General features: G+C 46.6%; 7 protein-coding genes and 1 non-coding gene across 9 annotated transcripts in view; 5 read left to right on the top strand and 3 right to left on the bottom strand.

Annotated features, from left to right (window-relative positions):
• Positions 1-14561: 14561 nt before the first annotated feature.
• On the top strand, positions 14562-19114 carry LOC124708466 (E3 ubiquitin-protein ligase AIRP2-like). The gene is made up of 5 exons (XM_047240150.1): positions 14562-14663; positions 15203-15353; positions 15456-15522; positions 15651-15885; positions 18627-19114. The coding sequence occupies exons 1-5, from the start codon at positions 14599-14601 to the stop codon at positions 18835-18837; spliced, it is 729 nt and encodes a 242-aa protein (XP_047096106.1). The 5' UTR covers positions 14562-14598; the 3' UTR covers positions 18838-19114.
• Positions 19115-19556: 442 nt separating this feature from the next.
• Positions 19557-20151, bottom strand: LOC124706214 (uncharacterized N-acetyltransferase YvbK-like). The gene is made up of 2 exons (XM_047237861.1): positions 19878-20151; positions 19557-19777 (listed from the first exon to the last, which is right to left on the bottom strand). Exons 1-2 carry the CDS (start codon positions 20149-20151, stop codon positions 19557-19559), a joined length of 495 nt encoding a protein of 164 aa, XP_047093817.1.
• A 201-nt stretch (positions 20152-20352) lies between these two features.
• Positions 20353-25389, top strand: LOC124708743. The gene is made up of 5 exons (XM_047240415.1): positions 20353-20512; positions 20783-21138; positions 21494-21589; positions 24669-24728; positions 24973-25389. The coding sequence occupies exons 1-5, from the start codon at positions 20386-20388 to the stop codon at positions 25198-25200; spliced, it is 867 nt and encodes a 288-aa protein (XP_047096371.1). The 5' UTR covers positions 20353-20385; the 3' UTR covers positions 25201-25389.
• Positions 25390-27795: 2406 nt separating this feature from the next.
• On the top strand, positions 27796-30208 carry LOC124705804. Its single transcript, XM_047237493.1, has 4 exons — positions 27796-29120; positions 29435-29659; positions 29768-29887; positions 29971-30208. Exons 1-4 carry the CDS (start codon positions 27990-27992, stop codon positions 30019-30021), a joined length of 1527 nt encoding a protein of 508 aa, XP_047093449.1. The 5' UTR covers positions 27796-27989; the 3' UTR covers positions 30022-30208.
• An 849-nt stretch (positions 30209-31057) lies between these two features.
• On the bottom strand, positions 31058-31142 carry LOC124650788. Its single transcript, XR_006987202.1, has one exon. It is a non-coding gene; the product is annotated as a small nucleolar RNA snoR27 (small nucleolar RNA).
• A 569-nt stretch (positions 31143-31711) lies between these two features.
• On the top strand, positions 31712-35970 carry LOC124705805 (monothiol glutaredoxin-S11-like). Its single transcript, XM_047237494.1, has 3 exons — positions 31712-31900; positions 33027-33101; positions 34558-35970. Exons 1-3 carry the CDS (start codon positions 31721-31723, stop codon positions 35776-35778), a joined length of 1476 nt encoding a protein of 491 aa, XP_047093450.1. The 5' UTR covers positions 31712-31720; the 3' UTR covers positions 35779-35970.
• A 2493-nt stretch (positions 35971-38463) lies between these two features.
• LOC124649223 (pentatricopeptide repeat-containing protein At4g21705, mitochondrial-like) lies at positions 38464-42482 on the bottom strand. Its single transcript, XM_047188879.1, has 2 exons — positions 42138-42482; positions 38464-39791 (listed from the first exon to the last, which is right to left on the bottom strand). Exons 1-2 carry the CDS (start codon positions 42480-42482, stop codon positions 38601-38603), a joined length of 1536 nt encoding a protein of 511 aa, XP_047044835.1. The 3' UTR covers positions 38464-38600.
• A 21020-nt stretch (positions 42483-63502) lies between these two features.
• LOC124708464 (kinesin-like protein KIN-6) overlaps positions 63503-69385 on the top strand; it is a 9835-nt gene continuing 3952 nt past the window's right edge. The window contains exons 1-9 of one of the 2 annotated variants that reach the window (XM_047240147.1): positions 63503-63604; positions 65485-65690; positions 66092-66215; positions 66519-66613; positions 66796-66931; positions 67058-67123; positions 67272-67334; positions 67435-67485; positions 68020-68102. In XM_047240147.1, the coding sequence (XP_047096103.1) occupies positions 65506-65690; positions 66092-66215; positions 66519-66613; positions 66796-66931; positions 67058-67123; positions 67272-67334; positions 67435-67485; positions 68020-68102 (803 nt within the window). In that variant the 5' untranslated portion in view covers positions 63503-63604; positions 65485-65505. The remainder of the gene's footprint in view (positions 63605-65484; positions 65691-66091; positions 66216-66518; positions 66614-66795; positions 66932-67057; positions 67124-67271; positions 67335-67434; positions 67486-68019; positions 68103-69385) is intronic. The other variant, XM_047240146.1, reaches the window with a different exon arrangement.

Below are 69385 nucleotides of genomic sequence, written 5' to 3'. Positions count from 1 at the left end.
TCTTCTTCCTCATGGCCTAGATTCCTTCGCCTCTTTCGTTGCTCCTCTCTGCTACCGAAGCGACTTCTGCCTTCGCCGCTGTTTCTGTGTGAACCTACCGAATCTGCCAGCGGACCGATGGTTTCTGGAGCCGAAGTCCTTAGGCTTGACGCGTTTGAACTGGGAAGTCGGAGAAATCCTTTGGAGTCAATGATGAAGTGAACTCCTCCGAAGGTTGTATCCATATCGCTGCGTAACTCTGAAGAGATCGGGTGTGAGGCCTCAACATACGGTGCGTATTCGAAGGATCCACAGCGAACCGAGTTTCTTGGACTTGAGGGTGTTGGTGAAGTCAACACAAACATTGCTGATGTGACCGGAACTGCCGTGACGTGCCTTGTGCCGACAGTTTTCCCACAGACGGCGCCAATTGTCGAGGGTACTCCTCGGCAATGCCCACCTTGAGGGGCTTAGGGTTGACAGAATCCTGCAGGCTAACACGAGACATCGGATACCAAACAAACGGGGAGAGAGATTTACCCAGGTTCGGGGCCCTTGATGAGGTAAAACCCTTACTTCCTGCTTGTCTGATCTTGATTATTGAGACTATCGGGTTACAATGGGGTAGCCGAAGGCTTTGACTAAGAACTCGACGAGGAGCTAGATTTGTGTATGTCCTAACTCTCGGCTTACGGTGGTTTTGGCTAGATTGATTGTGTGTCCCTCGACAGCCCCTCTCCCGGCCCTTATATTGTGAGCCAGGTCTCGAGAGGTCTGTCCGGGTACGACTAGGTTACAAAGAGTGCTACATCTAAACTTCCCTTATTTCTTCGTCTCCTTGCCTTGTTCTTCAAGAATCCTTCACGGGAATGCTACATATATAAATTGGTGTAAAACAAGCATGGAGCATCAAAAATTATAGATACGTTTGAGACGTATCACCGGCAGAGGGGGTAGAAGGCGAGGGAGAGGAAGTCTTTGGCGGCGGAGGCGAAGGATGCAGATTTAATGCAGAGGGCTGCCTCCATGGCCGGGATGGTGGTGCCACCGCCCCAATACATCCTCGTCGCATGGGGGAGTCAAGGAAGCGTCTCGTCTCCCTCACGCCAAAGCGTCGCCGGCACTAGGGCCGCTGCTCCAACAAAGCCATGGTAACAACGCATCGTGCCTCCCTCGGTTCTTGCTAGGCCAGGATTTCTACCACCTCGATTGTTTTGACCCGAACATCCTCACCGCCGACAACCTCAACACCGTCTTCGGTGGATCTTCTGAGCTCCACCGACCTCACTTCAACGACGGTGTCTGTCCTACTCAGTCTGGCTTCCAGCAGTATGCGGGTAGCACCAGCCAGGGTGCACATGGGCCGTTCAACGGAATAGCAACCGACTCCATCATGGCCTACATAATCAATGGCGATATGGTGCAACCCCCCTTCGTGCAGCAAGAAGGCGATGCGTATGTCGAGGAGCCTTGGGAAAACAATGCTTACATCTATGACGAGGTTGCCGCCGAGAAGGAGGTGGAGGAGGAGGAAGTGTCTGTGGTCGTGGCCGACCCAAAAAGGAAGAAAAAGAAGAAGAAGAAGAAGAAGAAGAAGAAGAAGAAGGGGACAATGAATGATGTGGAGCCACAAAAGAAAGCCGGCGGTCGCGGACTATAGTGGAGCTCGAGGGAGGACGAGTGACATGGGTATACCTTATTGGGCCCACGGCATTGGTACCTCTAGTAATTTTTTGGGAAGAAGCCCATGAAGTATTAAATCCTGGAAGCATCTGAAGCCCAGGAACCAGACGCGCCGGATAAGAAAAGGTCCACTTAGAAACCGACATAAAGATATGTTTTTGTAAAGGGATTTCTATTTTCGTGCCCTCGGGTCCTTAGTTGTACTCAGTTTTCCCCAGCTCCCTAGTTTTCCCCCAGTTTTCCCCAAGCCATTGTCTGAAACCCGCATAAGGAGCTCGGACGGGAGGATTCCCGTTTAGTTGACCGTTACGTGCTGATACGTCTCCGACGTATCGATAATTTCTTATGTTCCATGCCACATTATTGATGATATCTACATGTTTTATGCACACTTTATGTCATATTTATGCGTTTTCCGGAACTAACCTATTGACGAGATGCCGAAGGGCCGCTTCCTGTTTTCGCTGTTTTTGGTTTCGTAAATCCTAGTAACGAAATATTCTCGGAATCGGACGAAATCAAGACCCAACGATCCTATTTTGCCCGAAGCATCCGAACACCCGAGAACCGCCGAGAGGGGGCACAGCCCACGGGACCATAGGCCGGCGCGGCCTGGGGTGGCCCGCGCCACCCTATGGTGTCGCCGCCTCTTCGACCCTCTGGCGCCGCCTCTTCGCCTATAAGAAGCCCCTCGACCTAAAACCTCGATACGAAAAAGCCACGGTACGAGAAACCTTCCGCAGCCGCCGCCATCGCGAAGCCAAGATCCGGGGGACAAGAGTCTCCGTTCCCGCACGCCGCCGGGGCGGGGAAGTGCCCCCGGAAGGCTTCTCCATCAACACCACCGCCATCTTCATTAACGCTGCTGTCTCCCATGAGGAGGGAGTAGTTCTCCATCGAGGCTCGGGGCTGTACCGGTAGCTATATGGTTCATCTCTCTCCTATGTGCTTCAATACAATAATCTCATGAGCTGCCTTACATGATTGAGATTCATATGATGATGCTTGTAATCTAGATGTCATTATGCTAGTCAAGTGAATTTTACTTATGTGATCTCCGGAGACTCCTTGTCCCACGTGTCTAAAGGTGACAAGTGTGTGCACCGTGTGGGTCTCTTAGGCTATATTTCACGTAATACTTATTCACCGTTATGAATGGCGTAGTGAAGTGCTTATTTATATCTCTTTATGATTGCAATGTGTTTTGTATCACAATTTATCTATGTGCTACTCTAGTGATGTTATTAAAGTAGTTTATTCCTCCCGCACGGTGTAATGGTGACAGTGTGTGCATCCGTGTTAGTACTTGGCGTATGCTATGATCATGATCTCTTGTAGATTGTGAAGTTAACTATTGCTATGATAGTATTGATGTGATCTATTCCTCCTACATAGTGTGAAGGTGACAAAGTGTGCATGTTGTGTTAGTACTTGGTTTAGTTGTGTTGATCTTTCATGCACTCTAAGGTTATTTAAATATGAACATTGAATTGTGGAGCTTGTTAACTCCGGCATTGAGGGTTCGTGTAATCCTACGCAATGTGTTCATCATCCAACAAGAGAGTGTAGAGTATGCATCTATCTATTCTCGTTATGTGATCAAAGTTGAGAGTGTCCACTAGTGAAAGTCTATTCCCTAGGCCTTGTTCCTAAATATCGCTATCGCTGCTTGTTTACCGTTTTATCATGCGTTACTATCGCTACCATATTACCACCATCAACTACACGCCAGACAAGCTATTTTCTGGCGCCGTTACTACCGCTCATATTTATTCATACCACCTGTATTTCACTATCTCTTCGCCGAACTAGTGCACCTATTAGGTGTGTTGGGGACACAAGAGACTTCTTGCTTTGTGGTTGCAGGGTTGCATGAGAGGGATATCTTTGACCTCTTCCTCCCCGAGTTCGATAAACCTTGGGTGATCCACTTAAGGGAAACTTGCCGCTGTTCTACAAACCTCTCGCTCTTGAGGCCCAACACTGTCTACAAGAATAGAAGCTCCCGTAGACATCAAGCTATTTTCTGGCGCCGTTGCCGGGGAGGAAAGGTAAAAGGTACTCACACTCCGGATCTCGGCTACTAAGCTATTTTCGCCGTTGTAAGTACTCGAAGCTATTTCCTTTAGATCCCGCAATTGCATCTTTTTGTTTCTTGTTTACAATAGTTTGGCATAATTGACAAGAATGAGCTTCTTATTCTATTTCCTGATTTAAAACATGGATTGTTTGATGCGAAAATTAAAAAACCTATGAAATCTTATTTGCATGCCGGTAGTAATATTAGTATGAACGCTTTGAACACCATTGTTGCTAATGATATGGAAAATTCTAAGCTTGGGGAAGCTGGTTTTCATGATCTTTTTAGTCCCCCAAGCATTGAGGAGAAAATTTTCTTTGATGATACTTTGCCTCCTATTTATGATGATTATAATGATAGTGGTCTTTTGATGCCACCTACTATGGAGAGTAAATTTTATTGTGATTATACTATGCCTCCTACACTTGATGAGAATAATAATGATAGCTACTTTGTTGAATTTGCTCCCACTACAACTAATAGAATTGATTATGCCTATGTGGAGAGTAATAATTTTATGCATGAGACTCATGATAAGAATGCTTTATGTGATAGTTATATTGTTGAGATTGCTCATGATGCTACTGAAAGTTATTATGAGAGAGGAAAATATGGTTGTAGAAATTTTCATGTTACTAAAATGCCTCTCTATGTGCTGAAATTTTTGAAGCTACACTTGTTTTATCTTCCTATGCTTGTTACTTTGCTCTTCATGAACTTGTTTATTTACAAGATTCCTATGCATAGGAAGCATGTTAGACTTAAATCTGTTTTGAATTTGCCTCTTGATGCTCTCTTTTGCTTCAAATACTATTTCTTGCGAGTGCATCATTAAAACCGCCGAGCCCATCTTAATGGCTATAAAGAAAGAACTTCTTGGGAGATAACCCATGTGTTATTTTGCTACAGTACTTTGTTTTATATTTGAGTCTTGGAAGTTGTTTACTACTGTAGCAACCTCTCCTTATCTTAGTTTTATGTTTTGTTGTGCCAAGTAAAGTCTTTGATAGCAAGGTTGATACTAGATTTGGATTACTGCGCAGAAACAGATTTCTTTGCTGTCACGAATCTGGGTCTAATTCTCTGTAGGTAACTCAGAAAATTATGCCAATTTACGTGAGTGATCCTCAGATACGTACGCAACTTTCGTTCAATTTGGGCATTTTTATTTGAGCAAGTATGGTGCCTCAATAAAATCCATCTTTACGGACTGTTCTGTTTTGACAGATTCTGCCTTTTATTTCGCATTGCCTCTTTTGCTATGTTGGATGAATTTCTTTGATCCATTAATGTCCAAGTAGCTTTATGCAATGTCCGAAGTGTTAAGAATGATTGTGTCACCTCTGAACATGTTAATTTTTATTGTGCACTAACCCTCTAATGAGTTGTTTCGAGTTTGGTGTGGAGGAAGTTTTCAAGGATCAAGAGAGGAGTATGATACAATATGATCAAGGAGAGTGAAAGATCTAAGCTTGGGGATGCCCCGGTGGTTCACCCCTGCATATTCTAAGAAGACTCAAGCGTCTAAGCTTGGGGATGCCCAAGGCATCCCCTTCTTCATCGACAACATTATCAGGTTCCTCCCCTGAAACTATATTTTTATTCCGTCACATCTTATGTACTTTGCTTGGAGCGTCGGTTTGTTTTGTTTTTGTTTTGTTTGAATAAAATGGATCCTAGCATTCGCTGTATGAGAGAGAGACACGCTCCGCTGTAGCATATGGACAAGTATGTCCTTAGGCTTTACTCATAGTATTCATGGCGAAGTTTCTTCTTCGTTAAATTGTTATATGGTTGGAATTGGAAAATGCTACATGTAGTAATTCTAAAATGTCTTGGATAATTTGATACTTGGCAATTGTTGTGCTCATGTTTAAGCTCTTGCATCATATACTTTGCACCCATTAATGAAGAAACACTTAGAGCTTGCTAATTTGGTTTGCATATTTGGTTTCTCTAGAGTCTAGATAATATCTAGTATTGAGTTTTGAACAACAAGGAAGACGGTGTAGAGTCTTATAATGTTTACAATATGTCTTTTAGGTGAGTTTTGTTGCACCGTTCATCCTTGTGTTTGTTTCAAATAACCTTGCTAGCCTAAACCTTGTATCGAGAGGGAATACTTCTCATGCATCCAAAATCCTTGAGCCAACCACTATGCCATTTGTGTCAACCATACCTACCTACTACATGGTATTTATCCGCCATTCCAAAGTAAATTGCTTGAGTGCTACCTTTAAAATTCCATCATTCGCCTTTGCAATATATAGCTCATGGAACAAATAGCCTAAAAACTATTGTGGTATTGAATATGTACTTATGCACTTTATCTCTTATTAAGTTGCTTGTTGTGCGATAACCATGCTTCTGGGGACGCCATCAACTACCCTTTGTTGAATATCATGTGAGTTGCTATGCATGTCCGTCTTGTCTGAAGTAAGAGAGATCTACCACCTTTATGGTTGGAGCATACATATTGTTAGAGAAGAACATTGGGCCGCTAACTAAAGCCATGACTCATGGTGGAAGTTTCAGTTTTGGACATATATCCTCAATCTCATATGAGAACACTAATTGTTGCCACATGCTTATGCATTAAAGAGGAGTCCATTATCTGTTGTCCATGTTGTCCCGGTATGGATGTCTAAGTTGAGAATAATCAAAAGCGAGAAATCCAAAATGCGAGCTTTCTCCTTAGACCTTTGTACAGGCGGCATGGAGGTACCCCATTGTGACACTTGGTTAAAACATGTGTATTGCGATGATCCGGTAGTCCAAGCTAATTAGGACAAGGTGCGGGCACTATTAGTATACTATGCATGAGGCTTGCAACTTGTAGGATATAGTTTACATAACTCATATGCTTTATTACTACCGTTGACAAAATTGTTTCATGTTTTCAAAATAAAAGCTGTAGCACAAATATAGCAATCGATGCTTTTCTCTTTGAAGGACCATTCTTTTACTTTTATGTTGAGTCAGTTCACCTATTTCTCTCCATCCCAAGAAGCAAACACTTGTGTGAACTGTGCATTGATTCTTACATACTTGCTTATTGCACTTATTATATTGCTTTGCATTGACAATTATCCATGAGATATTCATGTTACAAGTTGAAAGCAACCGCTGAAACTTAATCTTCCATTGTGTTGCTTCAATGTCTTTACTTTAAATTATTGCTTTATGAGTTAACTCTTATGCAAGACTTATTGATGCCTGTCTTGAAAGTGCTATTCATGAAAAGTCATTGCTTTATGATTCAGTTGTTTACTCATGTCATTACCATTGTTTTGATCGCTGCATTCACTACATATGTTTACAATATGATCAAGGTTATGATGGCATGTCACTTCGGAAATTATCTTTGTTATCGTTTTACTCGCTCGGGACGAGCAGAACTAAGCTTGGGGATGCTGATACGTCTCCGACGTATCGATAATTTATTATGTTCCATGCCACATTATTGATGATATTTACATGTTTTATGCACACTTTATGTCATATTTATGCGTTTTCCGGAACTAACCTATTGACGAGATGCCGAATGGCCAGTTCTCGTTTTCTCGCTGTTTTTGGTTTCCGAAATCCTAGTAACGAAATATTCTCGAATCGGACGAAATCAAGACCCAGCATCCTATTTTGCCCGGAAGCATCCAGAACACCCGAGAACCGCCAGAGAGGGGGCACAGGCCCACGGGACCATAGGCCGGCGCGGCCTGGGGGTGGCCCGCGCCACCCTATGGTGTCGCAGCCTCTTCGACCCTCTGGCGCCGCCTCTTCGCCTATAAGAAGCCCCTCGACCTAAAACCTCGATACGAAAAAGCCACGGTACGAGAAACCTTCCAGAGCCGCCGCCATCGCGAAGCCAAGATCTGGGGGACATGAGTCTCTGTTCCGGCACGCCGCCGGGCGGGGAAGTGCCCCGGAAGGCTTCTCCATCAACACCACCGCCATCTTCATCAACGCTGCTGTCTCCCATGAGGAGGGAGTAGTTCTCCATCAAGGCTCGGGGCCGTACCGGTAGCTATGTGGTTCATCTCTCTCCTATGTGCTTCAATACAATAATCTCATGAGCTGCCTTACATGATTGAGATTCATATGATGATGCTTGTAATCTAGATGTCATTATGCTAGTCAAGTGAATTTTACTTATGTGATCTCCGGAGACTCCTTGTCCCACGTGTCTAAAGGTGACAAGTGTGTGCACCGTGTGGGTCTCTTAGGCTATATTTCACGTAATACTTATTCACCGTTATGAATGGCGTAGTGAAGTGCTTATTTATATCTCTTTATGATTGCAATGTATTTTGTATCACAATTTATCTATGTGCTACTCTAGTGATGTTATTAAAGTAGTTTATTCCTCCTGCACGGTGTAATGGTGATAGTGTGTGCATCCGTGTTAGTACTTGGCGTATGCTATGATCATGATCTCTTGTAGATTGTGAAGTTAACTATTGCTATGATAGTATTGATGTGATCTATTCCTCCTACATAGTGTGAAGGTGACAGTGTGCATGCTGTGTTAGTACTTGGTTTAGTTGTGTTGATCTGTCATGCACTCTAAGGTTATTTAAATATGAACATTGAATTGTGGAGCTTGTTAACTCCGGCATTGAGGGTTCGTGTAATCCTACGCAATGTGTTCATCATCCAACAAGAGAGTGTAGAGTATGCATCTATCTATTCTGTTATGTGATCAAAGTTGAGAGTGTCCACTAGTGAAAGTCTATTCCCTAGGCCTTGTTCCTAAATATCGCTATCGCTGCTTGTTTACTCGTTTCTATCAGCGTTACTCATCGCTACCATATTACCACCATCAACTACACGCCAGCAAGCTACTTTCTGGCACCGTTACTACTGCTCATATTTATTCATACCACCTGTATTTCACTATCTCTTCGCCGAACTAGTGCACCTATTAGGTGTGTTGGGGACACAAGAGACTTCTTGCTTTGTGGTTGCAGGGTTGCATGAGAGGGATATCTTTGACCTCTTCCTCCCTGAGTTCGATAAACCTTGGGTGATCCACTTAAGGGAAACTTGCTGCTGTTCTACAAACCTCTGCTCTTGGAGGCCCAACACTGTCTACAAGAATAGAAGCTCCCGTAGACATCACGTGCTGACGTGTCGGGCCACGTCGTGTGGGGCCGCGTCGACCACGTGGGACAGGACGAGACCGCGTTTGGTTGTACGTGAGAAGGAGCTGGGTTCTGTCTCTCTCGGCCCAAATTGGCATCCATTTTTAAGAGCACCTTTTTCCCCTCACTCTCTCTGTAACAGTTCTCTCTCTTTTCACCAAATTAGTATCAAATCCAGAGAATCTTCTATTTTTGTCTTTCTTCAATGATTTTTGCCTTTTTGCCCTCGTTTTTTGCCCAATATGGTAACAAATCTAGTAGCAAATCTAGAAGCTAGTATAGGATAAATTCACAGCAGCATAATAAATCATGAAAACTAAGTATAATACATAAACTGCATACAGCAGCCAAAAGTAGCCAATAACGATGTTAATGTTCACGACAAACTAAACTGAAAATAATACAGGACGCAATGTATGGCCAACATGAAGACTAGGATACCCCAGGATGAATGAATCTGTTCTTCATTCAACATATATTTATTCGTCGTTCCATCCTTGTATCTAAAGTAAATATTCATTGAACTCCTCCCGTCTGCAGTGTGCATCCAATACGTCCTCCAAACAGTATGGTTTTTATTCATTTCTCAGACCGTAGTTTCCTAATCTATCCACACGTAGTGGCCACTCATCCCAGACCTTTATATCATCAAAGTACTCTCTGATATAATCCAAATCCGCGTAGTAGATGCAGCCAGGTCGAAGTATCGGGTGCACTCTGGTGTCGACGGAGATACACCAGATATAATGGATGAAGAAGGCACGACTGCCAATGTTACTGACGACATGGAGAGAGCGGCTCTCAGTGTCCACATGGTACACCAATGGTTGACCTTCCTCCAAATGCATGTTGTCCAACAACACAAGCAGTAGATCACCATCCGACTTCACAAGGTAGAACTTGTCATTTCCAAGTTCTGGAAATGAAAATAGTGTCTCCATATTGACAGTGCTCGCGTGTTGCCCAACTGGACATTGTTGGTGCACACTAATTTTCCAAACTCAAAATTGTCCACAACTATTGCATACAATTCACCATTGAACGGGGTAATGCAACGCAGAGCATGGTGCTCGATGGAAAATCTTCCTTCTCCCCAATCTTGATCTATACCCTTAGTTGGAGTGCTCTCATCGACCCAACCAGTTTTCGTAGGGTAATCTGTGGAAACGAAGACCATAGTCGGGGACTTCATTACATCGACTGACTCCAGAAAAACAGATGGCATCTGCACACATAGCGTTCAATGTGTTTGTGAGTGGGTTCAGAAGCCATATCTTGTGCGGCTGGTACTTCTGGGCAAGCACGATTACGCCACGGCAAAAGCCGACGAAGTAGTATCTAAAATATATTGATGAAGATAACATTCAACACTAAGATGTTTACGATTGAAAATAGAAATAGATTAACTATATAGATCTGAAGGAATTTGAACTTTGCATGAACTTCCGTTAGATCGATGGTGACGTAGCGGGATGTGCGGAGGTGGAGGAAGGTGAACTCAGCGCCGCGTGGAAGGGCGTGTTCTACCATGATCCAATCGTGCAGGTGCACGTCGGGCTTAGGTAAACCTGAGCGCCAATTTCTACAAACTTGCCTCAAAGCAGAGTAGGTGTCCACGTACTCCTCGTTCGCCAGTAAGCAGTCGCCGATCTTGTCAAGTGGTCCATCAGCCGTGAGAGAGGCCCAGTTCACAGAGGGGTCGCACTTGGATGCGCCGCCCTCGGAGGCGACGGGCTCGGCGTCGACGGCCTCGGATGCGATGGGCTCGGATGCGAGGGGCTCGGAGGCGATGTGCTTGGAGGCAACGGGCTCGGGGGCGATGGCCGCCGGCGCATTCTTCTTCTACATCGTCGGCAGAGGAGCGCGCATAGGGCGGTTGGGTTTTTTTTTCCTTCGATTTGGAGAAGTTGATGGGACGTGAGAGGCGTGGTTGCGTGCGTGAGGGAGAGAGGGGCTCTGTACAGGCAAGGTGACGGTTGGTCTCGACAGTTCCAAAAAACTAGACATTTGGTCTCAACACGCGCACCGCCTAACCGCTACGCACCTCGACACGCGTCCGTGGTACTGCACGTCTGCACTGTTACGTGTACTCAGTTCTACCCTCGAGTCTTACACTAGAAAAATATCTGTACTCAGTTTACCCCTCGAGTACTAATACTGGCTAGTGCAATATAGTCAGTTTTACCATCAAGTGGCTGGTCAAACAAATTGGATTAAGCTATCTAATTGAGTCATTTCATGCGCAGAAAATTCGAAAAAAGATAAAACCATAGTGGCACTTACTCATGGAGTCTTCTTACGCGACCTGCCACGTTGGGAACCATAACAATCATAGATAAATTAAGTTTTACCATAAATTACCACTTCTCAAATCATCTTGTAGCTATGAAGGTGCATGGCTTTCCACAATAAGCCCTTCCCAAAACAGCTTTCCCCAAAACATACTTTGTCTGAATGAGACCATAATTTTCACACTCATGTATATTTGTATTGCAAATAGTTTGAGGTAGGCCAAGATGGGTTTCATTGTACAAAACACGCATTTTCCATTTTTTAAATCTCATATTTGAGTCCCTTAGTCTGTTTACTACTCACGTGCCCTTGGTTTCTTGATACTACTCAGTTTTGCCCTCTCCCTTCACAAATTCTCACAGGGGACGCCCAACCTTGCCCTGATTGGTCTAGCCCTTGTCACGCGGATCGTGCCCGCCGATCGTTGATCGTATGATCCAACGGGCAGGATAACCCCTCTCTCTCTCTGATCGGGGCCACCACCCTCTCTTTCTCTGTCAGCGGCTAGCTTCCACCCTCTATGTATGCTAAATACTCAGTTTGCCACCGGATTCAGCAAGTTTGGTTTTCTGTATTATTTTTCACGCGCTAAAAATTATAAACTCTTTTAGGCATTACTTTTCACGCAAAAAATGATAAACCATCACCGATTTCTGGTAGCCATTACTTTTCACAAAAAAAAAATGATAAACCATCACCGATTTGTTGTAGCCATTACTTTTCACGCAAAAAATGATAAACCATCACCGATTTCTTGTACTCCCTCCATACCGGTTTATAGGCCTATTACGTGTTTCGAGAAAAACTTTGATCGTTAATTTGGTCAACCCATTATAATTTATATGCCTAAAAAATTATACTCCCTCTGGTCTCTTTTAATTGACTCAGATTTAGCACAACTTTGTACTAAATCTGAGTCAATTAAATAGGACCAGAGGGAGTACCATTGAATTCATATGCAAAAGAATTTTCCAATGATATAATGTTTGTGATATATGTTTCATATTTTGTTGACCAAATTAATCGTCAAAGTTCTTCTCAAATCACGAAATGTGCTTATAAACTGGTATGGAGGGAGTAGCCATTACTTTTCACGCAAAAAATGATAAACCATCACCGATTTATTGTAGCCATTACTTTTCACACAAAGAATGATAAATCATCACCGATTTGTTGTAGCCATTACTTTTCACGCAAAAAATGATAAACCATCACCGATTTGTTGTAGCCATTACTTTTCACGCAAAAAATGATAAACCATCACCGATTTGTTGTAGCCATTACTTTTCATGCAAAAAATGATAAACCATCATCGATTTCTTGTAGCCATTACTTTTCACGCTAAAAATGATAAACAAAACAATCTATCTATCTCTGTATTTGAAGTTTGGGAGGGTTCACCATATACTTATGTTAACTTTTGAGGTTTTGACCCGAAAATCAACTGGGTATTATAAAGGGAAATAAAAGTTCAAAAAAATGTAAAAACGAAACAATCTACCTATATTTCTATAGAAGATCATCTGTATGAAATTTGAGGTCATTTAGAGAAGGTCGAAAAACCTAACTTGTTACAAAAGCTGGTTTCAGTGAGACCAAACGACATGCGCTTAAGCAAAGTGATTTTTTCGAACATCTCCAAATGACCCCAAATTTGCCATCATGATGCCATACGTGTAACAACAAAGAATATCTAAAAAGTGTCAATTTTTTTTGCCGAACCGTATAGCTCTGTCAAAAAGAACCTCACCATGGTGCCAGTAGATTTTTAGTTACAAACTTTCGTATTTTACCTAACCTTCAACAGGAAACTTGATTCAAATTCATTTTGGCATACAAGAAACAAATCCCACATTGATTCGAGCACCACAACCTCCAAACGATGCCGATACCGATATCGGCATGATCAGAACGGCAATGCTCGCCGCCACTGCTAGGTCACCATCGGGATGCACCCTCAATCCCGTCCCCTCATTCGATCACTGACATACCAGAGATACCGCCGAGGCCAATGCCGAACGTACATGCTGATGCCAATGTCGAACATGCACGCCGCTGCGGGCACGGCCCTGCTGCCCCGCTATGCTGGACGCCACATACCACCGCGAGGTCTTTCCGTTCGCCACCACACTCCCCTAGCACCCATCTATACACGCCAGAAAGGAGATACACTAGTTTTCTCTACATTGCTCGCGTTCGTGTCGTAGTCGTCGATGTCCCTGGCCATTTCTTCTCTTCTTTGCATGGTTAAACGCGTCTAGTTCATATCTATCTAATGCGTATGGTCTCGCCTCATGCAGTTCTTTGTGGACGTCGATCTCATCTCGGCACCCCGCGGGCCACCTCCTCCGTGCCATCGATGTAGAGCTCCGTTTAAAAATCTAATCTTACCCGTGTATTACCCCTTGTATCAGCGTCATGACCCCACTTGTCATTCGATATACCGAAGCCCCACTCGTCCGCGTTTTGGTCAGGGATACGGCGATGCTTATGGTCAAACAAAGATGAATGGTCTGACGTGTCTTTGCGGGGCTCTACGTGGCCACACTACTCAGCAAATAACGGTCAAAGTTGTTGACCCATCGGGCAACCGGCCGTTCCAGCAAGACAAGAACTTAGGCAAAACTGAGGAAAAACTAAGCGGTTAGGAAAAGCTGAACACAACTAAGGACGGACAAGAGTACGAAAATAGAAATCCCCTTGTTCTAATAACGATATGAAAGTTGGAAGCATTTTTCACAAAAAAAATCCACAAAAAACATGCATCCATACAGTCCATCAAAATTCCAGAAACCCCAAACAGACTCATCAAGCAACTCTAAATTTCATAGCAAATAAAAAAGCTCGCCAAGTTGCCGTGGTACAACTTGTAAGCGTGTATTATTATGCGAGTGACAGGGCGGAGCAGGGGGAGGATTTGGACGAAGTACAGTACATGTAGCGACAGTAGAGGAGGTTAAGCGATAACGATAACACATCAACCTACTCTGTCGTCGTCGGTTCTCTCTCTCTGCACCGCGGGTCCGGGTCTGGTGGGAGAGAGCGCGACCTGTCCAGCGTCCACCGCACCGTGGCGCGCTCTCGCGCCTCCCGACGCTTCCACGCCCGCCGCGACACACGTGGCGCCGGCCGGGCGCGCCCTCCTCCCCCTCCCCCAGTCTGCGCATCCGGCACGCGCGCACACTCGCCCCTGCCTCCCCCATTCCTCTTCCTCCCTCTCCTTCAAAAGACCACTCCTCCACCGCACCCACCCCGACCCCGACCCCGACCCCGAATCCCCAATGCAACCGCAGACCTTATCCGCGTAGCCTCCCGGACACCGCGATCCAGGCGGAGATTCGGCGCCGCGCGCGGCTGGTGCTGGTGCTGGTGTCGGTGCTGTTGATTTCCGGGGTTGGATGAGAAGGGCGGCGGCGGCGGAGGATGCGGAAGGCGTACAGGGACTCCCTCAAGGTGCTCGAAGCTGACATCCAGCACGCCAACACCCTGTAAGCACCCCCGATTCCCACGCATCCTCTCCCGATTCCGCCCCCAAATTCGCCTGCTCGACGCCCGTTCTCCTCTCTGTCGGTGTTCACGTGGGGCTGCTGGGACGCCTCGAGCCTTGCAATGCGGCCTGGGACTGGGGGATCGATCGACCCACCGATCGGAGCGTGGGTGAACCACGCGTCGGCGCCTCCGGCTCGGGAGGTGGGATTCGGCGTGGGGGCTGGCCCCGCTTCTTCAATTATCATCATTATCCGTGAGCGCACGGGCAGCCGAGTGGCGGTAGATCGGGAGCAAGAGAACGAGATCGCATGTGCTCGCCATGGCATATTAAAACACCCTGCCCTACCCTGCCCTGCCCATGTGTTCCAGCCTTCTAAATTATGCTAATCCCGTTGAACGAAAAAGGGGATGAGAAGGTACTAGCTAGCTAGCGCGATTTCACTGAGGGGGCTGGGATCTCTTGACGACTGCAGCTGATCTGTCCAGCGAATGATGATGCCAGACGTTGGTTTGCTCATGCGTGCTTGACGTGCTGCAGGGCGACTGAATTTCCCCGGGAGTACGATGGCGCCTGCCTGCAGATGCGGCTCTCTTTTAGCCCCGCCGCTCATATATTCCTCTTCCTGGTGCAGTGGACTGACTGCAGCCTCGCGGGGGCTCTCGGTCTGCTCAGGATACTCATTTACAAGGTTCTTCCGCTCACATCTTCACCTGCACCATGCCTTTTTATTTGCCCCTCTCGTTGCCCACCCTCAGTTCTGCTAATGAGGTTGTACCTCCTCCTTGCGCAGGTCTATGTCGACGGCACCACCACCATGTCGACACATGAGAGGAAAGCCAGCATCAAGGAATTCTACGGTATGTCATGCACGAGTTACTCGTTTCTTTCTCTAGCTGAGGGTCTAACCATGATGCTCATCCATTGCTCAAAACATTCCATATTTTGCTCATCTTCTGGCATTTTACTGACCGGAACTGCTGTGCAGCTGTCATATTCCCTTCCCTGCTGCAACTGCAAAGAGGGATCACCGACATGGAGGACAAGAAGCAGAAGGCCGTGTGCATGGAGAGGTACACAAGGAGAGACGGAGACGAAACCAGCAGCCTATCCGATGCCGATGCCGAGAGGGAAGAGGAATGCGGGATCTGCATGGAGATGAACAGCAAAGTCGTGCTGCCCAACTGCACGCACGCTATGTGCCTCAGATGCTACCAGGACTGGTACGCGCAGATTTCCAGTTTCCGCCCCACCATGCATTTCGTGTGACTGTTTCAGTGGCGTGCAGCCCTTCTCACTCCCCCGCACAAACGTTGGTAATGTTGGCTTTATAGATAAGGATACGCCTCTATTTAGGACTCAGTTTTACGTATGTATACTTCCTATTCTTCTTCTTCTGTAGAAGCGGTATGTCTCTTGAGAGTAATAAATGGAAGCTGGGCTGTTAACTGACTTATGGAAAGCTTATGCCTCATTTTCAGGTTAATGCACCCAATTTCCATGCTTTTATAGACTGATACACAATATAGCCCTTGTAAACAGGGCATGATTATGAATGCACAGTAGCTAAACAGAACAGGGATAGTGCTTTATTGATGCATTGATTTTCTATTTATGTTCACTACTATTGGTTTCATCATTCCTGATACGACACTCCGAGTTGGATGTCCAATTTGGAAGCTGTGGATGCTCTAAAAATGCAGTCACTGTCAACTTAAAAATATTCTCAACTGTATTCTGTTGTTCTGAACAACCCGACTCTGCTTTCATCAACCACTGATTGTTAACATAGTATTTGGTCCACTTCAGGACGCGCCCTGTCTAATCCAGACAGTCTGTCTATATGTAGTTCAGTTATTGCAGGATATGATAGTGTAGGCTTAGGTTGTCCTTACATTTACTTTAGATAGCTATTCACTAGTTAGACTTTGTGTGGTTCTGCAGATCAACCTTTCATGTGTAAAACACTGATAGGGCCATAGTGGATAGTAGCAATTCACTTGTTCACGTGTGTCAACTTTTTAACCATTTCCATGCAGTGTTCCTACAATATCTATAATCTGTCTATTGTCCTGCAGCCCATGCACAACTTTTCTGGTAGCATAAGAGCATCTCCAGTCGCATCCCCCAAACGACGTCCGGCAAAAGCGCCGGATTGGTCGTTTGGGGGACGTCCGGACCAATTTTTCGTTTGGAGGAGGTCCCTTTTCTAGCCACGTCCCCCAAACGCGACCTCCAAACAAAAAGCAAGTGTAAAAATCGTGTCCGGCGTCCCCGATGGAGCCTCTATACACAGGGGATGGGCTAGGGACGCCGGACAATATTTGGGGCGCGTCCGGAGCGAAGCGGCCTTTGTATTGCTATTCTTCCTAGTATTATTCTTCTTCTGTAGAATCGGTATGTCTCTTGAGAGTAGTTGAAGCTGAGCTGTTAACTGACTTATGGAAAGCTTACGCCTCATTTTCAGAGGTTAATGCACCCAATTTCCATGCTTTTATAGACTGATACACAGTATAGCCCTTGTAAACAGGGCATGATTATGAATGCACAGTAGCTAAACAGAACAGGGATAGTGTTTTATTGATGCATTGATTTTCTATTTATGTTCACTACCATTGGTTTCATCATTCCTGATACGACATTACGGGTTGGATGTCCAATTTGGAAACTGTGGATGCTCTAAAAATGCAGTCACTGTCAACTGTCAACTTAAAAATATTCTGAACTGTATTCTGTTGTTCTGAACAACCTGACTCTGCTTTCATCAACCACTGATTGTTAACATAGTATTTCCTGTCTAATCCAGACAGTCTGCCTATATGTAGTTCAGTTAATTGCAGGATATGATAGTGTAGGCTTAGGTTATCCTTACATTTACTCTAGCTAGCTATTCACTAGTTAGAGGTTATCCTTACATCTACTTCAGCTAGCTATTCACTAGTTAGACATGGTGTGGTTCTAGCAAACACTGCTAGGGCCATAGTGGATAATAGAAATTAACTTGTACAGGTGTATCAACTTTTTAACCATTTCTATGCAGTGTTCCAACAATACCTGTGATCTGTCTTATTGCCTTGCAGCCCATGCACACCTTTTCTGGTAGGAGTAGCATAACTTGGATTTTTCTCTTAATAGTCTAAAATGCAGTAACAGACAACTTAAAAATATATTCTGAACTCTATTGTATTGTTCTTTGTTCTGAACAACCCTACTCTGCTTTTTGTCGAGCACTGATTGTTTACCTAGTTCTTGGTTCATTTCAGTATGCACCCTGTCTAATCCAGACAGTCTGCTCATATGTAGTTCAATGATTGCAGGGTATGATAGCGCAGGATTAGGTTATAGTAGTTACATTTCATCTTGATTACTATTGGTTTCATCATTCCTGATATGAGTAAAGATACAAATCGGATATCCAATTTGCAAGCTGCAGATGGTATTAAAATTCAGCCACTGAATACTTGAAAATATTCTGAATTGAATTATGTTGTTCTTTGTTCTGAACAACCAACCCTGCATCTTTATCAGCACTGATTGTTAATCTTCAGTGCATAGCCTGTCTAATCCAGACAGTCTGCATATATGTAGTTCAATTAACTGCAGGATATGGTAATGTAGGCTTAGGCCATGCTTAAGTTTACTTTTGCTAGCTATTCACTAGTTAGATGTGGTATGGGTTCTGCAGATCAACCAAGTTTCATGTGTTGGCCAATACTGATAGTGTCATGTTGGATAATGGCAATTTGCTTGTTCAGGCGTTTCAACTTTCTAACCAATTCCATGCGGTGTTTGTTTCTACAACATCTATGATTTGTCTGCTTTCTTGCAGCCCATGCACACCACTTCTGATAGCATAACTTGGATTGTTCTTTTATACTTATGAGCTGTGATTTGGTTATGATTATTACAGCATCTATCTGCTGTTCTAAAACAATGCCTTAAAAGAAAATATTGTGTGCTGCAGGAACTCAAGATCACAGTCCTGTCCATTCTGCCGGGACAACCTGAAGAAGACTGACCCTGGTGACTTGTGGATCTACGTCGAGGAGCAAGACGTGGTCGACATGGAGACGGTGTCCAGAGAGAACCTCAGAAGGCTGTTCATGTACATAAACAAGCTGCCTCTGATTGTGCCTGATGTCATCTTCAGTGTTTATGATTCCCACATAAAATGAATGGCACTTGTCTGCTTATCAAGGTCATCAGCCAAGTGCCCTGTTCATTAATCTATGCCCGAAGCCCTCTGATTCCATGCTTATACTGAAGCTCTTCGAAATGCCTGGACTGTCGCGTTTATAGTCGCAAGCCTTCCGTTTGCTTTTTTAGATCTTATTTAGTGCATGCTTTCATGCTTAAGTTAAGCACATCCAGCCAGTTTGTATATATCTGACATTGGCTCTGTTAATAGAGAACTTGAGCTTGCCCCGAATGGAGGCGGTGCTGTTTGCTTTTCTCCCATGTTTCTTCTGGTTGTATAAGCTGCTTTCAGGTCATCATTGAAGCCTTATATGCTCCCTGGAATCTTTCAGAGTCCTTATCATTCTTGTATCAAGAGTTTTATGCTGGATGATTATGTTGCTGGTTATTTCTAGTAGCGAAATTGACATAACAGCAGTAAGTTATATTACAGAAGTTGCATCAAATCTTGTGATCTCGCTGAGAAAGCTTCTTTTCGTTGTGACGACCTATAACTGAATTTGCTCTTCAGCTAATAATGTTTCCATTTGGAATGGCAGCAAGTCTGAAACAACAGAGTTATCAATAAATACACCCGTATTATTGTACTGAGATATAATTCCATACTGACTTTGATTCAGAAAATATCATTTTGAGCACAACAACAGCAAAACTGGCAAAGTGGACAAGCTTTTTGATGCTCTGATCCTGGTGATCCCTAGAGATCCATGTACATCCGGTAGGCATTCCTCTCCGGCGAGTAGTAGCCCTCGACGGTGGCGTCGACCTGGAACCCGGCCTTCCGGTACAGCGCCACCGCTGCCGTCCTCGCCGGGTCGACGTGGAGGGACACCCGCTGTACACGCTTCCTCCGGCACCTCTCGACGGCGGCCTGCAGCAGCGCCTCTCCGAGCCCCTGCCTCCGGCAGCTCTCCTTCACTGCATACAAGCAACAAAAAAAGTTCACACAAAAGTTCGCGGCGGCTCTCTCTAATGGTTTTCTCGACGGGGCTGGTGATTTCTGTGCGGGACGTCTCACCGGCGAGCTTCGTGATAGAGGCGCAGAGGGAGGTGGTGCAGGTGTACATGGCGTACCCCGTGACCTCCTCGTCGTCGCCGGCGCCGGCCGTCGAGTAGATCAGGCCGGTGTTCCGGCGCTTGAGCTCGTCGTGGAAGGAGCGCGCCAGCGACTCGTGCTTCGGGAAGATCCTCTTCTCCAGCCGCACGATGTCATCGACAACGCGGCCGGCGCGCTCCTGCGAAGGGTCCAGCTCGAGGATCGCCGCGGCGGGCGCGGCCGCCGCTGCCGCCATAGCTCGTGACGAAACGGGGCGAGCAAGTGCGCGAGCTCCGTTTTGCAGTTCGCCCCCCGCCTCTTCCCGATTATCAGTAGACACTAGACACAGCAGCAAAACGGGAGAATATGAATATCCGTGGAACGGAAGGGTCCGAAAGCAAAAAAAAGAAGTCCAAAACCCCTAATCCCCCCTCCACTGCTTCTTCCTCTGGTGACGGTTTGCGGCGCCGCCGACGAGTCACTCAGCGAGATGGCGAGCTCAGCGCTGAGACGGTCTCTGCCGGCACGGGGCTTGATCCGCCGTCTCCTCCCTTCCGACCCACCGTCCTCCGCCGCCGCCGCCGCCTCCTCCTCGTTTCGTCGCTGCTTCCAGTCCGGTGAGCACCCGCACTCCTGACCTCTCCTTTTCCGTACACTACTTTCAACACCTCTTGCCGCAAACGGACTCAGATCACCCTTTCTCTATCCCCGATACAACGAAAGATCGGACCGGGTGGCGGCCGGAGCCGCTAGAGATCTAGGTTTACCGTGCTCAAACCCATCATTTTGTGATGCCGCATGCCTGTTACTCGGGGAATCGATGTTTAAAATGTTTTGGCGATGTTTTTTTTTTCACGTGCTCGTTTGCTTCGAATGTTTCTTCGCAGGAGAGGGCGCAGGCGAGAGCGCGGATGCGTTTGAAAACCGGTTGTTTGAGCAGACGGAGCAAGGTGACAATTCGTTCTTTGGGAAGCTCGATGGGACTGGGAACTCCTTCAGAAGACAAGGCGCCGGATCTGGGACGGGTGACTGGGGTCGGCCCGGTGGCAGGGGTTACTCTGAGTTTGGTGACAGGGAGGGCTCTCTGTTTGGTGGGAGCATGGACGATTCCTTGAACGATGGCATGAACGAGAAGTTGGATGACGCGGCCCGCACCTTTCATATGACGGACGAGGTCGAGGACGATGACTATGATTTCAGGCCAGATGTGAATTACAGGCGAGGCTCGACCTACAATGTCAAGGTAAGAGGGATATCTGTTAATTACTTCAATGGTTCACGTATTCGAGAGGTCACAGCTCCTCTTGCAATCTTGAAGTTCATTTTAGCCCATACAAAGTATTCACGAAACATGGCTAGATGGTGAGCTAGATTATGCGGTGTTGGTAGCTTCGTATATATCCACACAATGTAGTACTCTTTTGTGGATAGGTGTTTGTGAAAACAGAAAATCAACTGCTTCCTAAACAATCGTATACCACAAGAAGATAGTGTTCTATCTCTCTGAATTGCATTTATTTTTTTACTTATGCAAGAATGTTATGTACTAGAGTGACACTCTTCTAACACCAGCTTTTGTTCAACTCTACTGCATTCAGGATCTTGACCTTACAAGACCTGCAGCCGCAAGGAGCACCCCTAGACCTCAGTTTGAAACAACCACGAAGGATGTTCTAAGGAAAGCCGATTTTAGGGTAAGTACATCTACTTTTGGCAATCTATGTGAACTGGCAGAGTTTTTGTTTTAAATTTAGTGGTAGATAGATTTTAGTACTTCATTACTTTGCCAGCTTGTAAATTATGGATCTTGCAGGCATGTAAAACTTTCAGAACCTTTAACTATTATGAAATTCAGGTATACAGTGAATATGGTAAACCCTAGATGGCATTTTTATCGTGAATTGAGGAGTAAGTCATAGCAATGAGTATAGCGTCACGCCGGTGCTAATTTGCCCAAACATCTTGTTACACTACCTAGAGCTGTGAGGTTCATACATTTTCTCTTGATGCTTCCTATCCTTCTATTTGAGTTTAGCAATTATTAACATCAGTATGGTACTATGGTGAACTGACATGCTGCTTGTTACCCTGTTGATTTGAGTTATTTCTTCTAACTTTCTAAGATGATGCCGATATTGAAACACAGTGTGGAAACCAGAAATTGTTGGGATGTTGTGTGCGCATCAAACATACTATTTCATATTTTTCTTATTTTCAGAAGTTGGTCCTGTGTTACAACAGAAACCTCTTCCTGCTACAGACTAGTATTGCAACCTCCTGCATTGCATAACAAGATGAAAACTGATATAACCATAATACCAATCAACGCAAAGAAGGTAGAAACTTTTCAAGACGAAGAACATATCCATTGGAAAGTTCTGTGAGGTAACAATCCAATTAGCACAAGGCAACAACCTAAGCTAATCAGCACAAAAAGAACTGCAGCAACCTTAACACGAATCTTCTCAAGCACAACAGTGAAGTTATTCCTCGCCGAGCAAAATAATGAACTTGTTGAATCTTTTGTTCATGCTGCCTAGAGCCTTTCTCATCAAGCTTGTTCACATTGATTTTCTCATCCCAAAATACCTGTTGCTAAAACTTTCTTCAAGTATGTCCTGCATACATCATGTGCTTGTGAACAGGCATCATCCAAACCTTCTCGTACAACCACTCAAAATACCTAGGCATTCCCCTTACAATCAGAAGACCGACTGCTGCACAACTACAACCTGTTGTCGATCGCATTGCTGGGCAGCTGCCAGCTTGGAAGGCCAAACTCATGAACAAAGCCGGCCACCTTGACAAGGCAGTCCTTGGTGCCATCCCCCTACACCAGCTCTTGGTCTATGCACCACCAAAGAAGTCGCTCAAGCAGATCGCCAAAATTCAGAGAGGCTTCCTTTGGGCTGGACGAGCAGAAGCCAATGGAGGGCATTGCCATGTAAATTGGAACCGCGTGTGCCGCCCTATCTCCCTTGGAGGCTTGGGAGTCCAAGACCTTGAGCGCGCTGGCTTGGCACTACGGCTGAGGTGGCTCTGGTACACCAGGACGGACAGCAGCAGGGCCTGGAGTGGTCTGGACTTGCAATTCTCCCCCGACGAGCACGCCCTATTCTTTGCCTCGACCTCCATGGAGGTTGGGAACGGCAGCAAAGCCCTCTTTTGGGAGGATCGCTGGATTCATGGTAAAGCGGTCTGCGAGCTAGCGCCACAGTTATACAGCTGCGTCCCCAAGCGACGACGCAAGGCCACGACTGTCGCAGCCGGCCTAACCGGCATCAGCTGGGCTAGAGACATACAGGGCGTCCTCGGCATCACCGAGATTGGGCAATACCTGCAGCTTTGGCTGACTATTCAGAGCACCGCTCTTACCGACGAGCCAGACCGGCTTATATGGAGGAATGGTCAGCTACTCTGCCCATTCTGCATACCTGGCAACCTTCCATGGATCAGTCGCTTGCCATTCCTGGAAGCTGATTTGGAAGACATGGGCACCACCGCGAGTGAAATTCTTCCACTGGCTAGCCAACTTGGACAGGTGCTGGACTGCGGACCGCCTCGCAAGACACGGCCTGCAACACCACAGACGCTGCTCTCTATGTGACCAGGCACCAGAAACCATGCACCATCTCATGCTTGAGTGCCCTTTCACCAAGACCATCTGGCATGAAGTGCTCGCTTGGCTCAGGATGACAGCAGGAGCACCCAATGGTGAGGACACCCTCATGGACTGGTGGTTGCAGGCCAAACAGCAGACCCCCAAGCTGCTTCGCAAGGGACTCGCCTCTGCAGCGCTTCTCACCCCTTGGATGATATTTGGAAACATCGAAATGACTGCATCTTCCAAGGAAACCAGCCCTCTGTCCACACCCTTGTCTCCATGATCAAGGACGAGGCCAGCCTTTGGGCAAGAGCAGGCGCAGAAGGGCTTAGACTAGTCTTGCCATCCACCTGGGATGTGCACTAAGTTAGCTTACACCTTGTTGTAACCCACCTCTTAGGAGGTTTGTAAATCAAATTCTACCTTTTCAATGAAATGAAATGCAAAGGTCCTTTGCGTTTTCCCGAAAAAAAAAAAACCTTCTCGTACAAAAACTGCACATACATCAAACATCTACAGGCAGAACTATAAAAGGAACGTGAACCTAGGCATATAGAACTTGCGCTCGTGTGAGACAGCGAGCTGGGTGACTGAACTCAGGGTGAGGGGATCTCAGAGGAAGACACATGCAAAATTGCACTCCCTTCGTTGCAAAACGCAGGACATATATTAGATTAAGGCAAAGTTTTGACCAGCAAATACTCCACTGTTATGTGGTTTATGTGATACTCCCTCCTTGCCAAAATGTAGTGCATATAAGATTTTTGAGAAGTCTAACAATGTCAAGTGACATCAGCTTTATGTCTCACATAAATTGAATAGTAATAGTAGATTGATTGTTTGTCACAGCCTTGTCTAACCAATCAAAGTACCTCCTTCATCAGAGGGGGACACGAGTATTGACATTGAATCAACATAAGAGGGTAAGATTTAATAGGGGGAATCTTTTCATTGGAAAAGTTTACCATTTTGCTCAAGTGGTATATGAATTGCTTATCGCTTGGTGCTATGTAACCATTTTTTTTTCAATTAATTACCTACTGCTAGACAGCTTCTTGCATGTGTACATAGTTTGACCTGCATGATGCATCCCGATATCAGGATATCTTGGGCTATTTGCAATTATTTCAAAGATGCAGTTTCTGACCACATGGAATTATTCCTTGCAGAATGTTAGATTCCTCGCCAACTTTCTTACAGAAGCTGGCATTATCATCAAGAGGAATCAGGTAATGATATTTTCCCTGCCTTTAAATAGAATAGGAAATTTTTGGGTGAAGACATTCCTGTGTTCCTGATGTATGTATTAGAAATTCAGACCATGCTTTCTTAGATTGTTGACAATAATGCATATTGTAGTATTTAGAGCTGAATGACATATCTCTAACAAAGGAGTGTCTGATTTCAAATAGCAACAGCCCTTTGCTGATGATGCTTTTGTTGAGGTGGCTAACATATTGATCGGCTCTGCAGACCAAGATAAGCGCGAAAGCTCAGCGCAAGGTTGCGAGGGAGATCAAAACAGCGCGTGCACTGGGGCTAATGCCTTTCACGACGATGGGCAAGAGGCCATTCATCTTTGGCAGAAGCGTGGAGGAGGATCCTTCAGAGGAGGAATATGGGTATGACTTCGTCGAGCAGAAGGACGCTGGGCCTGAAGATGAAGCTGTTGATGCCGTGCCCGATGTGGAGGCCGCTTAGAAGCTCTAGGGCCTTTGTTTTCTGCAACCCCTCCCTTTCTTGTGTTTCCTCTCACTTGACGTTGCCTTTTGCTTGCTTGGAGAATAGACCAGCTGCACTTGAACTGTAGTAGCATCCAATAAACTGTAGTAGCTTGGAGAGCAGACCAGAGTCCAGGCTGGAGGGCATGTGACTTACATGTATGAGATATAGCATTTGTCTCTGCGCTGGTAAGTTCAGTTCTTTCTTTGATGATTTTCCCACCTCGATTCCTTGAAGTACTTTGAAGATTCGATTCTTATTACTAGCAGTACTACATAATGAGTATATGCTTTTGCTTATGGTTTCGAAAGGAGATATGCTCCCTGCTCGATTTGCCTTGTGAGTTGTGATGTTGACCTGCGCCAGCACGGCGGGTGGTCATAGCTACCCAACCCAACGGAACGTGCACCAGCACCGCTCTTATTTATTTCCATTTCGTTGAGGTTAGGTGCCGTGTCGGTGTTCTGTTGTTGGTTGCACGTCTCAACTCTGAAGTGTCGATATCAAGTAAATTGGTACCGGAGTAGAGCCTTGCGGCATATTCGATGCACGCCACAACGTATGGTATAGAATTGAAGGGACAAACGTGTACATTTAAATGCAAAGAGATCTCAACCTTCAAAAGCAGTAGAACAGAATTTTCATTTTTGATTTGTATTCACACAGCAACATGTCCAGGGTAATTGGTAACACTTATACGAAATTTCACTGTTTTAACTCCTTTGACCACTTCTCCGGCCGGGTTTAAGGGTGAAGCCTGGAAAATTATCGTCGGTGTTACTCTCCTAGCAGTATCATTGCATATCTGTAAGAATTGTGGTAGTATTAAAGAGGATTAGAAAATCCACCCATTTTGTTTGACATACTCTATTAACAATATTTGTCTATTTTCTTTGAAGTTAACAACGACTTAGGTGCGGTAATCAACCCTTCACACCTTGCTGTGCTTAAACCTCTCACCTATCTAAGTTTCGTTAGATACCCTCGCACGAGAACTTGTTTAGGGAAGGATTTTCCGTGGCCCAACAATTCTTTCGTACGAAATTAGCTGCCCGGTGCAACTATTAATGGCTAGGGGGCTAGCAGGGGCCATGCCCCCCCCCCCCCCCCCTCCCTATGCCATTGGCACAACAAGATTTTTTTGTATAGCTATAAGTGTGATTTTGTAGTGAAACTTAGGCGCATATGTCTACTTATTGTGATGGATGTTGCATTTGGTACGGAATATTTGCATGGGAAGAATATTGCACTCTTCGATTTGCAGAGTGGCAATCTGCTCGTCAACCTAAGAGATGCCCAACGCCCTATATGCAAGGTGAGTGTCTCAAATTCTCCGTTCCACCTCCCTCTTTTGTGCATATTTTGCAGCAGGAAATTATATTAGACAATCCTTACAATGATTGCACCCCAAGGTGAGGATTAACATGTTTGTCTCCCCCCCCACCCCCACCCCCACGTCCACAACCCCCCCCTCCCCCCAAGTGAATTCGGCGAATATAACGAGTGAAGTGTTTTGAATCCCCAGGCCTCTTGATCTTGGTATTTCAAAAAAGTTCAAACATGATATTTTAAAGTTTTAGAAAAATCGAAAAATAATTCGGTGGATAAATACATATGTTATAGTACAATGTTTTGCTAGATAGTACGTTGCGTAGGCTATACAATAATAACAAAATCATGGATCTGAAAAGGCAAGAAAAAGAACTACTTGGATGTTTTGGCAAACTAAACCAGTTTGCTAAAATGTCTTATATTAGTAAACGAAGGAGATATTTATTCTAGCATCTTTTCTTTCTTTGCGGATCACATATAAAAAATATATATTATAGTACTACAATGTTTTGCTAGGTAGTACGTTGTGTACTTTTTTTTGAACTGTTCCCGACCGATTCCTTGAGAAGAAAAACAGGTTCGGTTGAACCGGCAATAAAAGTCCTAGTCGATTTCAATTCAACCCGACCAGGCACCCGCCTGCCCCGTTTAGTTTCACTTCACCACGCCTTCTCCCCGTCCATCCAGACAAACACGCGCTTCTCAACCTCTCGCACCTTCCTCCTCCTCTTCCTGTCCACCCTCCAAACTCCCCGGCCAAAGCAAGGCAAACCAAAATCCAAGCACAAAGCCGCGGCCGGAATCCCCCGCCGCCGACGACCCTCCCCTCCCCCGCCGCCGCGTCGCCACCACATGGCCTCGCCGCCCTCGGCGCCATCCTCCTTCTCGCGCGCCTGCCTCCTCCGCTCCTCCTCCCCGAGCACCTTGCGCAGCCTCCACCAGCCTCCTCCCACGCCGCAGCAGCCTCGACCCGTCGTCGTCCTCTGCTAGTAACCTCTCTCTCTCTCTCCCCACTGCCGCCTCCCCCCGCGCGCCGATTCGGCGGGCGCCGAGGAGGATTCTAGGGTTTGCTGCTGCGGCCTTCCCGTGTCGGATTTGATGTCTAGGGTTGGTGCGACCGTCGAGGAGTTCGCGCTGCTGGGAAGGTTCCTCACGCTCGCCTCCATTCCCATGGCCGGAAAGATACGAATACGACCGTCCGTACTAGGTTTTATTTGTGTAGTAGTGCTAGTTACTGTCGTCATTTGTTAAGCTTGCAATCTTAGGGCTCCGGAAGGAAGGAAGCTAAGATCTCAAGTGTCGGTAGAGTTTTTCTGGTGGTGATTTGGGAGACAGAAAAAGTAGTCTGGAAGGTTAATTTGGTGGGGGATCTGTAAGCTGAAAAGAAGGGAACTACTCTCCTCGGTGTTGCTGGTAATTTCAACGGAACTTCCACCATGGTGGGGAAGGATCTGGTGCTGCAGCGGAACGGCAACTCAAGGGACATCCGCGAGATCGCCGCCGAGGCCACGCTCCGGGAGGTGCGGCAGAGCGGGCACGCCTACGTGGAGCTGCGGCGCGCGGGCAAGCGCGTCATCTTCTTCTGCACCATCTGCCTCACCGAGTGCTTCAGCGACAACGTGCTCTTCGACCACCTCAGGGGGAACCTGCACTCGCGGCGCTACGCCGAGGCCAAGGTCACGCTGTTCGGGCCCATGCCGTGGCCGTTCAACGACGGCGTGCTCTTCTTCAGCAACACGCGCGAGGACGGCCCGCTCGTGCTGGACTCGAGCTCGCGGAACGACGGAGACCTTGCTCTGGTTCTCCATCCCGAGTTCTCGGGGACCGACGCTGAGGTGACGTCCAGGCTGAGAGACAGTTCAACCTCCCGTAATGGTGCCAGTGGGCGTCCGAATGGTAGAACTGCTGCTGCGGTAGCTGAAGATGATGCGCTGTCGAACCGGAGTGGAACCGATGCCCAGCTTGTTATTCCTAGTGTGTTGGTAAAGGATGTTGTTCTGAACTTGCCTGCGCGTCTCCTTGGCCATGGAAACATTGCATACAAGATCGCCGAAGCTAGCGATGGCCGTAAGAAGATTAGCAAGATCTGGTGTGCTTGGGGAGGACCAGAAGCCCCACATGATGGCTCTGACATCTATGAGCAATCTGGTTTTGCCGTGGTCAACTTCTCTTATGCGTATGAGCTGGGAAGGAAGTGGCCCTCTGATGATCAGGACCTTTCTATCTCCGCTGGATCTTTCTTTGTGATTGATGATGCGGGGCATCGTGGAAAGCGAAGGAAGAAGTCCTTTTCTGATCAAGAAGCATCTTCAGAAGAGTCGAATGGCCAGACAAACGGCACGAGTCAAGCTATCGTGGCTGGTTCCTCAAATGGTAACTCATGCAATCTTCAAGTCGGACCCTTATCCAGCAAGTCTATGAGGAGAGAACTGAGGAAGCAGAAGCGACTTGCTGCCGAGAAAGTCTGTGATATCTGTGGGCGGGCAATGCTTCCTGGAAAGGATGTCGCTACCTTGCTGAACTGCAGTACAGGAAACCTAGCTTGCAGCAGTAGAAACTCGAGTGGGGTTAGTAATTCCAAACACTGTTTATCAATTATTATCTTCAAGGCAGCATGAGCCATACTTGCTTTCATTTACATAGAAAAACAGAAATAGAATACAATTAGAAAGTTAGATCTTCTAAAGTTTCTTTTGTGAGTAGAACTTGAGATAACTTGTCTCACTGTTGAATTCTTTATCAACCAGAGATTCTTTTGTCCAATAAGACAAAGATCTTACAAACATATCTTTATTTTTCTCAAACAAATAAAACAGGAGAATTCTGTCTTTATATTACAAGCCTTCTGCTGTGACTACTAGGCTAAACATGAGTTTTGCAGGCTTTTCATCTATTTCACACTTCATGCCTATTGCACTGGACTATTCTGTGCCAATATGAGGTTATGGCCGATCAAATTGCAAAGAAGGGGAAGAGCAAGCGAGGCAGAAAGGCCAAAACAGCGCCAAAGAGCAAAATAGAATCCATCCTTTGCCCAGAATGTCAGGGTACAGGAATTCATGTCGAGGGAGAAGAGCTTGAAAAGCCAACTATTTCTTTATCTGAGGTGTGGAGGAGCACATGATCCCCTGCCCACACTTTCTTCCATATAACTTGTTTTGTCTCTACCTTTTTGTGAATGAAACACTCTTGAAAACTGGATTCGTTTTGGCAGATGTTCCGCTACAAGCTGAAATCCATTGAAGCACATAAGGCGTGGATGAAGAGCCCTGAGGTGCTCAAGAACTGTTCCACTGGTCTTCATTTCCCTTCCGAACATCTGGAGGACTCCGAGGTATCTTCAGCTACACAGATTCCTGTTCGTTAACGAGACTTGTTCGTGCAAACTGACTGGCCTCGTCACATCCTTTGTTACAGGAGCAGGTGATGCCGCTGAACTCACTTCCTTTCTTTGGAGCTGACTTATAGAGGTCCATAAGCTCATGGACCGGGCCACGCCTACGCCAGAAACAAGTTCAAAGCTATATATTATGCCAGAGTTGTCAATCTACTACTGTAGAACAGCTGTAAATAAGCATGCCTGACTACACTGGAAACAGATGCTGACATTTATTTGCCTGTTCTGTAATCGTACTGTACGTATTTCCGTTAAGTTTACCTGTCTGTCCACAGTTGCAACCCAGCAAAACTGTGATAGACCGTCTTTTAGTAACCATATGTATACACGCGCACGCTGTTTATTTTGCTTTAATGGAGTCATAATCGCAACAATTTCTGCTGCATCTCTTTGTTTTGTACTACACTCTTAACTTTGTTGTTATTGTCACTGCTGGGTGACTGGTGATTCCTGGCAGTGGCGGGGCAGCAATTCGGTTTCTCATCTTATCTCCGTGTTTGCTTTGTTTGATTCTAGTACTTTGTTATGTTGAAAGCGTAGCGCAGAGGACAAAGTCTGTTGCGTTTCAGGAGAAAAGTAGGTGTGATTCAGGAAATATTTTGTTCGTGGCAGATTGGTTCGCTTAAGCAATGATGAACTGAAACCGGTCAGAGTGATGCTAATCTAAGCTTGTTGTGTTTGTGGTTGTTGTTTACATCAAGGCGTTTATTGTTCTTCACTTCTTTGTAATTCCTCTCATTCATATTACTTAATACTAAAATGGATGTATCTATTAGTGGTAGATACATCTATTTTATCATTAAGTAATATGGATCGGATGGAGTATATTAAAGACACATATCAGTCTTACACTCTTACCAGTTATCTCTTCAGAGAAAGATGTTTCCCCATGTAGCATTCGTAAGCATAGGTTGAGACATCGCCGTGTAAGTTCTTACCATTTATCTCTTCAGCAAAGAGATGTTTCCCCGTGTACTATTCGCAAGCATATGTTGAGCGACATCACTGTGTAAGTTATCCACCATATATTTTCAGAGGAGAATAACCAAACGAGATAAAGGAGAAATGACAGAAAGAAAAGAAAAGTAGGCGAGGTTGCTGGTACGACATGGATCTCAGCGAGATAATGGTGTCATCAGGAAGTTGATCAGGAAGATAACGCAGTATTCTTCAACAGCATCATCGATCCAAACCATCCAGCAAACACACATCAAGAAATCAATCAGAAAAAAGCGAGGGGAGGGGGAGACTATCACACTCTGATTACACAGATCTGATGAACTGGCCGAGGCAGCGTGCGCCGTGTGGGATTCACGCGAAGAGTTTGGTGGCGACTAGGGTTTCTTGCCGTCGGAAGGGCCGCTGAAATGCCCCAGATTTATAGGCTCGTGGGCCGGGAGCGGGGCGGGGGCACCCGGACGGCGGCTGGACCCCACCGCCGCCGCGGCCACCGGCTTTTGGCCGGGCCGGCCGCGTGGTTCCACGTCAGCCACGTCCTTTTCCTCTTGGGCTCTTTAGCCCATTCTGGCCCAGGCCCAAGTCGGCCCAAACTGGCTCCGGGCCCTTCTGGAATCTTCCGTCGCCGTCGCACGTCACGGGACAGGAGAGGAAAACCCCAAGCCGCAACCCCTCGCTACGAGTCCGTCCTCTCTCTCTCTCCTCCCCCAAATTTGCCTCCGCTGCTACAGCCCAGCAACCCTCGTCTCTCGCCGCCGATTGTTCCACCGGGCTTGCTTCGGGGCGAGGGAAGGAGAGGCACTGGACGCGGCGATGGCGAGCGGCGGCGGGGCGGTGAGGGAGGTGGGGTCGAGGGCGGAGCTGGACGCGGCGGTGGGCGGCGCGCGGGCCGCCGCGGTGCACTTCTGGGCCTCATGGTGCGAGGCCTCCAAGCAGATGGACGAGGTCTTCGCCCACCTCGCCGTCGACTTCCCGCACGCGCTCTTCCTCCGGGTACGCGCTCCCTAGCCCCCGCCTTCCTGCCCTCTTCTGTATCGCGCTAGATTTGGGATCGGTTTCGGTTTGTGGTGGATCGTGGCGCGTCGGCGCTGGCCTGGTGGCCAGATTCGCGGTTGCCGTTTAGGGTTCTGGGGTGTGGTATCTGCCGCTATGTTGTAGGTTACTTTTTTTTTTGGTATGTTTGATTATATGCTGTGATTATGATGTTTATTTAGTACTGATACTAGCTGCTAAGTTGGGATGCGACATGCGCTGTCTGCTGAGCGTTTGAGTTAGCATCTGATGTGTATGCTGTTGACTAACTGGAAATGGAGTCGAACCTAACTTGTAGTTGCAACATCTGGCACTCCACATTAGGGTATGGGCTCGGTTAAAAACATGAGATAACAGCTGAATGCAGCCCCTTCATGCTTGAATTGAAACCCTTCGTTCTTCCTGTTAGGTTATCGACTCAGTTGAGACTCTTGAGATAACACCCAAGAGCAACCAACTTGTGCTCGAAACCCTTTGCGTTTTCACTAGGATTATGATGTTTGCTTAGTACTAACTGCTAAGTTGGGATGCGACAGGCACTATCTGCTGAGTCCTTTGAGTTAGCCTGTGATGTGCATGCGGTTGATTAACTGGAAATGGAATCGAATCTAACTTGTAGTTGCAACATTTGGTACTCCACATTACCTATTTTGGACTCGGTTAAAAACATGTTATAACAGCTGAATGCAACCTCATGCATGAATACCTTCGTTCTTCCTGTTAGGTTGAATACCTTCCTTCTTCCTGAGAGTGTGAGATAACAGCTGAGGGCAACCAACTTGTGCTTGAAACCCTTCGCTCTTTCGTTTGGTGAATTTTCAGTATCAAATACAAGGTCAAATGTCCAACACTATATAAATAATAGTATTTGCTACTGGTCCGTTATCTGCTAGTCTCACCGAGTGATGCCATCAGACGAAAATTTGAGTAAAGGCTGATCTAATAAACATGCCACGTTGACGACTATCTTTTACTTGGTGTCCTCCAATCAAATAATTATGAATCATTCTTTCTGGCGCTGCCAAATCACAAACCATTTCTGAAGCCTTTTCTTGTTTATCCTTGTTACATTGGTAACTCCTATCAGGTTGAAGCTGAAGAACAGCCGGAAATTTCAGAGGCATATGGAGTTTCAGCAGTACCATACTTTGTTTTCTGCAAGGTATTTATTATTTACTACTGCAATTCGTTTGTGCTAGTGAACCTTTTCCAAATAGCTTATATTTCATAGTTAATGCTGGTAGGTTTATGGTTCCACCATTCTTCCTTATTAAAGTTGAATTGCATTAGTTCAGTTTTTATGGCAAACAAAATCAGCTACGTGCTCTGCCCTCATGATGAGGCACGTGTGTTTGTTAGGGCCCAGTTTCAAACTGCACACACTTCTCTGATTTTACTCTAGCCTGCCTACCCTAAAGATACTGCTATGGATGTGTAAGTTACTTTGGTTCACTTAGCAGGGACGTACAACGTTTTTTGCTTATTTTGGTGAACTCTTTTTGTAGAATTATGTAGCATGTAGGCTGTTTCCAGTTCATGTCACTGGAGTACTGTGTGGACTGCCTGTGATATTGTCAAGGGACCTCCTGAGGTCAACATGCACAGTGTCTTCTTCGATAGGCTAGTTACTAGTTATTCATGGCATCACTTGAAACTTAGTCATGGCTTCACTTGGAATTTTGGTGTTACTGTGAAATTACTTTGTAATGCCAATTGTAAGTGCCACATGACCTTTAGATTTCTGTATGATGTTTGCTCTACAAATATGTCAGGTTAGATTCTGAAAGAGGTCATGTTTGCTTAGCTTCTGGATTTTCTTCAATGCAGTGCCAAGCATGTTTTATTGAATCTCATGGAAGTTTCATGTGTTGCTTCCTTATTAAATTTGAGTTGTGCGTCCCTTGTCCAGTTTTTAAGGCAAAAAGAACATCCATCATGTGCTTTGCCCTCATGATGAGGCATGTGTTGTTATTATTGTTAGGACCCATTTTCAAACTTATAAGCATATTCAACAAGCAATGACATCAGTTCTGTGTGTCCGTCCTCTGTATACTGTGGAATAATGAAGTTAGGTATACACTTCACTGAATTTACTCTAGCCTGCCTACCTTAAAGGTTCTGTATGGATGTTTAAGTTAATTTAGTTCACCTTATAGTATGATTGTGCAATGATTCTTGCTTCTCTGGTGACTTTTGTTGTGGGATGATGTGGCATGTAGGTTGTTACAGTTCATGTCACTGAATTGCTGTATGGAGTACACAGTATTCGGTATGACTATAACCAAATTAATGCCTGTGATATTTTTACGGGACTTCCTGAGGTTGGGCATGCACAGTGTCTTCTTAGCTAGGCTAGTTTGGCATGATTTCACTTGGAATTTTGGTGTTATTGTCAATTTCCTTTGTAATGTAAATCGTGCGTTGCCACACAACCTTTAGATTTTCATATGATGTTCTCTGCCAATATGTGAGGTTAGCATGTGAAAGAGGTCATGTTTACTTAGCTTTTGGATTTCTTCAATGCAGTGCCGAATATGTTCTATTGAATGGGTTGGAAATTTCATGTTTTGTTTTATTTGTAAGAGGTTGTCATCTGTGCATGGTTTATCTGTTTTCAGGAGGGCAAGGCTGTTGATACTCTGGAGGGTGCAAATCCAGCCAGCCTGGCCAATAAGGTTGCAAAGTTAGCTGGGCCTGCCAATGTTGCTGAGTCTGCTGCACCTGCTAGCCTGGGGGTTGCTGCTGGGCCTGCTGTGCTTGAAAAGGTCCAACAATTGGCACAGCAAAATGGATCTTCTGCTGCTGAAAGTGCAACTGCTCTGAATAAGCGATTGGAGCAGCTTGTCAATTCCCATCCTGTCATCTTATTTATGAAGGGAAATCCAGACGAACCAAGATGTGGTTTCAGTCGAAGAGTGGTTGACATTTTGAAGCAGGAAGGTGTTGAGTTTGGGAGCTTTGATATCCTTGGAGATAATGAAGTACGTGAAGGAATGAAGAAGTTCTCTAACTGGTCAACGTTTCCTCAGTTGTACTGCAAAGGTGAGCTGCTTGGTGGATGTGATATTGTTATTGCTATGCATGAAAGTGGTGAGCTGAAGGATGTGTTGAAGGAGCACAACATTCCTCTCCGCCCACAAGGAAACAAAATTGAGGAGCCAGTGATATCCGAGTCTACAGGTGAAAAGAGTCCTGAACCAATTGGGCTTACTGAAGCTCAGAAAGCTCGTTTGGAGAGCCTCACTAATTCTAACCCAGTGATGATATTTATCAAAGGTTCACCTGAGGAGCCCAAGTGTGGATTCAGTGGGAAGGTCATTCATATTCTTAAGCAAGAGAAGATTCCTTTCTCAAGTTTTGACATTCTTTCAGATGATGAGGTTAGGCAGGGCCTAAAGGTTCTATCGAACTGGCCTAGCTACCCTCAAGTGTACATAAAGGGTGAACTGGTTGGTGGTTCTGACATAGTGATGGAGATGCATAAGAGTGGGGAGCTAAAGAAGGTTCTGTCTGAGAAAGGGATTATTCCGAAAGACAGCCTAGAGGACCGACTGAAGGCCTTGATTTCCTCATCCCCAGTGATGCTGTTCATGAAGGGCAACCCAGATGCTCCACTTTGCGGCTTTAGTTCGAAAGTTGTGAATGCATTGAGAGGAGCAGGGGTCAGCTTTGGGTCCTTTGACATTCTATCTGATGAGGAAGTCAGGCAAGGTCTGAAGACATACTCCAACTGGCCCACATTTCCCCAGCTCTACTACAAATCAGAACTGATGGGGGGTTGTGACATTGTTCTTGAGATGGAGAAGAGTGGAGAGTTGAAGTCCACTCTTTCGGAGTAGCAGATATTTTGGTGATATAATATTGATGGCTTATCGTGTTTTCAGCAAACGTCCTATATCAAGTTGCTCTATTGGTGGCATTTTTGTGCCGATGTATTCATAGATCCATGTTTTAAACTTGGATATCCTAGTGCTACGTTGGTTGAACTGTGACAACTCCAGAAGAATAACTTGAAAACCTCTTTAAGTGCCTGTTTTGGTCTTCTTATATTACCCTGCTTTATTTTTTGCTGCCTTGGCTCTGAATGGATGTTGCAAACATGATAACTAGTACTTCTGTTCCCTAATGTAAGAGGCACTTCCTCTGTCCCATATTACTTGTCGCTGCAATACTGATCTGGGAGCATCTCCAGCCGCGTCCCCCAAACCGCGCCGGATTGAGCGTTTGGGGGATGTGTTTTGTTCGTGCCGCGTTTGGGGGATGTAGCTTCCCAGCCGTGTCCCCCAAACGCCGCCCCCAAACATTGAAAATAATTTTTTTAACACATAAACCATTTATATCAAATGTAGCATATGAATAAAAATGTCTGCGAGGATTGTTTTCAAATTAAATTACAACAAACAATAAAACAAGTAATCAAATATAATAAATAGGGCTAGATGCTACATCAAGGTGCCACGGTATTTCCTTTGATCCTCCACAAATGCTCAACGAGATCAGCTTGAAGTTGCTCATGCACATTGCTTTATCACGGATCTCTGCGTGCATGGCGAGAAAATCAGCAAAATCTGCGGGCAACTCATGATCAACCTCCGCGAGAGGGCCTTGACACTCATAGGGACCAACATGTGACCTAACATGATTCTTGCGGTCATCCTCGATGATCATGTTGTGCATGATCACACAAGCTGCATCACCTCCCACATTTGGTCGTGAGACCAGCTTAGACGCAGGTGCGGGACAATGGCAAATTGTGCTTGAAGCACACCAAATGCCCGCTCGACATCCTTCACGCAAGCCTTACGTCGTGTAGCAAAGTGAGAATTCTTCGGACCTGATGGATTCGAGATTGTTTTGACAAAAGTGGCCCATTTTGGATATATACCATCGGCTAGATAATAGCCTTTGGTATATTGGTGGCCATTGATCTCATAGTTGCATGGTGGAGCATGCCCTTCCACTAATCTGCTGAACACGGAGACCGCTGCAACACGTTGATGTCATTGTGTGATCCCGCCATGCCAAAGAAAGAATGCCAAATCCACGGGTCATAATCTGCCACGACTTCAAGCACCACACTTGAATATCCATGACACCCTTTGTATATACCTTGCCAAGCAAACGGGCAGTTCTTCCATGCCCGGTGCATGCAATCGATGCTTCCAAGCATTCCGGGAAATCCTCCGGCAGCATTTTGTGCCATGATCCTTGCGATCTCTTCCTCGGTTGGCCTTCTCAAGTAGTATTTGCCAAACTTTCCCACCACAGCTCGGCAAAACTTGTACATGCACTCAATGGCAATAGACTCAGTCATGCGAAGGTAGTCGTCATGTGTATCGACAGGTGCTCCGTATGCAAGCATCCTCATGGCGGCGGTGCACTTCGAATGGACGAGAACCCGAGAACGCCTCTGAGCGTCGACCTTGAGCTTGAAGTAGGGGTCGAACTCTCGAACGCCGTGGAGGATATTCATGAACATGCCCTTGCTCATCCTGTACCGGCGCCGAAAATTGTCGGCATGTGTTGCCCGTCGGCGAAGTAGTCGTTGTGCGGCATGACATGCCCCTCCATCCTCTGCCGGGGCTTCGACTTCCTTCTTCCCGGCCTTGATCCTCCGCGGCGCGGCTCTCTTCCTCTTCTCCGCCTCGGCGTCAAGCATGTCCTGGAGGGACGCGATGATCGGCAAATGCTCCCGCAGGTCGTCGTCGAACGCTTGCTCGTCCTCCGGCAGCGAGGCAACCATCTCATCGTCGCTGTCCATGGCTAAAGCAAAATCAATGGTTAAAATTGTGCCGAGGAAGACGACGCAACAAACAGCCGGCCAATCGCGCCTACGACAAGTCGTCGAGCATCTTCGTGCGCGGAGGTGGGGCGGATTTGACGGCGCGTTACGGGACGCGGCGCGGCGACGGCGGCGGTGGCACGACCGGCGGGAGCCCCGGCCCGCGACAACGGTGCCGACTCTCGGCGGAGATCGAGACGCCCAAACGGCCGGGAAATCCGGCGGCGGCGGTGGGGTGGGAGCGCGGGAAGGAAGGAGCGACGAGAAAGAGGCGCGAACCAATGGTTTATGCAAATAGTCGCCGACATGTGGGAGCCCGCCTCGCTTTTCGTTGTGTCCGGCGTCCCCGGAGCGTCCCCTGTGGGACGGGGACGGGCTCGGGACGCCGGACACCGTATCGGGCCGCGCCGGACAAAAATGGGCTTTGGGGGACGCGGCTGGAACGTTTTTTTTGTCCGGCGCGCCCCAAATCCCTTTGGGGGACGCGACTGGAGATGCTCTGGGGGAGTAGTGTTTGCAGTTAATAGATGTATGCTTCATAACGTTTAGGAGTGCCCGTGTATGTCTCTTCTGATCGCATAGTTGGAAATATGTCACCATTTTTTTAGGCCTACCTCAAGTTGGAGATGCAAAATGGAACGGTACTGTAGCTATGCACATTGCTTCAGTAGACTGTCACGCAAAGATTTGACAGAATTGGCACCATGCTACAAAACCATAAAGAACTAGGAAACAATTTGTTTGTGGCAAATTACAGGCCCAGGTAAAACTATCAATGAAGTTCTTGTGACTAGATATACTACATGGTGCAGCACAGTACATCAACCCCAAATCGTCCTAAAAGCCCCGTTCCATTAATAATCACAAGTTCAAACAACATTATACTGATGCTTTTGAGCTTGGAGCTTCTTCCTCTGCACCTCCAGCCTCTCTCATACGAGCCCTTGACAAAGCCTCCGTCATATCCGAGTTCATAGGCATAGCAGCTTGCAGCAGATGAATGAAATTTTCAACATCCTTGAGTTCACCTTCGTCCCCAAGATACTTCAGGATCATCTGAATCATTGCAGTCCTCGGGACCCAGCCACTGTTAGGAGAATAAACACAAAGGGCATTCTTTATTAGCTCATAGGCTTTGGCAGCATCACCTTTCTCCGCATACCCGATTGCCACGATGGCCCAACTGGTTGAAGGAGGCGTCTTCCTCTTCTTCAAGAAGTCATGAAGCAGCGCTTCGGCCTTGTCCAGCATGCCCTTCTGCCGGTATCCGGTGAGCAAAACATCTGGGACATGGAAGTCGAACGCGTTTTCACTCGACTCCCACTCTTTCAACAAGGCCTCTGCTTCTTCGATTTCATCAAGCTTCACAAGCATTGCAAGCATTGTAGTGTAGTCCTTATTAATATGCCTCTTGCAGTTTGACATCTGGAGTGCCCAGAGCCTCTTCACCTCTGACTTGTCCTCCAGCTGGCCGTACAGAGACATCAGGTGGTTATAGTTATCTGAATCTTTTATGTCAATTTTTGCTTCTGCTTTTTTTAAGGCAGAGATTGCCTTGTCCCTAAGATTCCCCTTGATGTAGTTGCTCGCCACAACGGCATATGTGTTCCAGTCAACAACAATTTGAGGCTCACACTCCATATCTTCCAGGGTTTTCTCCATGCCGAAAAAATCTGCCCGTGTGCCATAAGAGTTTATGCATATTCTGTAGCTGAAGTTGTCTGGCATGATACCATTGCTTTTCATCTCTGCTATCACTGAAGGGACCTTCTCATGCTGTCCTATGTTAGTATACAGGCCCATGAGGTTGTTATAGGGGAGACTACTGAACACAAACCCCAGCTCTTTCATCTTCTGAAAATGAGCCAAGGATTCGTCAACTAGGTGTTCTCGTGTGTAGCAGTTCAGGAGTGCACCGTAAGGTTTCTCCGTCTTATCTTTATCAGGCAGATTACTGAAGTAGGCTTCTGCTGCTCCCACTCCATGAACTTGACCGACCAAATCCAGGTGAACAGCATGATCCTTGGGCAAAAATTTGACATGACCCTTAGCACTCATCCACTCGGAGACCTGTGCAAAGTAAAGGTTCATTCAAGAATACATAAAACTCCATATAATTACTGGCAAGAAAACATAGGAATTAATTTTCGTAAAATACTTTTAAGTGTTAAGGTCTACATGCTGCAAACCCCTGGTTAACAAGGTTTGTCGCCAAATCTAAAGGCTAAAGCAGATGGAGGTTGACCTGCACAGAAGTATTTTTAACTAAAGATCAGATAGTTTAAAAAAAACTAGAGTAGATTAAACTCCTCATTTTACAATTATGCGCACAAGTCAAATGAAAGAAATTGAATAAGTTAGTTCCATTATTTATGTGCTGTGCATAGTACTTGGGTCAGCTAGTCGCATACAGTCATAGAGCTCTTTCAAAGTACACTTAAATCAATTCCAACCGTCCATTTCTGCAGATCTAACAGGTGGAATTGACTTGCCTATGTTAGAGATGTATAGCTCCCAAGAAAAGGAGCTATACATCTCTAACAGCCTACACTAGTGTTTCAGAGTGAGAGTACTAAGACAAATGTTAGGGAATACCCTTATTTGAGCGGTAATATCGTAGTCAAAAACGTTGACCAACGGGGGAATGATCCCTCCCTTGGCTATACGTTGTTAGATAGGATGAGACTCTCCAGCGATTTCTCGCTATGGATGATAACCCGTTTAGTTCGCCCTCCAGCGATTTCTCGCTTCGGATGGGATTCAAACCCGGGTGGGCTGGCTGCGCACTCGCCTTGCCTTGCCACTGAGCTGGAACTCAGTTCTCAGCGGTAATATCGTAATCGTAAAAAACAATAATCGTTTCATGCGTACGATACCGTTTTATCTGGTTAATTTCCCTTCCTCCTATCTAGAAAACGATGGATTCAGGTGGCTTCCTCAGTTGGTTTGACATTGTACCGCCGCATCATCTCCCTGATGCCATCGGCACAGCAGCCTCGGTTCTCCTAGTTGCCATTACCGTATGGTCAGCTGATCTCGCCGCCACATGTGGTGCTCAACTCGTCCCTGCCTACATGGCGAACCAGAACCGATCCACGTGCTTTGGCTGCCCGCTGCCGGTCCGCTCTTGGCCTCACCAATCCCTACCCACAACTGATCCTCGTGCTATGGTTGCAGGCCCAACCCCCATGTCCGTGTGACTTCAGGTTGTTTCAGTTTTTGTGAATATTGTTTGTATGCTGGTGCCAAACTTCCAATTCCGTGTGAAGAAAACCCAGAATGTCATGTGCAGAATAGGTTGCATACGATGTCTCCTTTTCAGAAGATGAAAGAGCTGGGTTTTGTGGAGAAGAAGTGGGGCCGGTATAAGGGTTCATAAAATCAGGCTCATGCTCCGTGGCTGTAGTTTGTGGAGAAGAAGTGGTTCACTCTTTATGTCAATTTTAGACTTGTTTGAGATTGGGTGACCAAGTAACCTAGCGCACTGGCGGAATGAGGCAGTGCGGGCTGTTTGGGTGGCAGAGGAAGCAGCAACATGCTCGCATGACGGGTTGACGGGGGTCGAGTAAGGCAGCAACAGCATGGCACGTGTCAGGGAGAAGGCACCATCGTGCACATGGAGACGGCAGCGTCATTTGGCGGGCTAATTAGAATTATTAGGAATAAACATCATCAGCGACTGTAATAGCATAATACTAAACTAACCCTTCTAATGAATGGCAGATTTTACTAGTACTCCACCTCATAAGATGGAAAATAGGGTATCGTAGAAACTCTCAGTCATAACATGCATGACTCAAAATGCCATCTATTTGTGTCCAAGGCTTCTTTGAATTGAAGGATTGTGAATGAAGGGTTTTAAACCATAGGGGGGTTTCCTATAAGTGTTCTTTGGATCATAGGATTGCCAAAGTGGTATGGAATACATTCCTTTGCACCCAATTACATAGGAATGGATGCATGAGCTCAAACCTCATTTCTGTTTTTTTTTTCCTTTTGAAAAATCCAATTGACGTTGTTTCTATCTCTCTAGTTCCCCTCTAAATTCCTCCAAAATTACCTGCTTATTCTCCCTACACGGCTGCACGGCTGCACCTTCCAAAGGAATCACTTACTACTAAATTCTTTTTTTTTTAAAGATTTTGTAGGAATTCGAAGTACTTGTGGTTCCTGTGTTTCCAATTGCAAGAGGCCCTAAATGTGATTCACAAGTACTCACTCACGTGATTATATACGGCATGCCAACAACGCGACACAGATCATCATTTCAGAAATGCCTATACACTGCAAGAAATTCCAAGTAGTATTTCGCTGCAGGAGATAAATAAATGGGCACGCAGAGGCATGGGAAGTTGCTGCCGCATTTCATCGAATAGCTAGGAGGGCACGGCAGCAGCACGGGGAGGGTATTATTACCTCGAGGGCCTGGCGGTGGCGGCGGCGCTTGCGGAGCTCTTTGACGACGCGCTCCAGCTCGACTGGGCGGAGGCGGTTCCCGGGTTTCTCCGCCCAGCGCTCGATCTCCGGCACCAGGAGCGTGCCCGGGTGGCCCAGCGGCCACAGCGTGGACTGCAGGCTCAGCGGCCGCCGCGCCGCCGGCCTCTCGGAGCTGTAGGTGCGACCGCGAGGAGAGGATGCGGTCCGCGTGGGGAGGAGGAGAAGAGGAGTGGGGTTGTGGGAGCGGGATCTGCAGTGGAAGAGCCTCCCGCGGCCGAGGCGGAGGAGGCGGCGCCCCGCGGCGAAGAGGGAAGAGGAAGCCATGCTGTGGAGGGGTTTCTTTGCGGGTTTGGGTTTAAGAAAAGGGAAAATTTGCTACAGGACACCGTTATTTTCTGGCGTTTGCCAAAATACACCGCTCGATTATGTCTTTGTCAGGTACCATTACAATTCTGTGCCACATTTGCTAGAACACACCACCTGGCCGAAAACGGAAAGTTTTGCATTTTGTCTTCAAAACCAGTCATCCCAGGTAAAAGTGCAAAACTTTTCGTTTTCGGCTAGGTGGTGTGTTCTGGCAAATGTGCCACGAAATTGTAATGGTACCTGGCAAAGACACAATCGAGCGGTGTGTTTTGGCAAACGCCAGAAAATAACGGTGTCCTGTAGCAAATTTTCCCGAAAAGAAAACGGTTTTGATAATTCTCAGTAAACTGAGATTTAGGTTGGAGCATCTCCACCGGCGCTCCCCAAATAGACGCCGGCAGGAACGCCGATACTGATGTATGGGAGGCGTCGACACTGCATCCTCTATTTGGGGCATCCTCCATTTGGGATGTTGTTCCCATACCGGCGACCCTCATACAGCGGCCCCAATACTTTGTTTTTCTTTTTACAATATATTTTAAAATAACATACCAATCACATTTTATTCATACTATATTCAGTTACTCATACAACCACACAAATAGAAATTTCTTTGGCGAATGAGTAGCATCGTCGAAGAAGTAGTCACCGTCAAGCAGCATTGGGTCGGCTTGATGTTTCTCCTCTTGCTTGGCTTTCAGCCGCCACGCTAGGGCACGGCGAACAAAGGCTGGCAAACGCAGAGCAAGCTCGTCAGGATCAACTGATGTTGTTGCTGTCGGACAGCCTCATCGTCCTGCTCCTCCGTGAACAGTTGTACCATCATCTCGTTGTCGTTGTCCATCGCGGCAATCCAACGAACACCTTACGAACGGGACGGTTGTGCGGCGGTGGCGGCGAGCTCTGTTCCGGGCGAAACAACGGACGCCGATCGAGGGGGTGGCATCCGTGTCGATGGACGGCGGTTCCTGGATAGGCGGCAGTGTGTATTGCAAGCAGGGGGAGCGCGACGGCGACTGACGTGGGCATTACCCTTCGGGTAACCAGTATTGCCCTATCTGATATTGACAAGTTGGAGGCCCATGAAGCTACTAGAAGGCGAGATGGGCCACTAGGCCGGTGCGTCAGAGGATTCCTTGGCGGACAAGATCAGGAAACGGACAAACAAGGAAAGATTAGATCTAATCTACTGTAAACCTAGTCGTCCTCGGGTAGGACTCTTGAGACCTGGCCTCCTATATAAAGGCCGGGAGAGGGCCTGCTCGAGGGACACAATCAATCTTAGCGACAATAGCCAACGAGACGCTTAGAACTAGGTTACCCTAGCAACTAGCATCTCGACGAGATCACAGCCGAACTATTCGGCACCCCATTGTAACTCTGTTTTCATCATAATCAAAGAACGAGACGGGCGGGACGTAAGGGTTTTACCTCATCGAGGGCCCGAACTGGGTAAATCGCTCTCCCCGCTTGTCTGTGTATCGATGTCTCGTGTCAGCTTTCAGGATTCCATCAACCCTAAGCCCCTATCGGAGGGCATTGCCGAGGAGCACCCTCGACAATTGGCGCCGTCTGTGAGAACCATGTTGGCACAAGGCAGGGCATCGGCAGATCCGATCATGACATCGGCAGCCTCATCGGCAAACCTGCTGGCAATCTCGCCAGCAAGATCGCCAGTAACTTCATCATCAACTTCATCGACACCATCGTCGCCCATCCCGGGAAGCCCGGATCGGTTCGGCTCCTACGAGTTTACTCCACACGGCGAGTCCTCCCGTTCAAACTTTTCGGATGCGCAAGGGAACATGGAGATGACCTTCGGCGGCGTCCATTACAACGTCAACGCGAAGGAATCCTTCAACTGCTGGAATCCCCCGCTTCCGGATCGACAAGTTCGAACGCATCATCTTCAGTCGATCTGTCGGCTGGCCTAACGGGATCAACTTGCCCTCCTACACCATCGGCTCCCCGCTCGACCTCTATGTCAGTAGGGTCGGACGATTCTTCGTCTTCGAAGTTGACCTCGTATTATTGCCTAAACTGCGACACCAGGCACGGACTGGGATCTACCGACACGCCGTTCATCTGCAACGCCTAGTATTCATCGGGAGAAGACAGTATCGACAGCATCATCCTACGAACCAACCAAAGGGCGGCACGCCACCAGGTCTATGTCGCCAATAACACAGGGAACGCAAGGCGCAGAGGAGACGAGGACCATACCCCCGCTCTAGCGAAGGGCAAGTTTTGAGGACAGCGCCGGCAACCGCGATAGCGATTACACCATTGCGGATGAAGAGTGGGCGGCGGCACGGGCAGCGGTACTCAACAACACACCGCTCCCTGCGGGAACTTCGGTCGGAACCCTCAATGCTTACCGCTCCATACTAGAGAAAAACCGAGAACACTTGTCGAAAGAGCAAGCCTCCCTCGAGAGACGCTTAAGCTGGCGCGGATCGATCCGGCGAACGACGAAGGGGTTCACGGGGAGTGCCTCCCGAAACACCCGGGGAGCGAGGCAAGCACCGGTCGAGGATGTCCGAGGCTTTCGGAAGATGACGCCGGAGAGATAACGTCAAATCTGACTAAATCTTTCATGACCACGGATACCGCGGGCATGCCACGGCCAAAAACCGTTGCAGCAGCAACGGCCAACCTCGCCGCTTACCTCATCAACCAGCGCCCCGAAGGATCTATATCTCAGGCTCACCGAGGTGCCCTCGAGAGTCTCGCGATATTAGGAAACAACCTGGTCCCGCAAAAGGAAAAAACTATGGCCCAAGGCAGTGGGTCAAAACATCATGCGAGAGACGCTCGGGACGAGATCACCCGGAGCGGGATCGACAAAGCAAGGCGTCGACGCGCCACCGGGAAAGACGACGATAGTGATTCCTCGGATGAAGACCGGGAGTACGACGGCGAGCTCGGGGAGCCGACTTGCCTAAGTTACAAGATACGCGAAGCAATGCCGCCTAAAAAGTTTAAGCCTACCCCTACGACGCCGCAAAGTACGATGGGCAGCAAGAACCAAGATCGTGGATAGATGATTACCCGCGGACGGTGATCTTGCACAAAGGAAACCGGATAGCGGCAATGCAATGCTTACAACTTTACTTGAAGGATTCGAGCACGAGCACGGCTACGGAGTCCGCAGAAAGGTTCGTCAAATCATGGGATGACCTAGTAGACGCCTTCGTTGCCAACTTCCAAGCAACATATAAGAGGCCCGTCGGGATCGAAGAGCTACGGAATTGTCGGCGAGCGAAGGAGTCGATGCGTTCTTACATTGGGAGATTCACGAAGCTCTCGAATGCTGCCGAAGACGTATCCGTCGACGGAGCAATCGACGCTTTCAGCGACGGCGTCCAGCGGGAAAGTTACATAGAAGAACTCGGGCGCAAGAAGCCAAAAACCATAACCAAGTTAATGGAAATTGCCAACGAGTGGGCCGATGGCGAAGATAACGTGCGAAGGCCACGGCGGCGCAGCGATGACGAAGACGATGATCGGCCGAAGCACGACTCGGGTAGCCGAAGGGATCGACACAAGAGGAGGAAAAACCGAAACTACGATGATAACAATGCGAGTAGCGGCGAGGGTATGCCGATCGGCGGGACGGCCGAGACGACGAGCACGATGGTAGCCGGAACAACTGCGGGAACCGTGGTAACTATAAACCACGGCAGCAGAGGACTCCCGAACTACCCTACGCTGAACAGGTCAACGCCCCTTGTTACCTACATTCGTATGTCGATTCCAAAGACGGCAAAACGAAGTCGAGTCACCTGCTCAGGGGCAGTCGGCAGTTCCTTGACATGCACAAGCTCATCCAGCAGTCAGGCCAGCAACAGCTACCACCACCACCACCACCCCCACCACAGCATCAAGTCCAGCAGACTCAACCCAACGAGGCATTCCCACCGCCACGTGGGCAGATGAGTATGATCCACAAGGCAGGCGTTTCAAGAAGAGAGATGAAGAAGCTCACCCGAGAGATCAATTTGGCAGAAAGCATCATGGCAAACATCCCTGAGTACGTCGACTGGTCTTCTCAGAGCATTACGTTCAGCCGAACAGATCATCCGATGACCATACCAAAACCAGGACATGCCGCTCTGGTGGTCGAAGCACAAATTGGAGGGTTCAAGATGAGCAAAGTGTTTATGGATGGCGGAAGCGGGCTAAACCTGATATTCGTAGACACAATCAGGAGTATGGGGATCACCATGAGCATCTTTGGAAGAAGCAGACACACTGCTTCCATGGAATCCTTCCAACCGCACCTAGGGCCACTCTCTTGGGAAAGCCTACCTGAATGTTATCTTCGGCGGAAGCTGATAATTTCGGGAAGGAGAAAATCGAGTTTGAAGTGGTGAGCTGGGAATCACGGTATCACGCTATACTTGGGAGACCAGCCTATGCCAAGTTCATGGGCTGTGCCGCACTATGCATACCTTAAGCTGAAAATGCCCGGGAACAATGGGACAAACATCACAGTCTATGGAAGTTTTTCACGCTCGGACAATTGTGATCGCGACTTTCAGAGGATTGCTGCAAAGTTTGGGCCGCAACAAGAAATCATCGGCCCTCCGCCAAAGCTGTCCTTACGAGAGATCAAGGAAGAAAAAGACGGCAGGGAAACCAAGAAGAAACCAGCTGCTCTCGCCCTTAAAGCATCGGCGGCAGAGGCTTCGGCAGCAGAAGCTTCGGCAGCGAAAGCGTCGGCAGACAAAAGGCTCGGGAGTTGACGGCATAGCGAGGCCTAGTAGATAGCAAGACGGTGGCAACCACCAGATGAAACCAGCAACGCTGCGGCAACTACTAACGCGGTGAAGAAGCCAGACGAAGAGAAGAACCCCTTCCTTGACTAAGCAGTCTATCAGCTTTTATTTTCTCTTTTTACTTCATTATAAACAGGGCCTTATTCTTTTCGCCCTCTATCATCGTACTTACTTTATTAATAAGAACTTAAAGCTTCGATTCTTGTTAAGCATTGCAGTACCCATAAACTTCTAAACCCCATCACTATGTAAACATAGTACAGGGCCGAAGATCGTGCTCCAAAAAGCCTCTGCGAGTGCTAAAATGACGACATCTTTCCCTACTGCTTTAGATGCCTCTACGAGCGCCGAACAAAGCAAGAGTTTGGAAAAACTTACATACAACCCACGCTCGATATTTCACTTATGGAAATATCAAAGAGCAACGGGCCCATCGACGAAATTATTACACCGAAAAATTCGGGAATAAGCTGTCGAACTTTACAAACGGTTGAAAGCAAAGTTGCGCATACAACAGGTTTAGCAAAACCTGCAACACGAGCTGATCACTCATACTGATTTGCTAACCAACTAATACTCATACATACAACGGGCAATTAAGCTCCACCCCTTTTAATATATGCCAACGGCATGGTGAAAGTACACATTCGTGTACCAACCAGTTAAGAAGTTTTTCGGCCCAAAAAACCCGAATACTCAGACGGATTAGCCGATACAATATACAAAAGTAACTTTACACCTTTCTATCACCCTTGCGGAGTTTCCTCTTCTTCAGGTACTTTTGACATCTCCTCCAGCTCGTCGACAATTACATGAGCAGGAGCCAAAACTTTCGGGTAAAGCTCCTCAAAGTCACCGGTTCTGGCGGCAATAGGCTGCAAGTGAGCTGAAGGATAACAAGCAAGCACAAGGGCAAGCGTGCATTTGGCCCTGCAAAGACTTGAGATCTTACTAGCTCCCGAACCTTCTTGGCACTTCCAAATTCAGACATCAAAGTCAAAAGGGTAGGGGAACTGCATTCAGAGGGAACATTGTCTTCCAAACTACCCTCATGGCCCTGTAGCACTTGTCGAAGAACTGGTGGACCTGTTGCACCCGATCCTGGAATTTAACGACAGCCGAGGTCTTCGATTGGTCCTGCCAGAAAATTTCTTCGGATGAGGAAAGCTGAGTCAAAGCACGCACCCGCTCGTGTATCCGCTTGTTCTCTTCGCGGGATTCAACGCTATGATTGCCAAAAGAATCGATCAAAGATCCGGACAAGAAGTTGCTAGCAAGCGAGGCAAAAGGATCAAGAAACTTACAGTTTAAACTTTCGGTAGCCTTCACGACTCGCTAAGAATGTACCGTTCCACGGCAGTTGCGATCTCGCCTTTCTTATTGATGATGGCGGCTAAGGCATAAGTCTTTGCGTAAATCCTTCTCCATCTGCGTCATTCGGTCTTTCATGCGGCTGGATCCGATCGCTTTCGGGAAGCGCACCCGACGAGTCGTCACGTAAACGAAGATGCTTGGGAAGACACTGCGGAAAGTGCTGGTTATAAAAAAAGTGATGGATATGGTACAACCCAACGTCCAAAATAACTCCCATCGGGAGAAGTACAAGAAACTGATATCATAAGCAAAAGTGTGTCTACAACAAGGACAGCACGTAATTTAATACAGAGCATGAGTCTGGTGGCAGAGCAATGTTTTGCATCAAGCTCGAAGACATAAGTTTGTTACAAGAATCAAGGAAGCTGAGTTTGAGTCGATGAACTAGGACCAGTCGATGATTTCTTTGGTGAAACCAGTTCAAGGAGCTGACGGGCACAAATAAGAGCAGGCGCCTTAAAGGTGCTCAAATCAACAGATTGCCCGTCCTGCCCTTTTGGAAGCCCTTTAGTTATTTCCTCGATATCACCCTTAAAGCCGTAACCCATCATAAGCTGGAAGGCAAGGACAGCACCATAAGTGCGCTATGTACGCTTGAATACCTCGATGGCCTCTTTGGTGTTAACCGCGAAGGTATCGATCAGCTGTCCCAGGGTCTTTTCTTGATTAATCTTGGGAAAGATCATCGAGTGTATCTGTGCCAGAACATTCTTCCCCTTCACGAGAAGCTCTTGTGTAAGCTGGTGAGAAGCAAGAACCATCGACACAACATTCGACGGGGAATTATTTGCAACTCTTTCTAGGGCATCGACAGGAATGTTCGCCGCCTCTGCAATAGAAAGGAATGAAGAAATTTAGTCATTGACAAAAGTTTAAATCATTAACAACGTCTTAGACAAAGGTATGTTGAAGATTACTAAGCAAGGCCAAAGAAGATTGGCGAAGGATTTCATCCTTTTCGAGCTGCTCGAGCCTCGGCCACCAGCCTAGATGCTTCCTCCTCCTTCAACTTCCCTTTCGGTACGGCCGGCTCCTCCTTCGGAGAATCAATCTCTTGGCGAGCTGCGGCGGCTACCGTGGCTGCGCCATCCGAGTTTTGAGGAAGAAGATTCGACCTCCTTTTGTAGCCGAACTTTGTCGGCCTCTAGAGAAGTGAACCGGGAGGGCGAAAATCTCCGGAGAAGAGATAACGCCACGCGGGTCCTTAAGTAGAGAGAAATAAAAATAATTAAAACAAGGCACGCTCCAAGAAATTCATATTGAGATCAAAAGAGGACTTACGGAAAAAGGAGCCGCGATAGCGACGGTTGGAGAAATATCCTTTCCTTTGGAAAGGGAAGACGCGATCGAAGCTTGAGCCGTGGGAGCGGCCTTAGGCGCCGAAGCTTCGGAAGCTACCACGGCGGCGAAACGGCATCGGACTTGGCCTTCTTGGGAGGAGGCTCAACAAAGCCCTCGTCCTTGCAAAGGTGAACGATCGGCTGTGATTAAAATAGGAGTACGACGAGATAAAAAAGGCACGAGTATAACCTTCGAGAGGGAACTACTTACATGTCGAAGAGATCATCTTCATCGGCGAAGCCGCCGGTTGATCTCTTCGCGGGAGAAGCATTGGCCCCATCCGCAACTGCATCAACAAAAGTATCACGATCAGCGTCGATGTTGCGCACTGATCCGTCTGCGGTACAAGTGTTATCGGCTGAGGAGGGAAGAACAGCACGAGCTACTTCAAGATTCATTGGACCATTATATTCATCCTCTAAACCTGTTTGATCCATGGTATGAAAATCTATGGGGATTGAGGAGCCTTTTCCCTCAGAAGTGTCATCCGGGTGAGTCATGTGTATTTTCGGAAGGCACAAGGATCGACAAAGAAGAATGACAAATAAGAACAAAGATAATCATATCGGCTAAGCAAAGAGCTGTAATAAGAGATATGAAAAAGAAAGGAAAGTACCCCTAATGGCGGATGATCAACGTCTAGAGGAGCATAAGAAGAGATCAGTGGAATCGAATCTTCCTGGTTAAAGGAAGTGAGGCGACGAACTTCATCGAGCAACTCTTTTTCTGATAAATCGGCGGCATTGATCCTGGTCACATCCTTTGGGCCTGAGTACAACCACATCGGGTGGATTCGGCCATGGTCGGTTGGATTCGGCGCCTCGGGAAAGCTGTTGCCACCTCGTACCGGTCATAGTTTGGCCGTCGGCTTCTTTAATTTGAAGGAATTTGGCAAACAATTCTTCGAGCTGAGGCCCTTTCATCGGTTGAGAGGATGTTCTTCCGGGGAGTCTTTAGGTTTGGCTTCGGAAACGTCGGCATAGCGGGGAGTCGACATTCGGGTGACGAGGAATCCCTAACGTAAAACCATTTCAACCTCCATCCTTGCACGGACTCTCTCATTGGGAAATTAAAGTAATTAACTTACGAGCGAGCAACAAAACCTACTCCTCCGGTGACAAAGTGCCCATTACTACTGCTTGTATCTTTTTACATAGAAGATCTTCTTCCACGGCCCGAAGTGAGGCTCAATGCCCAAAAACGCCTCGCAAAGGGTGATGAACACGACAACGTGAAGGATCGAATTGGGGGTAAGTTGCCACAATTGAATTTCATACGTCCGCAAGAGATGGAGGAGGAATCCATGAGCAGGGAGTGAAAGGCCCCGATGAAGGAAAGATAGGAACATCACAGAAAATCCAGCAGGAGGGTCAGGCCGAGAGATCGCACCTGGAAGGATTACATCTCCGGCATTGGAGGATATCAATCCTAGGCTTCGAGACCTGTTTTCATCACGCTTGGTGACGGTTGAAGCTACCCAATCCCCGGGTTTGCCCATCGAGCTCGACGACGCTGGCGGCGCCGGAGCTGGGGGAGGGGCGTTTGGAGCGTTTCCCTTCGGAAGGGAAGAAGAAGACTTGGCAGCGGCACCTTCGCTGGTGGAGGTAGCAGCGGCGGTGGTATTCCTCTTCTTCACCATCGCGAGATGCTGGAGAAGATTGGAGCTGTGGCGGCGGCGCAGCAATGGCGGAAGAAGGAAGAAGAGGAAGAATGAGGAGCTGCTGCGGGAACGGTGGAGAAAACTGGGAACTTTGAGGAAAAAATTAAAGCAAGCACGTGGCGTGATGCGTGTAGTTGACACGTCCGTTGGGAACCCCAAGAGGAAGGTGTGATGCGCACAGCGGCAAGTTTCCCTCAGTAAGAAACCAAGGTTTAATCGAACCGGTAGGAGTCAAGAAGCACGTTGAAGGTTGATGGCGGCGGGATGTAGTGCGGCGCAACACCGGAGATTCGGCGCCAACGTGGAACTGCACAACACAACCAAAGTACTTTGCCCCAACGAAACGGTGAGGTTGTCAATCTCACTGAAGCTTGCTTTGTAACAAAGGATTAACCGTATTGTGTGGAAGATGATTGTTTGCGAAGAAAACGATAAAACAAGTATTGCGGCGAGATTTGTATTTCGGTATTAAAAGAATGGACCGGGGTCCACGGTTCACTAGAGGTGTCTCTCCCATAAGATAAAAGCATGTTGGGTGAACAAATTACGGTCGGGCAATTGACAAATAGAGAGGGCATAACAATGCACATACATGACATGATAAGTATAGTGAGATTTAATTGGGCATTACGACAAAGTACATAGACCGCCATCCAAGCTGCATCTATGCCTAAAAAGTCCACCTTCGGGTTATCATCAGAACCCCCTCAGGTATTAAGTTGCAAAGCAACGAGACAATTGCATTAAGTATGGTGCGTAATGTAATCAACAACTACATCCTCGGACATAGCGCCAATGTTTTATCCCTAGTGGCAACAGCACAGCACAACCTTAGAACTTTACGTCCACTGTCCCGGTGTCAATGCGAGGCATGAACCCACTATCGAGCATAAATACTCCCTCTTGGAGTTAAAAGTAAAAACTTGGCCGAGCCTCTACTAGAAACGGAGAGCATGCAAGATCATAAACAACACATGTGTAATAACTTGATAATTAACATGACATGGTATTCTCTATCCATCGGATCCCGACAAACACAACATAGAGTATTACGAGATAGATGATGTTGATCATGTTAGGCAGCTCACAAGATCCAACAATGAAGCACAATGAGGAGAAGACAACCATCTAGCTACTGCTATGGACCCATAGTCCGGGGGTGAACTACTCACTCATCACTCCGGAGGCGACCATGGCGGTGTAGAGTCCTCAGGGAGATGAATCCCCTCTCCGGCGGGGTGCGGAGGAGATCTCGAGAATCCCCAGAGATGGGATCGGCGGCGGCTCGATGAGGTTTTCCGTATCGTGGTTTTTCGCCTCGGGGGTTTCGCGACGGAGGCTTTAAGTAGGCGGAAGAGGCGAGTCGGGGGCCGGACGAGGGGCCCACACCACGGGTCGGCGCGGCCAAGACACTGGGCGCGCCGCCCTATGGTCGTGGCCACCTCGTGGCCCCACTTCGTGTGTTCTTCGGTCTTCGGAAGCTCACGTGGAAAAATAGGACCACGGGTCTTCGTTTCGTCCAATTCGAGAATATTTCGTTACTAGGATTTACGAAACCAAAAACGAGCGAAAACGAGGCGGCACTTCGGCATCTTGTTAATAGGTTAGTTCCGGAAAATGCACGAATATGACATAAAGTGTGCATAAAACATGTAGGTATCATCAATAATATGGCATAGAACATAAGAAATTATCGATACGTCGGAGGCGTATCAAGCATCCCCAAGCTTAGTTACGCTCGTCCGAGCGAGGTAAAAGCGATAACAAAGATAATTTCGAAGTGATATGCCATCATAACCTTGATCATACTATTTGTAAACATATGTAGTGGATGCGGCGATCAAAACAATGGTAATGACATGAGTAAACAAGTGAATCATAAAGCAAAGACTTTTCATGAATAGTACTTCAAGACAAGTATTAATAAGTCTTGCATAAGAGTTAACTCATAAAGCAATAAATCAAAGTAAAGGCATTGAAGCAACACAAAGGAAGATTAAGTTTCAGCGGTTGCTTTCAACTTGTAACATGTATATCTCATGGATAATTGTCAACATAGAGTAATATAACAAGTACAATATGCAAATATGTAGGAATCAATGCACGGTTCACACAAGTGTTTGCTTCTTGAGGTGGAGAGAGATAGGTGAGCTGACTCAACATAAAAGTAAAGAGAATGGTCCTTCAAAGAGGAAAGCATCGATTGCTATATTTGTGCTAGAGCTTTTATTTTGAAAACATGAAACAATTTTGTCAACGGTAGTAATAAAGCATATGAGTTATGTACATTATATCTTACAAGTTGCAAGTCTCATGCATAGTATACTAATAGTGCCCGCACCTTGTCCTAATTAACTTGGACTACCGGATCTTTGCAATGCACATGTTTTGACCAAGTGTCACAATGGGGTACCTCCATGCGCACTTTGTACAAAGGTCTAAGGAGAAAGCTCGTATTTTGGATTTCTCGCTTTTGATTATTCTCAACTTAGACATCCATACCGGGACAACATGGACAACGAGATAATGGACTCCTCTTTAATGCATAAGCATGTGGCAACAATTATTATTCTCATATGAGATTGAGGATATATGTCCAAAGCTGAAACTTCCACCATGAATCATGGCTTTAGTTAGCGGCCCAAAGTTCTTCTCTAACAATATGCATGCTCCAACCATGAAGGTGGTAGATCTCTCTTGCTTCGAGACAAGACGGACATGCATAGCAACTCACATGATATCCAACAAAGAATAGTTGATGGCGTCCCCAGAAACATGGTTATCGCTCAACAAGCAACTTAATAAGAGATAAAGTGCATAAGTACATATTCAATACTACAATAGTTTTTAAGCTATTTGTCCCATGAGCTATATATTGCAAAGGTGAATGATGGAATTTAAAGGTAGCACTCAAGCAATTTACTTTGGAATGGCGGATAAATACCATGTAGTAGGTAGGTATGGTGGACACAAATGGCATAGTGGTTGGCTCAAGGATTTTGGATGCATGAGAAGTATTCCCTCTCGATACAAGGTTTAGGCTAGCAAGGTTATTTGAAACAAACACAAGGATGAACGGTACAACAAAACTCACATAAAAGACATATGGTAAACATTATAAGACTCCATACCGTCTTCCTTGTTGTTCAAAACTCAATACTAGATGTTATCTAGACTTTAGAGAAACCAAATATGCAAACCAAATATGCAAACCAAATTAGCAAGCTCTAAGTATTTCTTCATTAATGGGTGCAAAGTATATGATGCAAGAGCTTAAACATGAGCACAACAATTGCCAAGTATCAAATTATCCAAGACATTTTAGAGTTACTACATGTATCATTTTCCAATTCCAACCATATAACAATTTAACGAAGAAGAACTTCGCCATGAATACTATGAGTAGAGCCTAAGGACATATTTGTCCATATGCAACGGCGGAGCGTGTCTCTCTCCCATAAATTGAATGCTAGGATCCATTTTATTCAAACAAAACAAAAAACAAAAACAAACCGAGCGCTCCAAGCAAAGTACATAAGATGTGGCCGAATAAAAATATAGTTTCGGGGAGGAACATGATAATGTTGTCGATGAAGAAGGGGATGCCTTGGGCATCCCCAAGCTTAAACGCTTGAGTCTTCTTATAATATGCGGGGGTGAACCACGGGGCATCCCCAAGCTTAGAGCTTTCACTCTCCTTGATCATATTGCATCATACTCCTCTCTTGACCCTTGAAAACTTCCTCCACACCAAACTCGAAACAACTCATTAGAGGGTTAGTGCATAATAAAAATTCACATGTTCGGAGGTGACACAATCATTCTTAACACTTCTGGACATTGCATAAAACTACTTGGACATTAATGGATCAAAGAAATTCATCCAACATAGCAAAAGAGGCAATGCGAAATAAAAGACAGAATCTGTCAAAACAGAACAGTCCAGTAAAGATGGATTTTATTAGGCCACCAGACTTGCTCAAACGAAAATGCTCAAATTGAATGAAAGTTGCGTACATATCTGAGGATCATGCTCGTAAATTGGCGTAATTTTCGGAACTACCTACGAGGAGATAGACCCAGATTCGTGACGGCAAAGAAATGCGGAGCTGCGCGATAGTCCAAATCTAGTACTTACTTTTCTATCAAAGACTTTACTTGGCACAACAAAACTCAAAACTAAGATAAGGAGAGGTTGCTACAGTAGTAAACAACTTCCAAGACACAAATATAAAATAAAAATACTGTAGTAAAAACATGGGTTGTCTCCCATAAGCGCTTTTCTTTAACGCCTTTCGGCTAGGCGCAGAAAGTGTATCTCAAGTAACATCGAAGGGTGGTGCACCTACAGCGGGGTTTGGAGTTTTCTCAACCATGCATAGTATATTGGATACATAAGTTTCAGCGTCTCCCTTTTCATTAGTCTTGGGCTTGATACTCTCATCAAACAAATTTTCAGGAACAAGCCAAGCATAGTTATGTTCTAGTGCATCATTCATAGCTAGGAGTTTACATGGTATTGGTGCTTTGATCTCCCCACCATCATTAATATTATTAGTGTATCTTATTCTATCCATGTCCATCTTTTCAAGGAGACTAACAAAATTAGTATGAGAACCAAGCATATTAAATTTAGCAAAGACCTTTCTAGCCTCTCTTGCTAGACCCCCAAATTCTCTAAGAAGGGTTTCTAAAACAAAATCTTTCTTTTCCCCCTCTTCCATATCACCAAGTGTAAGAAACATGTGTTGGATTATAGGATTGAGATTAACAAATTTAGTTTCCAACGAGCGAACTAAAGCGACAACGGCAATTTCATAAGTGGGAGCAAGGTCTACCAAGTGTCTATCTTCAAAATCTTCAATGGTACTAACATGGGTGAAAAATTCTTCTATATTGTTCCTCCCAATTATAGACCCTTGTCCTACCGGTATGTTCTTTGCGGTAAAATCAAAAGGAAACATGATGAATAAAGTAAAGTAAATGCAAGTAAACTAATTTTTTTGTGTTTTTGATATAGCAAACAAGATAGCAAATAAAGTAAAGCTAGCAACTAATTTTTTTGTGTTTTGATATAAGTGCAGCAAACAAAGTAGTAAATAAAATAAAGCAAGACAAAAACAAAGTAAAGAGATTGGGAAGTGGAGACTCCCCTTGCAGGCGTGTCTTGATCTCCCGACAACGGCGCCGAGAAAATTTGCTTGATGCGTGTAGTTGACACGTCCGTTGGGAACCCCAAGAGGAAGGTGTGATGCGCACGGTGGCAAGTTTCCCTCGATAAGAAACCAAGGTTTAATCGAACCAGTAGGAGTCAAGAAGCACGTTGAAGGTTGATGGCGGCGGGATGTAGTGCGGCGCAACACCGGAGATTCGGCGCCAACGTGGAACCTGCACAACACAACCAAAGTACTTTGCCCCAACGAAACAGATGAGGTTGTCAATCTCACTGGCTTGCTGTAACAAAGGATTAACACGTATTGTGTGGAAGATGATTGTTTGCAGAGAAAACGAGTAAAACAAGTATTGCGACAGATTTGTATTTCGAGTATTAAAAGAATGGACCGGGGTCCACAGTTCACTAGAGGTGTCTCTCCCATAAGATAAAAGCATGTTGGGTGAACAAATTACGGTCGGGCAATTGACAAATAGAGAGGGCATAACAATGCACATACATGACATGATAAGTATAGTGAGATTTAATTGGGCATTACGACAAAGTACATAGACCGCCATCCAATTGCATCTATGCCTAAAAGTCCACCTTCGGGTTATCATCCGAACCCCCTCCAGGTATTAAGTTGCAAAGCAACAAACAATTGCATTAAGTATGGTGCGTAATGTAATCAACAACTACATCCTCGGACATAGCGCCAATGTTTTATCCCTAGTGGCAACGACATAACACAACCTTAGAACTTTACTATCCTTGTCCCGAGTGTCAATGCGAGGCATGAACCCACTATCGAGCATAAATACTCCCTCTTGGAGTTAAAAGTAAAAACTTGGCCGAGCCTCTACTAGAAACGGAGAGCATGCAAGATCATAAACAACACATGTGTAATAACTTGATAATTAACATGACATGATATTCTCTATCCATCGGATCCCGACAAACACAACATAGAGTATTACAGATAGATGATCTTGATCATGTTAGGCAGCTCACAAGATCCAACAATGAAGCACAATGAGGAGAAGACAACCATCTAGCTACATGTATGGACCCATAGTCCGAGGGTGAACTACTCACTCATCACTCCGGAGCGACCATGGCGGTGTAGAGTCCTCAGGAGATGAATCCCCTCTCCGGCGGGGTGCCGGAGGAGATCTCAGAATCCCCGAGATGGGATCGGCGGCGGCGGCGTCTCGATGGGTTTTCCGTATCGTGGTTTTTCGCCTCGGGGGTTTCGCGACGGAGGCTTTAAGTAGGCGGAAGGGGCGAGTCGGGAGCCGGACGAGGGGCCCACACCACAGGTCGGCGCGGCCAAGACCGGGCCGCGCCGCCCTATGGTGCGGCCACCTCGTGGCCCCACTTCGTGTGTTCTTCGGTCTTACGGAAGCTCCGTGGAAAAATAGGACCCTGGGTCTTCGTTTCGTCCAATTCGAGAATATTTCGTTACTAGGATTTACTGAAACCAAAAACAGTGAGAAAACGAGAAGCGGCACTTCGGCATCTTGTTAATAGGTTAGTTCCAGAAAATGCACGAATATGACATAAAGTGTGCATAAAACATGTAGGTATCATCAATAATATGGCATAGAACATAAGAAATTATCGATACGTCAGAGACGTATCATGGCGCTTAAGGAAGGGAGAGAACTAACGGCCCATTACGCCCACGATTGCGCGAAAATCGAGGAGCCATCTCGGTCGTTACACGGTCAAACCCTAAAACGTTGAATGAACAGGGCTAGGGCTAGCTTATCATGATGGACCCGTCAAATCAGCCTGCAGCAGTTATACGTCATCAATGACGTCATGACTTGAAAGCATTCGAAGGAAACATGAAAAGTTATCCGATGAAGGACTTGAGTCTAAGCACGGATTGCGAGCATCCGTACCTAGACTCGGGGGCTACTCCCATCGGGAGCGGCCGACGCGCACCCGATAAATGAGGACTCGACGGAATGAGCGGTCGAAGGATAAAGTTTTGAGCCGGCACTCGGTTACGTGAACACTCGCACCCGGATACTCGGGGCTTGTTACTCCCCATCGGGAGTTCGTGATGCACACCCGATAGAAATTTTTTGCACTCCGAGGATCATGCCGGGGACTTGATTCGTGTAGGGTAACGGTGTTTTGCCATCGGCGATTAACCAAACAACGATTGGGCACGTTACTTATTATCCTTTGCGTAAAAAATATATCGGATGATTTATGAAGACCTCGGCGAGAGGAAAGTATTCGAGTGGTACAACTTGAGTCTACGCACGGATTGCAAGCATCCGTACCTAGACTCGGGGGCTACTCCCATCGGGAGCGGCGCGCGCACCCGATAAGAAGAAGATGAAGCACAATTAAGATGAGCAAGAACAGTGAAGGAGAAGAATATCGAAGAAAACATGCATCGGTCTCTACCCGAGTTATTTTCGGCTAGACACTCGGGAGCTACGGCGTGGGCATTACGCTTCGGGTAACCAGTATTGCCCTATCTGATATTGACAAGTTGGAGGCCCATGAAGCTACTAGAAGGCGAGATGGGCCACTAGGCCGGTGCGTCAGAGGATTCCTTGGCGGACAAGATCAGGAAACGGACAAACAAGGAAAGATTAGATCTAATCTCGTAAACCTAGTCGTCCTCGGGTAGGACTCTTGAGACCGGCCTCCTATATAAAGGCCGAGGAGAGGGCCTGCGAGGGACACAATCAATCTTAGCGACAATAGCCAACGGACGCTTAGAACTAGGTTACCCTAGCAACTAGCATCTCGACGAGATCACGGCCGAACTATTCGGCACCCCATTGTAACCTGTTTTCATCATAATCAAAGAACGGACATGCAGGACGTAAGGGTTTTACCTCATCGAGGGCCCCGAACCTGGGTAAATCGCTCTCCCCGCTTGTCTGTGTACCGATGTCTCGTGTCAGCTTTCAGGATTCCATCAACCCTAAGCCCCTATCGGAGGGCATTGCCGAGGAGCACCCTCGACAGCGACGGTGACGATCTAGAGCGGTCGTAGTCGGCTCGGGCATGGGTAGGAGGTGGGGAAAGCGGTGCGTCTGGCTGCCAGGCGAAGCCCACGCGGGTTTCTGCGACATGCCGCGAGGCACCGACGCGCCCGATCCGTGCCCTCTACGAACGGGCCGGCACGTGGTTGCCGGCGCTGAAAGTGCATGGAGCCCTCATGTGTGGTTTTGGTAATTAATGACAATTCCTATGGACTAATGTTTGCATTGAGTTATATTTGTAGGAGTTGTCCACAGGCAATGCTTGAACCATATGTTGGCTTCAAGATTGCAATAAGAAGAAATTGATGAAGAATATTAAGTGTCAAGTATGTATTGAAGATGAAGTGATCCCTCAAGTTTAACTTCAAGACATCAACATGATGAAGAATGAAGAAATGAAATGCAAGTTCAAGATGAGCCAACTCGAAGAAATCATTTGCTTGAAGCTTGCCATCCATATGGTGTTCATGGATATGTGAAGTTGCGTCGAAGAAGAAGCTCTCTCATGGTGGATTATGGCAGAGCAATCCACAAGACTTCGTCAATCAAGCATAATCAAGAAAGGCGTTCCATCTTGTTGCGGTCAAGATCATCATCATCGAGCTCAAGTGAAACACGCAAGGTAAGGTTTGCTATTTATAGGGTTTCTTTCTTACCGGTCTGATGGTGTAGTTAGAGACCGATTTATAGTTTAGTTGCCGTACTATCAAGAGGGCTCTTGAGTGAGTAACTCGATCGTATCGTTCGGAGTTCTCAAACCTGTGCATTCTTGCATCATCTTTCTTGGTTGTTATTTGGAGCTTATCCATGTGGTGTTTTAGAGCTTGTGTTTATTTCCATGTCAAGCTCTAGATCATCGAAAATGGATTCTGCATGAATCACTTGTTGCATTTTCGATATTGGAGTTTTTCTCGGTTTCTCGTATTGAGAAGTTTCACTCTAAAATCCATAGAAAAATCAACCCCACTTATTCTTTAGTTATTCACTCTTTGTGGGGGTAGCTCTTTTCATCTTTTTTATAACAAAATTGGTTTCACCTAAATTCGAGTTTCCTAAGTCAAATTGTTGCATTTTTCATATTAGACGTTTTACCGGCTTGTATTTTATAGATAGGTAAAATATTTATTCATTTGTTTCTATCCTCCCTTGCTAGACTATGATGTTTCTATGCATATTGTTGTGGAGCTCGTCGTTGTGATTTCAACGAGCCCAAGATCATCAAAATTGGAGTCCGGATGCAAAAGTTCTTGAGGTTTTCGTATCGGGTGTTTGGGTATATACAGGGAGGCCGGCAGTGCCGCCAGGAGCACTCCGGCACTACCGGCCTGTCGCGATTTTGGCCCCAACGGGCAGAAATCTGAGACCCCTTTTAAGTCCTTCTTCCTCCTCTCTCTCCCCAGCACTTTTGGGCTTCTTCCGCTCTCTCTCTACTCCATTGTTGACCTTGAGAAGCTTCCTCTCCCTCTAATCTCTCCATGATTCTTGAACCTATTTGACGAAAAAGAGAGAGGAGATCTAGATCTACATCTTGACCAATCAAACCCCTCTCTTTGTGAGGGGAATCCACTAGATATAGATCTTGGAGAAATTTGGTGTTCCTCCTCTTATTTGTTCTTCCTCTGTTATTCCTCCAATAACTTTTGTAACTTTGTTGGAATTTGAGAGAGAAGGACTTGAGCATCTTTGTGGTGTTCTTGCCTTTGCATTTGGTGCATCGGTTTGAGTTCTCCACAGTGATTCGTGCAAGTGAAAGCAAGAAAGTTGTTACTCTTGGGTTCTTGAAACCCTAGACGGATTTGAGGCCTTTGTGGCGATATCTTGGGAGCCTCCAATTAAATTATGGATGTGTGCCCCAAGCTTTGTGTAAGGCCCGGTTTTCGCCTTGAAGGAAATCCCTTAGTGGAACCGTGACCTAGACCTTTGTAGCGAGGGTCACCGGAGAATAAGGTGAGGCGCCTTCGTGGCGCTCGGTGTGTGGTGTGACTACCGCATCTTAGGGTGAGGCCTTTGTGGCGTTGGTGTGCATCGAGCAACCACACCTCAAGGTGAGGCCATTTGTGGCGTTCGGGGGCACTAAGCCACCACACCTCTCCAACGGAGATTAGCAGTCGCAAGAGTGTGAACTAAATTATCGTCTCCCGCGTGCCTCGGTTATCTCTATACCCGAGCTTTTTTACTTATGCACTTTACTTTGTGATAGCTATCGGGCTTGAAGTTATATATCTTGCTATTACATAGTTGTTTTTATTGCTTAGCATAAGTTGTTAGTGCACATAGGTGAACCATAGTATATAGGATTTGGGCTTGACAAAGTAAACGCTAGTTTTATTCCGCATTTGTTAAGCCCAACTCGTAAAAGTTTTAAACCGCCTATTCACCCCCCTCTAGGCGACATCTGTGTCCTTTCGGGCGCTTCTATTGGACTCGAAAACTAGCCGGCGCCTTTTAGGGCGCACCGATGCGAGCCCAAAAAACCACGCCACCCCCAAAACGCTACCGGGGCCGCTATGGGACGCGCCGGTGGAGATGCACTTAGAGCTAACTGCAGCTGTTGAATCGCGCCAAGATTCGTGCATCGTCTTGAACCTTGAGCACATCGAGCAGGAGGGGGAGGGGAGCATGCTCCGAGCCGGAGTCGGTGACGGCGCGGTTGGCCGTGTCGGAGACGGCAACGACGAGGATGGACCTAATGCGGGTGCAAGGTGACTCTTCGAAATAGCCTTTCGCCCCGCTGTATTAATATAGCAACCACCGAATGTGGGAGCGGGATCTGCAGTGGAAGAGCCTCCCGCGGCCGGGGCGGCGCCCCGCGGCGAAGAGGGAAGAGGAAGCCATGCTGTGGAGGGGTTTCTTTCCGGGTTTGGGTTTAAGAAAAAGAAATTTTGTTCTTTTTTGTGCTCAATCAGGGTTTTTGTGTGCAGTTTTTGAGATTCCAAAATAAACTCGAACCGAGAAGGCGGCGGAGGGAAATCGTTCGAATCCCTTGACGAACTCCCACTCCAAACTCCCAATCCCCTTCCCACAAGCCCCGACCGCCTCCATTCCTTTCCATTCGGAGCCTAAACCAATCCCTCCCTAATATCATGGCTGCCTCACCGCCGCCGCCGACCACAGCCCGCCGGAACCGTACCCGCCGCGGCGAGCCGCCCTCGACCACGGCCTCTCCGCCGCCTCCCACCACCATCCGCCGGAACCCTCCCCGCCTCGGCAGGCCGCCGCCGACCCCGACTCCGACTCCGGCCCGCTCCACCAAATCCAAACCCAAATCCAAACCACTCTCACGCCTCCTCGACGAAGAAGCAGCAGTCACCGCCGCCGGCATTTCCCCCCTCCCCCCTCCTCCTCCCACTCCCCCCGCCGACACCGGCACTGCCCCTACTCCCCCTCCTCCTCCCACTCCCCCTGCCGACGCCGGCATTTCTCCTATCCCCCCTCCTCCTCCTCCTAACCCCACCGCCATCGCGCTTTCCTCCTCGTCGCAGTCGGCGGAGGAGCGGCTGAAGGTGTACCTCCGCATCCGCCCCCTCCCGGTCCCGGAGCGGGAGCGCGGCGGCAAGCCTGGCGGTCGCCCCAAGGCCAAGGAGCAGCAGGCCAGGAAGCCACCCAAGCAGGCCGGGGACGCGGTCTGCCTCGTCGCCACGGGCCCCAACTCCGTCGCCCTCACCGTCCCGCAGTCCAAGCTCGTCGACCACAAGCGCGGCCGCACCGAGGTCTTCGACGGATTCTCCGCCGTCCTGCCACCCGACTGCTCGCAGGTATTATTGAAATCCCCCCCTTTTTTTTCGAGAAAACGAAAGAGATTTTGCGTTTCATTTCATTGAACATGAAGACACCGGGGTACAATCTCTAGAAGGAGGGACACAAACACACGCGCACACGACCGTCCTGACGAAGCGACTACAACTTGGTAAGGAGGTGCCCTCTACAGACCGCAAAGACATTAGGCCTCGCCAAGCCTAGCCTCCAACCAAGAATGGCGAGGCAACGGGATTCGGGGCAGCAGGGCAGCGACACCGCCGTTGCAAGACGCCTCCGGGGACGTTTCATCTCAATGACTGCCTAGGCCGACGTACCTCGCACCCATTGTGCCTAGAGAGTTGGCAGGTGGGAGTCAGGGCTTCGGCAGGAACTGCTGTACAAGTGTCGGTGAAGTGCTCGCGCTGCGCTCCCTACGCCTCCAAGGAGGTAACCTCACCCTCGGGCGCCGCCGTTGACAGCGCAGGCTGCTGCCGCACAGGGATTTCGCCCCGACCCAAGAATGAGGACCTCCGATGACCATTCGATGCAGGGCAGACCGGAATTGACGAAGCAGGCCGCTGGAGAAGATCTTCACGCAGGGGGGAAGCCTAGGAACTTGTCTTCGCAGGAGGGGGCACTGACCCGTGCAGCGCCAACAGCCACCGCCGGAGCGCGTCGAGCAGGCGAGTGCTTGCACCGCTCCACCGTGGACAATGGCCATCGCCGCACCGGCCCGCAGCTTCCGCCGCCGGGATTCAACGGGGCATAGCAGAGCAGCCGCCACGGCTCGCATGCCAGGCGACCTTGACCAGCGACGGACGGGAGGACGGTGGGAGGACGGAGATAGCGGGAGGGGCAGCCAGCAGGTCCCGCCGCCAGCGACTTCGCATGGATGTGGCCCGCCTGGCCTAGGTCAGGCCCAGATCGGGCCCTGGCGCCGCCTCCAGCAGGTGCGCCGCCACCGCCACCAGCCAGCACGCCGCGCAACCTCCTGGCGCCGCACCGCCGCGCCGAAGCCCGCATCCGCTGCTTTTACACCAAGCCGCCTCGCAGCCGCGCGACCCGCGCGATGTCACCTCTCCGTGCGAAGAAGCCCTGTCGGGGTGCGCCACACACGCAACCCCCCGCCTTTGGCGGCCGGGCGCCGCCACCACCGGAGTGGGGGTAGTTTTCTAGGGTTTGGTTGTCGCCTCCGGAGTCGCCCGCGTGAGCGACCCGGAAGGCAGGCGGAATTCTCTTCCAAAAATTCAATCTTCTAATGATGACGATGATCCTCGCTTAGGGATCCTTTGGTTCATAGGATAGGAAAATCATAGGAATAGGAAAAACATAGGATTGAGTTTCATGGCTAGTTGAATCCTATAGAAGATGAGTTGTGTTTGATTGTGCCAAAGGAAATTTTCCATGAGGTATGACCTAATGTTTTATTCCTATAGGATTTGCACTACAAGATTCCTATATGATTAATTCCTATAGGATATGTTCCTATGAATCAAACAACTAGTGTAGGAAAAATTCCTATAGGATCTAAATCCTACACAATTCCCATACGTATCCTGTCAATCAAAGAAGCCCTTACTATACCCAAGAAAAGTTCAAAAACAAAACCCTTACAAATCAGGTCCATTCCGACCTGCATTTGTCCACAAGGCCTACGATGTTCGATCCAGTGCCCGGATTAGAACATGTTTGACCTGCATCTGCGTCTAGGCATTTTGATGTTCAGTGTCCTTACAATATACTGCTTATTATTCACTGCAAGGTTGTATTAGTTGTACAGGACCATTTATTCTAGAACAGACATCTCTGTTTACCGGGCTGTTATTTTGATGATCTTGGTTCCCTCTCTGCCAATACATTTATTGAATGCTATTTAATTTCCCTCAACTCCATGCAGCATGACCTCTTCAGTCAAGTGATGAATCCGCTTGTGGATGACTTTTTGGGAGGAAAGAGTGGCCTCCTGGTTGCAATGGGTCCGACTGGGTCTGGGAAGACGCATACCGTCTTTGGCACTGCAAGACATCCTGGTATTGTACCTCTCACGCTACAGAAGATCTTCAATACGGCAGATGAAAGCGATGTTGGCAATCAACCGACAAGGTACACCTGTTTTGGTGTTTTTACTACCAAATTAGTACAGTTAGTTATGTATAAGCTGCATATAGTAATAGCGGGTCTGCTAGGATTGAGGACAAATGATGCATCTCGAATCTAAATATACAATGGTTTATAAAATTATTTAAACATGCAAGTCTCTAATTTCTAAATCATAAAAAAGTACATTTCTGGATTTTAACCACAAACTTGTCCCTTTCAATTCATGCATATAAGTGGACCTTGGTTTCTATGTAATAATATGGTACCCTTGCCCATCCTTTCTCAAATATCTCTCACGATCTGCAAAAATGCAAATCCTCGCTAGATTTTGTAGCTGTGGTGGATGCTTTAAATTTCATTGCAACTGCTACTATCTCTTAACGAGTTCCATTTCATACTTCCAGATCGTTTTGCTTGTCAATGTTTGAGATACTTTCTGAAGGAAAAGCAGAAAGGATTCTCGACCTACTGTCTGATGCAACTGACCTTGTCCTCCAGCAGTCATCTATAATTAAAGGTCTTAAAGAGGTACCTTCAAAATAATCACTTTGAAATTTGAATTTTCCTGATGGGGACATATATATGTTTACTCTGACATTAGTTCAAATTCTCTGACCGCAATTTCCTGATAATTTCAATTTGATGGTCAGAATTAAGATGAATGAGATGCCTATTTCCTGTCCTATAAGGATTTTGCACTTCTTGCTGTAACTAGCCTTAATTTCGGACCCGATAGATAGGGTCTTGGAAAGACACATGCCATTTGACTTGCATTGCACATCAATACTAATATTCTTAGTGTCATGCAATAAGTTGTTCGCTGCTTTGCAGGTGGATATTTCAAATTTCATGGATGCTGAGAGCTTAGTTTCACGTGGTATGCTTAAGCGTAGCACAGCTGCAACAAATGCTAACAGCGAGTCAAGGCATGTTTTCTATACACATTCGTTGACCTGATCTTTAATAAAAAAAATAACACTTTGTCCTGAATAATGGGCATTATTGTTTCATTATCTTTCCTCTCTAAGTCTCTGTGCCTTTTGTTTTTCTTCTCAATCTTTGTAGTTGTATATGATCATATTAAGATTAACTTCATACTGTGTTGCAGCCGATCACAGTGCATTATCACTGTACGTGCTACTCATAAAAATAATGACCTACAAAGTGAGCACCTAATTGGTGGATCTGTTCTGACCATAGCAGACCTTGCCGGCGCGGAGCGAAAAAAGAGCACCGGAAATATGGTCAGTTAATCTACCATTGTTTTAAGTACCTGTATTGTATAGCAACAATCCTGAAATCATGTCATGTCACTTTTTCTTGTACTGGATATTATCCTTGGTCTACATTAATTTGATCTTTCCCTCCAGGGTTCAAGGTTGTTAGAGAGTAATTTCATCAACAACACATCCATGGTTTTTGGGAACTGTTTGAGGGTACTTCCAATTGCCTTGTCTTTTGTACCTCCTTTTTCACAGCACCTGCTGCTTTCCAAATAATGTACTTTTTTTTTTTGCTTATTTCTATTTTAGTGAATTGTACCTGCCTGCTAATGATTGCCTTTTTCAACTCTGGCATCTGCAGGCTTTGTTAGATCATCAGAAAAATCAGAAGAAAACCTTGGAAAAACATTTCAAGAACTCAATGGTATATTAAATATTAATATCCAATTCATCAACGTTTGTAACACATACTTTTACTTGTAATTCTCTTTTTTATTTGTCCTAAATATTTTGCATTTTGATAGTTGACAAGGTACTTGAGAGATTATCTGGAAGGAAGGAAGAAAATGACACTTGTAAGACACTCTGACCTGAAATGATCTGCTTTTCACATCAACTGCTCCTGAAATGCCATTCTTGAACACTTGAATGTTCTATTGAATACACTTCATTTTATCAATAAAGAATGTTTTAAAATTCACTTCAAAAAGTAGGCAGGACTAGGGAGCTCACAAGTGGGAGTTCCATGTGAGGAGTTTGGTGTGAGCACTCGTTATGCCCCACACAGGAATAATGGTTCCATGGATAACGGTATTGGGGCTAATTTTGGATGAGGCAGTTCCTAAAGAATTATTTTATTTGCATTTGTTATAATGTCCCAAAGTATAACTTCAGTGAGGTTGATGTGCATCTGTCATTGGCTATTGTGAAGGATAACTGAATGTTACCTTTTCAATCGAGGCACATTTTCACATGTCATTTGCAGTCTATATTTTGTATGCTGAAAGAGTTGTCAGTTCTCATTTGCAATATTACTCTGAGGTCTACAACAGTGTATATTGTCTATTGATTAGTTCACATTTTTAATTAGCATTTCTATTGTTTCTCAGATTTTGAACGTGAAACAAGGAGATGATGATTATTCGGATACATCATATTTGCTCAGACAAGCATCTCCTTACATGAAAATAAGGTATTATTATCTGAACAATGCTCTTTTATTCTCCACGTGTATTATCTTCTTAAGAAGAAAGGGGAGGAAAACATGGGAGTGTGATGCATCTTACTTCACTAATTAGAGTTATAACCTAGTCTTGTTTACGCAGATCAGTCCTAGTGTAACAGTTATCATATTTCCTATCAGGGTTAGATAAAAGAATGCAAGGAGCAAAAGTCCTATCTAAGCCTTGAATGGAGCCATTGACAGATATTTGTTTATTAATATGTCGCTTATAGAAATGCATAATTTTTATTTTATGGAATTAGAGAAAGAGGTGTAAGAAGACAAAAATCATAAAAGTTTCATTGCAAGAAATTAGGAACAAATAACACATGGGCTCAGGACATGACCTTTTAACAATTTTTTGTATGGCCTGTTTTCAATTGTCAAATGCAAGAGGGGATATAAGAGAGACTGGGGCAGGGAACATGAGCTTCTTTTGTCATTTCTAAATTCTGTTCCTCCCAATGTCAGAGCGAGCCTTATTATTTGGAAATATGATACTTCAGTATTACACCCTCTGTTCATTATTATAAGATGCTTTAGGTTTTTTCGAAAATGCATGTATCTAGATGCGTTTCAGTGTGTAGGTTCACTCATTTCGGTCTGTATCTAGTCCACATTGAATTATCTAGAACATCTTATAATAGTGAACTGAGGGAGTATGTTATGCAAGAGAGGCTTCTGATCTATAGGGTCATAGGAAGAAGCGCCAAATGAAAGGAAATGTGATGAAGGAAGTGAGCCTAGCTTTCTTAGGTGGGGAAGTGGATGTACAATCCCACCATCCCTGGGCTCAAGTCCTCAAGGACCTGAATTTGAGTCCCTATTTTCTCTAAACAAAAAATGAAAGCTAGATGAAAAAGGCATAGTATTAATTACCTAGTCCAATGGGATGCTTTTCAAGAATGTGCTTGCTCTTAAGACAAAACTTAAAGTGCTTAGTGTTGCTTAAGTTTATGTTGGTCATTCTGTTGCATTCGCCAGAAAACATTGATACACACATGCATTTATATCATTCATTCATTATCATGGATTATGAGTAACGACTAATCTAGACTAGTTGCTTGACTAGTCTATGAGTCTTAACTTGACTGTCGACTAGCTTGCTCGACTCGACTAGTTTGTAGAGTTGAGCGGTCAAGCGACTAGTCATAGACTAATCTAGATTAGTCTTAGTATTTGAGTCGATTGACTCAATTTTGGCATGAATAAGTGAGGCTCTCAGCCCGCGGGATGGAAAGTTAGAACACTAG

This window comes from Lolium rigidum, chromosome 4, assembly GCF_022539505.1.
Source record: "Lolium rigidum isolate FL_2022 chromosome 4, APGP_CSIRO_Lrig_0.1, whole genome shotgun sequence".
In the NCBI taxonomy this organism is placed as follows: domain Eukaryota; kingdom Viridiplantae; phylum Streptophyta; class Magnoliopsida; order Poales; family Poaceae; genus Lolium; species Lolium rigidum.
Note: the sequence above shows the minus strand (reverse complement) of the source record. Positions and strands in the feature narration are given on the sequence as shown.

Bases quoted from the DNA above. Each gene is read 5' to 3' on its own strand.
- LOC124708466 (XM_047240150.1), top strand. From the start codon at position 14,599: ATGCGGAAGGCGTACAGGGACTCCCTCAAGGTGCTCGAAGCTGACATC. The intron at 15,354-15,455 runs GTTCTTCCGCTC...CTCCTTGCGCAG, and splicing joins TCAGGATACTCATTTACAAG to GTCTATGTCGACGGCACCAC. The intron at 15,523-15,650 runs GTATGTCATGCA...ACTGCTGTGCAG, and splicing joins CAGCATCAAGGAATTCTACG to CTGTCATATTCCCTTCCCTG.
- LOC124705805 (XM_047237494.1), top strand. From the start codon at position 31,721: ATGGCGAGCGGCGGCGGGGCGGTGAGGGAGGTGGGGTCGAGGGCGGAG. The intron at 31,901-33,026 runs GTACGCGCTCCC...AACTCCTATCAG, and splicing joins CGCACGCGCTCTTCCTCCGG to GTTGAAGCTGAAGAACAGCC. The intron at 33,102-34,557 runs GTATTTATTATT...ATCTGTTTTCAG, and splicing joins CATACTTTGTTTTCTGCAAG to GAGGGCAAGGCTGTTGATAC.
- LOC124705804 (XM_047237493.1), top strand. From the start codon at position 27,990: ATGGTGGGGAAGGATCTGGTGCTGCAGCGGAACGGCAACTCAAGGGAC. The intron at 29,121-29,434 runs GTTAGTAATTCC...TGAGTTTTGCAG, and splicing joins GCAGTAGAAACTCGAGTGGG to GCTTTTCATCTATTTCACAC. The intron at 29,660-29,767 runs GTGTGGAGGAGC...TCGTTTTGGCAG, and splicing joins CAACTATTTCTTTATCTGAG to ATGTTCCGCTACAAGCTGAA.
- LOC124706214 (XM_047237861.1), bottom strand. From the start codon at position 20,151: ATGGCGGCAGCGGCGGCCGCGCCCGCCGCGGCGATCCTCGAGCTGGAC. The intron at 19,778-19,877 runs GTGAGACGTCCC...GCTTGTATGCAG, and splicing joins CTCTATCACGAAGCTCGCCG to TGAAGGAGAGCTGCCGGAGG.
- LOC124708743 (XM_047240415.1), top strand. From the start codon at position 20,386: ATGGCGAGCTCAGCGCTGAGACGGTCTCTGCCGGCACGGGGCTTGATC. The intron at 20,513-20,782 runs GTGAGCACCCGC...GTTTCTTCGCAG, and splicing joins TCGTCGCTGCTTCCAGTCCG to GAGAGGGCGCAGGCGAGAGC. The intron at 24,729-24,972 runs GTAATGATATTT...TCGGCTCTGCAG, and splicing joins TTATCATCAAGAGGAATCAG to ACCAAGATAAGCGCGAAAGC.
- LOC124649223 (XM_047188879.1), bottom strand. From the start codon at position 42,482: ATGGCTTCCTCTTCCCTCTTCGCCGCGGGGCGCCGCCTCCTCCGCCTC. The intron at 39,792-42,137 runs GTAATAATACCC...TACTTTGCACAG, and splicing joins GCCACCGCCAGGCCCTCGAG to GTCTCCGAGTGGATGAGTGC.